This window comes from Chiloscyllium plagiosum, unplaced genomic scaffold, assembly GCF_037043375.1.
Source record: "Chiloscyllium plagiosum isolate Xiang-an unplaced genomic scaffold, Cpla_swu_hap1 HiC_scaffold_23, whole genome shotgun sequence".
NCBI lineage: Eukaryota > Metazoa > Chordata > Chondrichthyes > Orectolobiformes > Hemiscylliidae > Chiloscyllium > Chiloscyllium plagiosum.
Window position 1 is genome coordinate 49,845,022 of NW_028270161.1, and position 72,089 is coordinate 49,917,110.

Consider the following 72,089-nt stretch of genomic DNA (forward strand, 5'->3'; position numbering starts at 1 on the left):
TACACACCACACAAGTGCCAAGCAACGGTCATCTCTAACAAGAGAGTTTATCCATTGCTCTTTTCATTCAATGGCATTCCCATTGCTGAATTCCCTGCCAATAGTTATTACCATTCCCTAGAATATGCGGGAAAGGTTGTCTGCACAATAGTAAATGCAGTTTAAAAAGTAATGCAATTCCAAAGTGAAATTTTAATCCAAGACTCTGTTCAAAGAGGAGAAAGTGAGGACTGCAGATGCTGGGGATCAGAGTCAAGAGTGTGGTGCTGGAAAAGCACAGCAGGTCAGGCAGCATCCGAGGAGCAGGAGAATCAACATTTCGGACATAAGCCCTTCATCAGGATGGGCTGACGAAAGGCTTATGTCCAAAACATCAATTTTCCTGCTCCTCAGATGCTGCCTGACCTGCTGTGCTTTTCCAGCACCACATTATCACAGAATGTATAGTCAGTTCTGTTATAACGCAGTAGTTCCACTCTCATGCAACCCCGTATTATAAGAAAATCATGCAGGAGCAGCACCACTTAAACTAATGGGGGCGGAATCACGTTATAGGAACAGTATCCCCAATTCGTCAATTGTGTTACAGTGAATTTGCATTAACGAAATGCGCATTAAAACAGAACTGTAAGCATTTTGTCACTATTTGTAAGTAACCTGATTTCTCATAATTGAAAACTACTTTAAAATACTAGACTGAACCATTTACTGCAGCTTGTCAGTTTCTTAGTAAATTAATTTAGCTGAGCTATGTTAATACTTTTAAAACCTGCCTGTGAGAGTCTGTGTGCATTGATTTAAAAATTGTAAACTCACATCAGTGTGTTGCAAACATATATAAGTTGGTTGAACTCATTGTTTTGATCAATTGGCCATTTATGAGTGGAGTTAACTTTCACAACAAATGGGTTTTTTTCAGAGAAGTGATTTTACACAACTCTGGTTACACTGGATGTAACTCGCACTTGGAAATTCAGTTTAGGGTAAATTTCACTGAAAATTAAACGAGTTGCAAGTAAAATTTTAAGATTTGTTAGTGAAATGGTCTTACCCAAAGCAGGACAAAGTTTTGGAAATATCTACCTAATAAAGTGATGGAACCAAAGAGAAAATAGAAGCTGAAGGTGCAGTTGGATTCTGGGGGATCCTGTTATAAGGAGGAATAAGTTGGATGGGTTCAATAACATCTCCAATTATCCTGAGCTTTTTTTTAATGTTGATGTCTCACATGTAGTGACACCAGAATTGCAAAAGTGACTTCCTTGGGTGATTCTGAAATCAGTCACAGCTCAGTATGCCAAACACAGGAGTCCCTGGCACTGACAAAGGTGCATAAAGAAGTCATTGCACTAATAACATGATGAACCAACTCGCAGGATAACCAGCAGTAATCAATATCTGGCTGCTTAGCACATAGATCGAGGCTATAGATCCATGGAAAGACACAACTGCACAGATCACAGATGGTTTTAAGCACACTGCAAAACCTACACATAAATATTACCATAAAGTGCCAAAACTCTGTCTAGTCTTGCGATGATACTATGACTTTAAGAGATGTATTTTGTCCTGCTTGTTATTATATGAAGCGAGATTGAGGTAGAGGTTTGAGCAGGCTGCCTGACCCCAGTAACATAAACAGCTTGTGAGGCCTTGGGAATTTTTTAAAGTTGGAACAATAAAAACAGCTGGGTTCAAGCTCACACTGAACCAGGATTGTTAGTTTAGCTGTTGGGGTTGTGAAAGCTGCTTCATCTCTCTTTCTCTTTGTTACAGCTAAAAGCTTGAGTTCTCGGCCTGCTGCGAGAATTGCACACAAAACAATTTATTTCACTGACTTTGCCTTTGCCAAGGCTGTGTTTATGGCATGTTACTATATTGAAATAGTTATGTTTCGTAGTTAAATAATCGTTTGCATTTTAACCATAGTGTATGAATAAAGTGAATTTTGCCTCAAAACAGGTAGTTTGATCAATTGAATTGCATCTAGAATGCAACGCTTGGCACTTGTCTTTAAAATAAGGAAAGGCTATCTCCTTAACATGCTTTGAGGGGGTTTGATCAGATCCATAGCAGTGTGCTTTATGAAGAAACCACCAACGCTCAGTGGGAAGTGACCAAGTGCTGATATTGGTTTGGGGCACAGAAGGGTCTCACTTAGAAAGGAGTGGCAAATCTGAGGCAGGGAAAGATAATCTATCTTTATGGCATTCCTTATCCCCCATTTTCTGCAATGGACATCCAGAGTTAGATGTTCTGACTTATTTCAGACCCCACTGTGGAAGGTCCACAGATACAACTAGGATATATTATTGGAAAACCAACACAATGTTTGTTTCAAGTCAGTCAGACCTTTACTTTGCTGACTCCATTCAAAGTCCCTGATCTCCAAGATATAAGTGCTCAAAACCTTTCAGTGGCACAGTGGTGCCTCACAGTGCCAGGGACCCAGGTTCAATTCCAGCCTCAAGTGACTCTCTGTGTGGAGTACGCACATTCTCCCTGTGTCTGTGTGGGTCTCTGCCTTGTACTCTGGGGTTTCTTTCCAAAGTCTAAAGATGTGCAGCCACAAAACAACATGACCCACTCTCACTAGTATCCTTACATACAGATGAGGAAGGACACCACTTCGACTGGCACAACACATCCATCTAGGACAAGTCAAAAAGAGACACTCACGAGAATTCCTAGAAGCATGGTCTATCAGCAAATACATTGACTTGGACCCGATTTACCACCCCCTGAGAAAAAGAACAGGAAATGACATCACCATAGGAAATGACATCACCACATGAAATGACATCACCAACCCAAAGAAACCCAAGCATATAAATAGAAAGGAGCAATCATCCAGCAGTGCTTCGTCCAGAGGCTCACTGAAAATGTTACCTAGTATGGTGACAAAACATCTGAAAATGAACTTCCAGCTCAGCGAGCAAACCTACATCCGGAAAATCTACCCTCTCAATTTTATTCAATCAGTAATATTTTGTTGTTGAAAAGTCTCATTCATCCTATCGGAAGGATGTTGTGAAACTTGAAAAGGTTCAGAACCGATTTACAAGGATGTTGCCAGTGTTGGAGGATTTGAGCTGGAGGGAGAAGCTGAATAGGCTGGGGCTGTTTTCCCTGGAGCATCGGAGGCTGAGGGGTGACCTTATAGAGGTTTATAAAATCATGAGGGGCATGGAAAGGGTAAATAGACAAGGCCTTTTCCTGGGTTGGGGGTGTACAGAACTAGAGGGCATAGGTTTAGGGTGCGAGAGGAAAAATTTAAAAGGGGCCTAAGGGTCAACGTTTTCATGCAGAGGGTGGTGGTGTGTATGGAATGAGCTGCCAGAGGAAGTGGTGGAAGCTGGTACAATTACAACATTTAAAATGCATCTGGATCGGTATATGAATAGGAAGGGTTTAGAGGGATGTGGGCCAACTGCTGGCAAATGAGACTAGATTAGGTTAGGATATCTGGTCAGCATGGATGAGTTCGACCGAAGGGTCTGTTTCCATGCTGTACATCTCTATGATTCTAGGAGTCAATTGAGATGACTAATGATTTACGAATGGTGATATGTTTTAGGAGAATAACTTTTAGTTTGGTAATTTAAGTGTTCAATATGGGATGAATGGAAAACACCAGTGAGAAGTTCGTAAATGGAACCATGGAATTGTTATGGTGCAGAAGGAAGCCATTTGGTTCATTGTGGTTGGATTGGATCCTCAAACAGCCACCATTAACTAATGCCAATTTCCTGTACTTTCCCCATAGCCTTGTACACTATTTCTACCCAAATAATCATCCATTGGCTTCTGGAATGCCTCAACTGAACAGACCTGAAGTTATTGTCATTCAAAGTTGAGGGCAGCTGCGCTTGTTAAATAAAGCCAGTGCTCAACGTTGGATATTAACAATGGATGGCCATTTGTGTTTCTTGGTGGAGACAGGATGTGAACAGTTATCTCCATGAAAGGATTAACTTGTTCATACGGTTTCCCAGAGCAAAGGAAATGTTTGTGAGTTGGAGATAATCTGTTTGCGCTCTATCTGGGAAAATGCAGATGCGCCAAGTTGCTATAGAGATAGTACACATGTAGATATTGTTCTTATTTCAGCTTTGATTTGTCAGATAAAACAAGCAGTTTGTGTCTGGAGTGGAAATAGCTTGTAAACAGACAGAGAGGGAAAGCTGCTGGTTGCTGTAGAACAGCAGTAAAGGGCCATCAAAACCCACAGTATTTTCTGATTTTCGAGTCAATGAGCAATGAGTTTTGAATTGGTGTATTATGAGTGGGAGGACTAGAAGAAATCACAAACCTCAGAGAAAGGCAGGAACCCTGAGGAGAAACAGGGTGAATTCCTGAGGACTGTGGCACACATTGGTTTTGTTCCAATTAATGCTCCAGTTCCTGCCAGGTACAGAGAAACTCTGGGGTGGAAGTGGAAAACGGATAGTGTTCTTAGATTAGATTCCCTACAATGTGGCCCAAGCATCCACACTGACCCTCCAAAGAGTAACTCACCCAGACCCACTTCCTTCTGACTAATGCACCTAACACTATGGGCAATTTAGTACGGCCAATTCATCTAACCTGCACATCTTTGGATTGTGGGAGGAAACCCACACAGACACGGGAAGAATGCGCAAACTCCACACAGACAGTTGCCCGAGGCTGGAATTGAATCTGGGTCCCTGGTGCTGTGAGGCAGCAGTGCTAACCACTGAGCCACCCTGCCGCCCCATTCTGTTGAAATATTTGACTTAAATAATAAATGTTACAGTTGACCATGTTCGGTTGTAATATTTTAGTTAACTCTTCTACAGTAAGATTTTATTTAAAACATGAGAAACATGTAGTGTAATTCTTTCTGTTAATGACTGGCAGTTTAATTTCATTTTTAAAGTTGCCAGTAATGTTAATTAGGTTATAATAATAATTCCAAAGAAGTCAAAGGCTTCGCTGAAAGAGTTGGGTGAATGGTGAGTACACTGTTCAGATGTGATCAGTGACTGTATAGCATTACTTATTCAAGAGAACAATATCATTTTGTTTGTGTATTATCTTTTAGCAACAGGAATGATTTCGCCATGACCTGAATCTGTGGTTTGCATTGTGGGGCATGTTCTCCATTTAAAAAAAAGTTAGCCATGTATCTCCCCCCCCCCCCCCCCCCCCCACCGTGCTGACAGAGTATACATGATTTGCAAAAGGAAGGCTACATATTAATGAGTGCTTCATATTGAGATACATTGAGCCAGCTTGTTCTTGGCTTGGTTATAGAGGCTGCTGCTGTTTGAGGTGGCAAATGTGAGAATGAGTTAAAATAGAACTGATAGTAAAATAGTCAACCACATCCGTTTAAAAATAGATTTTGAAATAAAAGTGTTCCGCTTAAATCCAGGTAATTGCATTTCTGTTCAAATTTTCAACATATCATGTCACTTGAATTGCTTCTGAGGAAAGTATAAACTGTTTCCATCCTAAATGTTTTATTGAACATGTTGCAAAAACTATTAAACTGTTATATCGCCCATACATCACAAGCTGTTTATCCTCTTCACACATTTCCTTATTGCTATCTTAGTATGATCTCAATATATGAGTTAATGACAAAAGTTTTGGTACCAAAATTAATGTTTGAACAGAGTGAGAAAATTAAGTAAATTAATAGCAGCAGAGAAAATGTATTGGTAAAATTTAAGGGACTAAAATCCAATAAATATCTGGGACCTGATGGCCTTCTGATAAGGTTCAAAGACAGATAATGGATACACTATCCATGACTATCCAAAATTCCTTAGATTCAGAATATTTCCATCAAATTGGAAGTTCGCAAATGTTAAACTACTTTTCAAGAGAGGAGGGAGAGAAAAACAGTGAACTACAGGCCAATCAGCCTAAGATCACTTGTGGGGAAACTGCAGGAATCTATTGTTAGAGAAGCACATAGAAAAACATCTGTCTACTAAAGAAAAATTCTATTTGATAAATTTATTAGAGGTTTTGAGGTTATAACAAATACAATCAATAAAGGGAACTAGTTTTCTTCGCTTTTTTGTTCATTCACAGGATGTGGCCATCACTGGCTGGGCCAACATTTATTGCTCATTCATTGGTGCACTTGAGAAGATGGTGGTGAACTCCCGTAGCAGTCCATTTAATGTAAGGACACGTACATTTGCCATTAGCAAGAGAGTTCAAGGGTTTTGACCCAGTAATACTGAAGCAATGGTGATATATTTGGTGAATTTCTGCAGTGCATCTTGTCTTTGATGTACACTGCAGCTACTGAGTGTCAGAAGTGGAAGGAATGGATGTTGATTTTGTTCCAATAAAGTGAGGCTGGTTTGCCCTGGATGGTGTTAAGCTTCTTGAGTACTGTTGGAGCTGCCCCCATATAGGCAAATGGGGAGATAGTCGATCACACTCCTTATAAATGCCTTGTAAATGTTTTTTTTGTCCATGTTTGAACCTAGGCTGTAACGAGGTCAGGAACTGATTGGCCCTGGTGCAAACAGGGTGGCAGCGAACAGGTTACTGCTCTTATCAACACTGTCATGAGCAGACCCATCTGCCAGAGGCAGATTGGGAAGAATGAGTTCAAGAGTGTGTTTTCCCTCCTATTGGTTGCCTCACTGGCTTGTCACAGTTGTCAGCAGTGATTAGCCAAGGGACTGGACATATGACAGTATAACACCATGCTATGTCAATGTTACAACTGCACCGTATACCAATGTTTGTATTTAACCAAATGATCACGTCTCAAAGTCTACGGGCAGTAGATTTCAGTCAGTTTCCGGGATTCAGCCTTCAGTCAGAAGGTGCTAGCACAGTTAATCCAGGGCCCAATATAAGTCTAGGGATTAGGACACACTCGCTTGGGATGTCAGGGTCTGGGCCACTGTGCCTCTACTGTTCAGGAAGTGGGCCAGAGTAAGTGCTACAGATCTAGTTCAACCAGTCTGTGGAGTTACAGTATGTTAGTTGGAGAGCGGCACAGATATGAGCCGGGGTCTGCTTTTCTGTCAATCAGGACAACCTCATGAAGCCAGTCAGAGGGAGAGCATTTCAATGATAGCAATCATAACTCCCTGACCTTTACTGCAGCCGTAGAGTGGGATAGGAGCAGATGGTATGGGAAAATATTTAATTGGGGGAGGGGGGAATTACAATGCTATTAGGCAGAATCCGTGGAGCATAAATTGGGAATAGATATTCTCAGGGAAATGCACGACAGAAATGTGGAGGCTGTTCAGGGAGCACTTGTTGCAAGTGCTAGATAGGTTTGACCCATTGAGAAAAGGAGGGGATGGTAGGGTGAAGGAACCTTGGATGACAAGAGATGTGGAACATCTAGTCAAGAAGAAGAAGGAAGCTTACTTAAGGTTGAGGAGGCAAGGATCAGACAGGGCTCTAGAGTGTACTAGGTAGCCAGGAAGGAACTGAAGAATGGACTCAGGAGAGCTAGAAGAGGGCATGAAAATGCATTGGTGGGTAGGATTAGGGAAAACCCAAAGGCATTCTACACTTATGTGAGGAACAAGAGGATGGCCAGTGTGAGGGTAGGGCTGATCAGGGATAGTGAAGGGAACTTGGCCTGGAGCCACAGGAAGTAGGGGAGGTCCTTATTGAATACTTTGTTTCAGTATTCACTACTGAGAGGGACCTTGTTGTTTGTGAGGACAGCGTGAAACAGGCTGATACTCAAACAGGTTGATGTCAAGAAGGAGGATGTACTGGAAATTTTGAAAAAAATGAGGATAGGTAAGTTCTCTGGGCCAGATGGGATATAACCGAAGTTACTACAGGAAGTGAGGGAAGAGATTGCTGCATCTTTGGCGCTGATCTTTCCGCCTTCACTGTCCACAGGAGCAGTGCCAGATGATGGGAGGGTTGCAAATGTTATTCCCTTATTTAAGAAAGGGAATAGGGATAATCCTAGGAATTATAGACCAGCCAGTCTTACGTCAGTGTTGGCAAATTATTGGAGAGGATTCTGGAAGCCAGGATTTATGATTATTTGGAAAACCATAGCATGATTAGAGAAAGTCAGTTTGGCTCTGTGAGGATAAAAGCAAATTATTGCGGATGCTGGAATCTGAAACCAAAAGAGAAAATGCTGGAAAATCTCAGCAGGTCTGGCAGCATCTGTAAGGAGAGAAAAGAGTGACGTTTCGAGTCTAACTGACCCTTTGTCAAAGCTGTCCGGGTCCACAGTTTCATTTCATCCTTCGTATTATTCGACGCACCGACTCACTCTCTGTCAAAACTATCCAGGTTCACATTTCATTTCATCCTTCATATTATTCGACGCCTTAATTCCAAACTTTTCCTGTTCCTAGCAGATGTTAAGGAACGCAAGCTTCAACTTCTCATCCACACCCCTGCCCACCCTGCAACTTCCAACAGTCCCAATCCCTCGAACCCTATCTCTTCCAGCCCCAGCCCTTGCCGTGTGTTCACCATACCCTCTGACCTTCCCCTCTCTGAGGCTGCGCCTGCTGTTCTCAGCAAAGGTCTCAGCTTTGTTCCCTTACGTACCCACCAGCTTTGACAAAGGGTCAGTTAGACTCGAAACGTCAGCTCTTTTCTCTCCTTACAGATGCTGCCAGACCTGCTGAGATTTTCCAGACTCTGTGAGGGCAGTTCATGCCTCACACACCTTATTGAATTCCTTGAGGATGTGACAAAATACATTGATGAAGGTAGAGCAGTGGATGTGGTGTATACAGATTTTATAAAGTGTTTGATAAGGTTCTCCATGGTAGGCTCATTCAGAAAGTAAGGAGGCATGGGATACTGGGAAATCTGGCTAACTGGACACAGAACTGGCTGGCCCATAGAAGACAGGGTGGAAAGTATTTAGCTTGGAGCTCAGTGACCAGTGGTGTTCCGCAGGGATTGGGGACCTCTGCTCATTGTGATTTTATAAATGACTTGGGTGAGGAAATGTAAGGGTGGGTTAGTAAGTTTGCCAATGACATGAAGGTCGGTGGAGTGGTGCATAGTGTGGAGGGCTGTTGTAGTTTGCAACGAGACATTGACAGGATGCAGAACTGGGTTGATGAGTGGCAGATGGAGTTCAACCTGGAAAAGTGTGAAGTGATTAACTTTGGAAAGTCAAATTTGAATGCAGATTATAGGATTAAAGGCAGGATTCTTGGCAGTGTGGAGGAACAGAGGGATCTTGGAGTCCACATCCATAGATCCATCAAAATTGCCACCTAATTTGATAGGGTTGTTAGGAAGGCATATGGTGTGTTGGCTTTCATTAGCAGCAGAATTGAATTTAAAAGCTGAGAGGTTATGCTGCAGCTCTACAAAGCCCTGGTTAGACCACACTTGGAATATTGTGTTCAGTCCTGGTCATCTTATTATAGGAAGGGTGTGGAAGCTTTAGAAAGGATGCAGCGGAGATTTACTAAGATGCTGCCTGGACTGGAGGGCTGTCTAATGAAGAACGGTGGAGGGAGCTAGGGCTTTTCTCATTGGAGTGAAGAAGGATGAGAAGTGACTTGATCGAGGTGTACGACATGATGGGAAGTATAGTTCAAGTGGAAAGCCAGAGACCTTTTCCCAGGGTGGAACTGGCTATCACAAGGGGGCATAATTTTAAGGTGATTGGAGGAAGGTTTAGGGGAGATGTCAGAGATAGGTACTTTACACAGAGAGTGGTGTGTGTATGGGATGTTTGTACGACTCTTGAATAGGCACATGAATAATAAAATGTAGAATATGTCGGTTAGTTTGATCTTAGAGTAGGTTAAAAGGTCAGCATGACATCGAGGGCCTAAGGGCCTGTACTGTGCTATACTGTTCTATGTTCTATGGGCCATGGTACGTCCTGGGAGTCTGTCCACTGACTGTCAAAGAGGATTCTCAGGGACTATTATTGTGTGGCAGTGAAGCTGGGGAACTCAGTTGTGAGGATTGCAGCAACACACTGGAATGTGAAAGAGATAATGTCTATGAAGGGGGGAAGCTCCATGTATAAGGGAGGAGCCACTAGCACATGGAAGGGTATGGATTATTGTGGGGGAATAAATTTCATGGAAGACCAACCTGGCCTCCATGAGGAGAAAACGCATGGCCACATAGTATGCCTGAAGCTCAAGTGGCAGAGTCGGGAGTTGAACAGTTAAACAAACAGGATGGGTAGGAATGCTAAGGAGATCAAAGCTAATAGGGTTAACTGGAAGGTCAAGGAAGAAGGAAATATGAAGATATTAAGGGTTCACTCATGCTTAGAGGCTTCATCTATGACTCACTTTATGCAGTGTGACCGTCGTTGCCTTCCATCCTCATCCAAATAGCAAGCCTGCACTGGAAATAAAAATGGTTGCCACCACATCTGGAGTGCATGGCGTGAGTGCTACATTCTCTGAGGGAGGGAGATTCCAAGTTCTATAATGTGAGGTCATGGAAAGGGCAATCGCATTGAACAAAACACCCACACAATACACAACACATCAGTCTGGTGTGTGTACCTTAGGCATTGACCAATTGCACCAAACTCCTGGCTCCAAGCACTGTTGATTGCATAATTCAACACTACACATCAATTCTACAAATGACCGTAAGGCTCCAGTAATGTTTTGTAGTCTTTCTTCTATTCATTCAGAGGATGTGGGCATCACTGGGCAGACCAGCATTTATTGTCCCTCTCTAATTGCCTCTGAGATGATGTTGGTAAACTGCCTTTTTGAACCACAGCACACCATGTGCTATTGGTAGACACACAATGCCATCAGGAAGGGAGTTGCAAAAATTTGACCCAGCAATCCTGAATTTCCAAGTCAGGATAGAAAGTAACTGGTGGGAAACTTACAGATCGTGGTGTTCCTGTGTTGCTGCTGCCCTTATCTTTCTAGATAGAGGTAGTCATGGATTTAGAAGGTGCTGTTGAAGAAGCCTTGGTGATTTTTTGCAGTGTATCCTGTATTTAATACACATTGCTGCTACTGAGTGTTAATGGTGGAGGGAGCAAATGTATGTGGGCTGCTTTGTCCTGGATGTTGTTAGGCTGCACTTAAGTGTTGTTGGAGTTGCATTTATCCAAGCAAGTTGGAAGTATTCCATCACATTCCTGACTTGTGCCTTGCAGCTAGTGGACCGTCTCTGGGGAGTCAGGTGAGTTGCACTCTGCAGGATTCCAAGCCTGTGACCTGTCACTGAGCAGGTGCTGCTTTGATAGCACCTTTCTTCACTTTATTGATGATTGAGCATAGATTGATAGGACAGTAGTTGGCCTAGTTGGATTGCTCTCCTTTTGCGTATAGAACATATCTGTCCAAGTTTGCACATTGATGGATAAACTGTACTGGAAAAGCTTGGCTCGGGAAGTGGCAGGTTCTGATGCACAAACCTTCAGTACTATTGCCCACAGCCTTTGTCCCAATCATTTCTTGATATCATGTGGAGTGAATTGAATTGGCTGAAGACTATTATCTGTGATGCTGGGGACCTCTGGAAGTTGTTGAGATGGATCACTCACTCAGCACTTTTGGCTGAAGATTGTTTTGAATGCTTCAATCTTAGCTTTAGCACTGATGTGCCGAACTCTCCTGTCATTGAGGCTGGGGATATTTGTGGAGCCTTGTCCTCCAGTGAGCTGTTTAATTGTCCACCACCATTCACCATTACAGATTGTTCAGTTGGGGAATCATTTCATGCTGAATATTACATGCTCCTTGTGCTGTTTGACATGCAAGTCATCTTGTTCTGTAATCTGGAAAATTTCACACTAGCTCCCGATGTCACAATCATCTTCTAAGCTCCCTGGCTTGTACAGAAGTGGCTCACTTCACACCTCGGACTACAATATATCCACACGATCTTCCTATGGGCAATTCTGTCTTTCTGGGTTAGGTCTGTGGTGGTTGAGGGAGAAGGAGAAACCCTCATCACTGCTGTGACACATACAATCCCCGACTGACGTCTGGGTCAGGGCATTGATGTGCAATGGCTGTGTGGAGGCATTACACTGGGCTCTTTGTTTGCGTGTCCCCCAGTCCCAATGTTTGGGAGGACACCTTTCCGAGATTACTTGGGGAGGGGCAATTGGTGAATTATTGAGGAGAAGCTTTGTTTCAGATATTGCCCACACAGGATCATTCGAACTGCACCAGTGAATCCAGGTACAAAAGCTGGGGTCGACACTGTGGTCATCGCTCATGAAGAGCTGCTACAAAAACGGATGAAGTACATGGGTGCCCGCAAGCCCAGGAACAGCAACAATCCCGAGTCGACGTACAGTTGGTCCTCCATCTGGAGCTTCCAGCCATAGGTGCCCTCGTCATGTGGTGAAGGTGCAGGATAGTCACAGTTGTTCATTTTCCATGCAGCTCAGAGACAGAGAGAGAGTGTGTCACTATATCCCTCCAGAAGTGTGGTCAAAACTTCCTGTTGGAGTTTCTGCAGTGAAATGTCTCTTTCAACTGGGACCATTGCGTGACATAGGATGGCCCATCAGCATCAGATTTCTATGCAGGACATGTCCAGAACTTCACACCAACAACATCCAGACAGAAGATGTCACTTGATGCTCAGATTCTTTGCACAGGACAACTGGAGGATGCTGTGAGGCTGTGTGATGCATGAAGGGACGGCACGGTGGCTCAGTGTTTAGCACTCACAGCGCCAGGGACCTAGGTTTGATTCCTGCCTCAGGCAACTGTCTGTGTGGAGTTTGCATATTCTCCCCGTGTCTGCGTGGGTTTCCTCCCGGTGCTCTGGTTTCCTCCCACAATCCAAAGATGTGCAGGTCAGGTGAATTGGCCATGCTAAATTGCCCGCAGTGCTAGGTGCATTAGTCAGGGGTAAATATAGAGTATGGGAATGGGTCTGGGTGGGTTACTCTTTGGAGGGTTGGTGTGGACTTGTTGGGCTGAAGGGCCTGTTTCAATAATGTAGGGAGTCAGGGAGAACCACAGCATGGTGCAGGATCAGAATATCTGTACATTCTTCAGTCCAAGCAGTACCTTCAGCACCGTGTAGTGTAGAAGACCATAGCAAAACTGGTTGGACTACTTTGGGGACCTCGTCCAAAGGAACTGAGTTCTGTGAAGTCATATTTCGCTGACTGTAATGGTGTTCAAATTTCTGAAGGTTTGGTAAAAACATAACTAAAACATAACATAACACCGTGTAGGCGGCACGGTGGCACAGTGGTTAGCACTGCTGCCTCACAGCGCCAGAGACCCGGGTTCAATTCCCGCCTCAGGCGACCCACTGTGTGGAGTTTGCACGTTCTCCCCGTGTCTGCGTGGGTTTCCTCCGGGTGCTCCGGTTTCCTCCCACAGTCCAAAGATGTGCAGGTCAGGTGAATTGGCCATACTAAATTGCCCGCAGTGTTAGGTAAGTGGTAAATGCAGGGGTATGGGTGGGTTGCACTTCGGCAGGTCGGTGTGGACTTGTTGGGCCGAAGGGCCTGTTTCCACACTGTAATGTAAGCAGCTGCCAGTATTCTAGGCATTTTATCCTTGATGCATCAGATGCTAGTCACGACTTCAGGATTTTCTGCTGGGTTCCGTCTCATTTGTGCATTTCTTAAAATTTATACAAAATATTTGACTTCTATTCAGGTGGCTTATTCCTCATACCACTGACATTCTTTAAGGACTTTCATTGAGCTAGCTGGATGTTACATGCTTTATTTTATGCTGCATCAAAGCTCACTTAGCATTATACACATTTTTTTAATTTCAAAAATATACTTTATTCATAAAATATTTTGATGGTCTGTACAGTTGGTCATGTCATACATATGTAAACATTTCATTTCTTTGCATACAGAGATCAGAATTTATCATTTGTATATACAGATCTGTACGTTTATCAATCATATATCCATATAATTAGCTGAGGCATCAGCAGAGCCCAAATGACTGCATGGGCCCCCTGTTCTTCTTTAGGCAGGCAGATGTTACACGGTGGTCTTTCCCCATCGCGCCTTGGCGGCAGCTGCCCCAAGCTTCAGCACATCCCTCAACACGTAGTCCTGGACCTTGGAATGTGCCAGTCTGCAACACTCAGTCGGGGTCAACTCCTTCAGCTGGAAAATCAGCAGGTTTCGGACCACCCAGAGAGCGTCCTTCACCGAGTTGATGATCCTCCAGGCACAGTTGATGTTCGTCTCAGTGTGCGTCCCGGGGAACAGGCCGTACAGCACGGAGTCCCGCGTCACGGCGCTGCTCGAGACGAACCTCGACAAACACCACTGCATTCCTCTCCAGACTTCCTCTGCATAGGCACATTCCAGAAGGAGGTGTGTGACAGTCTCGTCCCCCCCGCAGCCGCTTCGACGGCAGCGTGCGGTGCGGCTGAGAGTCCGGACGTGCATAAAGGATCTCACAGGCAGAGCCCTTCTAACCACCAGCCAAGTCATGTCTTGGTGCTTGTTGGAAAGTTTGGGCGATGAGGCATTCTGCCAAATGGCTTTGACAGTCTGCTCAGGGAACCGCTCGATAGGATCCACCCTCTCCTTTTCCTGAAGGGTCTCAAGGACACTATGTGCTGACCACTTCCTGATGGACTTGTGGTCAAAGGTGTTTTTCTTCATAAACGTCTCCATGAAGGACAGGTGATACGGAACGGTCCAACTACTCGGAGCGTTCCGCGGCAGAGGAGCCAGGCCCATCCTTTGCAACACCGGAGACAGGTAGAACCTCAGTACGTAGTGACACTTGGTGTTTACGTACCGGGGATCCACGCACAGCTTGATGCAGCCACACACAAAGGTGGCCATCAGGGTGAGGGTGGTATTGTGTATGTTTTTTCCCCTGTTGCCCAGATATTTATACATCAAGTCCCTTCAGACCCAGTCCATCTTTGATCTCCATATAAGTTGGAAGATGGCTCGGGTGACTGCAGCGGCACAGGTTCTGGGAATAGGCCAGACCTGTGCCATGTATAACAGCAATTACAGTGCCTCACACCTGATGACCAGGTTTTTTCCCGCGATGGAGATCGACCGTAGCTTCCATCTGCCCAGTTTCTGCCTCACTTTGCTGATACGCTCCTCCCAAGACTTGGCGCACACTCCAGCCCCTCCGAACCAAATACGCAGCACCTTCAGGTGGTCGGTCCTGACGGTGAAGGGGATCGAGGATTGGTCGGCCCAGATCCTGAAGAGGATGGCCTCACTCTTGCCTCGGTGTACCTTGACCCGCAAGGCCCGTTCGAACTGGTCACATATGCACATGAGTCTGTGCACAGACACAGATTCGAGCAGAAAACGGCGACGTCATCCATGTACAGGGAGGCCTTGACCTGCAGGGCCCCGCTGCCAGGAATAGTCACCCCTCTCAGGCTTGCATCCTTCCTGATGGACTCGGCAAATGGCTCTATGCAACACACAAACAAGGCAGGAGAGAGAGGGCAGCCCTGCCTGACTCCAGATCTGACTGGGAAGCTATCTGATTCCCACCCATTGATTGAGACTGCACTGACAATGTTGGTGTAGAGCAGTCTGATCCAATTGCAGATTCCCTTCCCAAATCCCATTTTGGAGAGAACATCTCTCATATACCTGTGTGATATCCTGTCAAAGACTTTCTCCTGGTCCAGCTGATGAGGCAGGTGTCCAACCCTCTGTCCTGCACGTAGGCGATCATATCCCTGAGGAGTGCGAGACTCTCAGCGATCTTCCTGCCCAGTACAGCACAGGTTTGGTCAGGGTGAATCACCCAGAGCAGAACTGACCCAGTTGGCGATTACCTTTGGCAGAATTTTGTAATCCACATTCAATAGTGAGATTGGTCTCCAATTTCTGAGTTCCTCCCTTTCCCTCTTCCGCTTGTAGATGAGGGCAATGATGCCTTTCCTCATGGATTCACTCATGGTACCTGCCCGAAGCATACTGACATACACCTCCAACAGGTCCTGGCCAATCAAGTCCCTCAGAGCAGGATAGAGCTCGACCGGTAAGCCGTCGCTTCTGGGAGGTTTTATTCTTTTCAAAGGACTCGAGGGCCTTGGTCAGCTCGTCCAGAGATAGCGGCTGGTCCAGCCTCTACTGTGTTCTGTCGTCTAAGACCTCCGTGATAGAGGACAGGAACGACTGGGAGGCCACGCTGTCGGTTGGCTTTGCGTCATACACTCTGGCATAGAAGGATTTTCTGATCCTCATGACGTCAGACTGAGATGATGTTATCGAGCCATCTTCTTCCTTCAGGCTGCTGAGCATGGAGCCTTCTTTGTGCACCTTCTGGAAGAAGAAACGTGAGCACGTCTCATCCTGCTCCACCGAGCGGACCCTGGACCGGAAGATTATCTTGGAGGCCTCCAAGGCTTGCTGGCCCTTCACCTCCTTGAGGTCCTCCGTGACATCGAACCCCAACGTCTGTAGCAGGTGCAGGTTCTGCATACTTTCCTGGAGCTGGGACAGTTTTCCCAGCCTCTCTCTCGCCTCCTGAACACCTTTGAGGATGAAGAACCTCTTGATGTTCCCTTTTACTGTTTCCCACCAGTCTGCTGGGGACTCAAAGAGGGCCTTCACAGTTCTCCAACCTGCGTAGTCCCTCTTGAGCTCCTCAATGTTTCCCGGGGTCAACAGCTTTGCGTTCAGCTTCCACGTTCCCTTACCAGCCCGCTGCTCGTCCTGTAGGTGACAGTCGGCCGGCAGGAGGCAGTGGTCAGAGAAGAACACGGGCTTGACGTCAGTGGATCTGACCGAGAGTGTTCGGGACACAAACAGGTAATCTATCCTTGAGCGGATAGACCGTCTGCCCGTGACCAGGTGTATCTACGCTGCGCTCTGTCTGCAGGGGTGCTGAAGACATCGTGCAGCTTGGCATCTTTTACCGTGTCCATCAGGGCTCTGGACGTGGCATCCAGTTTACTGTCCCCCCCCCGCTGAATCGTCCATCTGCATCAATGATACAGTTGAAGTCTCCGGCCAGAATGACCGGCCTGGATGCAGCCAGGAACAGTGAAGGCTGCTGCAGGACGGCCAACCGTTCACTCTTACCCACTGGGGCGTATACATTAATCAGTCTCAGGGGAGCATTCCTAAACATGACGTCGGCGATGAGGAGGCGCCCACCCACCACCTCTTTCACTTCGGAGATGGTGAAGTTGCCTCCTCGCAACAGGATACCCAGGCCGGAGGCGCAGCTATCGTTGCCCCCAACCAAACTGACGGCCCATGGGCCCACAAGCTTGACCATCTCCTGTACCTGATGAGGTGCGGTATCCCACACTCCTGAAGAAAAAGGACGTCGGCTTTAACGTTGGCCAGGAAGGCCATCGTAGAAACACATCGCGTAGCTGATTTGATGCTATGCACATTGATGCTGGCAACTCTTATCCCCATTTTAACAGTTTACAAGGTTAACAGTGTCCATTTGCTGCTGGTCTTGCCTCTCTGGGGTAGCTCTGTGCATGCCCGTGGCGATGGCAAACTGCTGGACCCTCCCAGGGCTGAGGTAGCTATGCGGCTCCACGCAGGGACCATTTCCCCGCTCTGGTGTCTTCGGGTCGGGCCCAGGGTCCGCACAATCCAGTTCTCCATCTGACAGTGGGGCTGTCACAGGACCGCTGCTCCCAGTTACCTGGAGCTGTGGGCCGGTGGGTATCTCATGGTTCTCACCGGTGGGGTGAGGTCTTTACCCGTCCCCTCAGAGGAATCGTCTTTCCCTGTTTGGGCGGTGCTGCCCTCCTTTTTCCCCACGCGCTCTGTCTCTTCCTCTGGTGACGACCCTCTTTGCGCCCGTCCTCACCGTCGGAAGAGCTGCCTGTATCCTCGTCGTGTAGGTGTCGCTTCCCCCTTTGCTGGTGGCTTTGAGGGCCTGGTAAGGTTTCCTCTTCCTGCTTTTGACAGTAATCCTCTGCCTCCTTTGTTCCCTCCTCTTCCATTTCCTCCGTCTGTCTTGAAGGAGCTTGGATCGGCTGCTGCACCTCCCCGCTGTCTGCCGTCTGCTCCGCTACAGCCCGCCCTTCCTTCTGGGTGCCCCCAGACACCGTTCCCGTGCTGTTTTGTGGTACCTTGTTGGTCTTATGTGGTCCACGGCTCGTGTTGCCACCTCCGGCCATCTGTGCATAGGTGGCGGCCCCTCGTCTTGGGCAGGCCTTGTACATGTGGCCCGCCTCTCCGCACAGATTACAGTTCTTGGCCTCCTTACATTCTTCATAATACATGAAATGCTTGCTTCCCCAAGCATTACGTTATTGTGGGAATAGTCCCTATTTCGGAACTGCAGCTTCTGAACTACACTTTTAGGATGGAGAATTATTGGCCGTGACTTTGAGGTCACCGTCAAACAAATGGTACAAGACTTGCCCACTGACTTTAGAATGATTAAAATTCCATAGCAGTACAGAAGCTTATATTTGCTTTGCCAACAGAGCAAGAAAATACAAATATATTTAACCCAATCAGATTGGAGAAGTGCAAATTAGAATAATTAACTCAATGTGAAATTAATTACAGGATGTGAATAAACTGAAAACAAAAATAACCCTCCCTGAATAACAAAAATGGGAAGGAATGAGACAACACGCTTGTTAAAGTTCACTTTCAGTAACTGAGAGATAGTGCATAAGAAATATTTATAACACCTTTAAAAATAATTTTTGGTTAAATACACTGGACACAATGTTATCTGTCATCTTTAATGGATACTTATTATACAATGTTGCAAAATTCATATTCTTCTATTTATTCAAGTATATTATCTCTTGGTGACAAATCAGTATTAAAAATTGTTTGGAGGAGCAGGATACCTTAGAGAGAGATTTTCTAATTTATATATTTAACTGCTCACGTGTAGTCAAAGTAAGTTGCTGTCAGGTTACTATTTCAGGAAGTACAGTTAACTTCACTGTTATTCCTGCTGCCAAATTCAGACCAAAGTAACTTAACATTTGAATATCATAGGTAGCATTTGTTCATCAAAGCATTGCAAAATTAAAATGCCTAAGTTAAACAGCATCAAAGATTATGCAATATAATTTTCCTTTCAGCTAAGAAAATCAATTTGGCTATCTATGAAATGTGGGAAAATCCGCAAAAGCTGATCTCAAATGACTCAAAGGGTTAATACTTCTCATTACATTTTGTTTGTGGCAACATTTTTGTTTGCTGCACATCATTTTCAGTCCTAATGATATCAACGAGGCACCAGCTTGTAGAACTTTTAATATCGAGTTAATGAGCACAGGGTGAAAACCACATGAGGGAAAGTGGTGCTGGTAACATTTGTTCTAATCAATGCTGCAAAAATCTCAAACAGTGGCTGTCAGGATTGTGTTTTTTCTTATACACCCTTAAGTATTTTGGACTGCTGAGTGATGAAAAAGCCTGCAGACTTCAGAATACAACAGCAGCTGAGAGTAAAGATAATCGAAGGGGTGAAACAGGAGAGAGAGTTTGGCTGCAGTAAACTACACTGTTGAAAGCAAAATTGGAAGGGTATTTATAAAGAGAATAAAAGAGTACTTATTTCCTGAAGAAATAATACAGAACATTCTGGAGAATTCTCTGGCCAATCCAAATATAATGATTTATTTAGTCTTTGAGTATGAAACTAGAACACCTAGGGGTTGAAAAACACGTCTGCCATCAAGTTTTTCATTATCATTACTCATCTCAGTCATTAACAATAATCGTTTTGGCTGTATGTTTATTCTGAAAATAGCTCTCTGTCTTTCCTTGACCTTAATATGACAACGTTCCGCCAGTAATTTGTGATGATACTATGGCTTTATGAGGTGTATTTTGTCCTGTTTTTCTTGATGAAGAAAAGTTGAGACAGCAATGCTGAGCTGTCTGCTGCTCAGCCAATAAGCAAACAGCTTGAGAGGCCTAGGGGCTTTATTTTAAAGCTGGAACAATAGAAACAGCATGAATGGGTGGTGTCAAGCTCCCACAGAACCAGGATTTTTAGTTTTAGTTTCTGCAGTTGCTGGGGTCTTGAAGCTGGTTCTGGAAGCTCTCTGTTACAGCTGAAAGCTGTGGTTCACTTCTTGCTGCTAGAATTGTATCGAAGACAATCTATTTTACTGAATGTGCTTTTGCCAAGTGTGTGTTTATGGGATGTTACCATGTTAGAACAGTTAGTTAGTAGCAGTTAATAGGTGTATTATTTTGTTAAGCATTTCAATAGAGTCACAGTTAAGCCAATTCTTTTATTTTCATTTTGTCTGTATTTTAACTATAGTATATAAATGAAGTTTGTTTTGCTTAAAGCTGAGTCGTTTGACCAATCGAATTGCATCTTGAACGTTATGCCTTACAGTTACTTTTAAAATAAGAAAACGTTAGGGTCCATGCTCTTATCTTAATATATTTTGAGGGGGTTTGGCCAGGTTGCAAAACCCAGTGATTGATAATGAATAAACAACTAACAACTCAATGATCAGAAAAAATAGCAAATATTGAAGTCAAATAATTTGAGAGCTAGGTAACTGAAAAACATGATGATGATCACCATAAAATAATTTTTTAAAATGTTAGTAAGGATTTCCATCAGACTTTTCTCAATACTGGGCTCAGACACTGAAAACTAAGTAGCCAAAATACCTTGGTTTTTTTTGACTGAATGCAGCTTCAAGGAATTATTCCAATTTGCTTTTTATTCACTTTGTACTGTTCACGAGGGCAAGGAGAAGCGGTATTTGAAACCTGCTGCTTATAGGAATTGCAAAGATTTGAAATCCATTTGTCTGTGGTCAGTAACATTTCAGTGTTAAAAAGATGCACATTGTCTTTTGACTTGATTGGACTTTAATTTGAAAATAAAACAAACAACATGTATTTGCATTTGCACCTAAACTAAAATGTCCACAGTGATTCAACATTATATTTACATTTGGGAACAACAACTCTCTCCCTCACCAAGTTGTCATGTGCTATTGGATAGATGATAGAGGCCTGCGAACACAACCTAGTTGGGTCAAAGGTCAAAATATATCAAAAATGGACTGCCAACAAAATACAATTGCTACTAACAGCTCCACTATGCAAGTGATGAAGACATGAATATAAAGAAGGGTTATTCTCATTTCTGAGAGGATTACTAAAAACCTCTTGAGTACAGAAATTGGATTGGCAGTCAATGTACTGTTTAAGTTTAAGGCATAGATTAAGGCCCAAACATAATTATGTCATTATGGACAATGGGGGAAGGTGACAGATAAAAGGCCAGTCGGAGAATTGTTAACCAAAGTTAGTTCACCAACAGACTTGATCCAGCTGTGAGTGCAGTCATCATTTTCAACCTGTGCCAAATATGAAATTATTGTTTAATGGGCTGTGTGGATATTGTGAACTGTCAAACACATTTGCAACAATGTATTTTGGTTGCTATATATTGCTACAACACAATTCTAACCACTGATGATCATTTGCATCCCCAAATTACGATTAAGAAACTTTGGTGTCACATTCAAACTAAATATCAGTGTCTTCATTAGTGCAGCTTGCTTTCACCTCTGTGACATTGCTATTTCCAATTGAGAAATGTTCATGCTTTCCTGCTGCCTCTGAATTTGACAATCCCAATGCCCAACTGACTTGTCTGCTACATTCAACTACATAAAATTAAACTCACATAAAACTCTGGTGCTTGTATCAAGACTCACAACTAGTCCTCTCCAACCATCAATCTGATACTTACTGACTTACATTACTCAACATAATCCAATACGTTCACTTGAAAATTCTCCTTCTTGTTTTTAAATTACCATCACCCTCTGACACAACTCCCCAATGTCTGTAACCTCCTGTCATCTTATAACACTTTGAAATCTTCATGTTCCTTTGATTGTGACCTTCAGCGCACCTCCAATTTTAATCACTCTACCAATGAGAGATGTGTCTTTAACTGCTGGGGGGGCCGAAGTTCTGGAATTCCCTTCCTAATCCACTCCATCCTGCTCTAAGGCATTTGTAAAACTGATCTCTATGATCAAGTTTTTCATTATCTCTCCTAATAGCTCCTTAGTGTTACTCAGCGTTAAATGTTTGCTCAGAACACTGATGAGGTTCTTCAGGTTGTTGAACCATACTCAGGACACAATACAAATACAAGTGGTTGTTGTTATCATCATTCTATTTTATTGAAACATCCAGCCAAAACTGAGCAACGCCACAGAGCATAAATTTTTAAATTGGAACCACGATCAAAACTTTTATGAGCTACGAGCATTTAATTACATATAACAACAAATATGACAAAGTGACTGATGCTATAAAAGCTCAGTACCTCAAATGAAAGTTGTTCAGCATTGATGCTGTCTAATTTGAACATTCTGTTTAAATTATTAATTTATTTGAAATTATTCTCTGGGTACAAATTGCCCAAAACCAGCAAAACTAGTGTAAAAAGAAAATCAATGCAATTTCAAGTGTAAGTTACAGAGTAATTCCTGTTCGCATAATCATTTGGGCCAGCACAAACAGAACACTAAGAGCTGTCCTACACACAAAACTAGCAGAGCCCCAGGAGGAACGGCAGTAAAGCCCCACTGCCAGCAGGAAATGTCTTCCTGGAGAACGTCATGGTCAAAGACTTTCACAAATGTCAAAAAAGACCAAGGGCACATACGCAACATGTGACACAAAAGGAGTGGTCATCTTCAGTTCCAGAAAACCACAGGTGAGGGAACAGTAGTGTCACACTGGATGGGATTGTACACAGTGCATGTGGGTAAGCGAGTCCATGAAGATTGGACACACAGCAAATACTGCAATCACCATCAGGGGTTTTCACTATTTGAACTTGTCTGCAGGCAACTAAGTCAGCTCTAAAGATTAAACTGGTCTATTCGGATGTAAAGACACCAGCAGATTGGTTTTACAAATATTTGATTACAATTTTAGTGAATTTCATGAAGGGTTTCTCATCCCAAACCTGCCTAGTTAACTAGGTAGCATGCACTTATGATACCTCTCTTATAGAGTCATAATGTCATAGAGATGTACAGCACAGAAACAGACCCTTCAGACCAACTCAGCCGTGCTGACCAGATATGCCAGCACCCAGCCCATATCCCTCCAAATCTTTCCTGTTCATATAGCCATCCAGATGCCTTTTAAATGTTTCAATTGTATCAGCCTTCACCACTTCCTCTGGCAGCTCATTCCATACACATACCACCCTCTGCGTGAAAAAGTTGCCCCTTAGGTCTCTTTTATATCTTTCCCCTCTCATCCTAAAACTATGCCCCCTTGTTCTTGACTCTCCAACCCCAGAAAAAATACCTTTTCTATTTATCCTATCCATGCCCCTTTTAAATATATAAACCTCTATAACCCCTCAGCCTCCGACACTCCAGGGAAACCAGCCCCAGCCCATTCAACCTCTCCCTATAGCTCAAACCCTCCAACACTGGCTTAGTCCTTGTAAATCTTTTCTGAACCGTTTCAAGTTTCACGACATCCTTCCGATAGGGAGACCAGAATTGCACACAATATTCCAAAGTGGCCTATCCAATATCCTGTACAGCTGCAACATGACCTCCCAACTCTTATACTCAATACTCTGACCAATAAAGGAAAGCATACCAAACGCCTTCTTCACTATCCTATCTATCTGCGACTCTACTTTCAAGGAGCTATGAATCTGCACTCCAAGGTCTCGTTGTTCAGCAACACTCCCTCAGATTTTACTCTCTTGTCTGATGTCAACCCAATTCTCCCACTTGCCATAGCCAGGAGTATTCAGCACTGCTGGCATGTCCCAGCACTGGATGCTCGGTCAGGAATTGACAGTTCAGATTTGCTCTTCACCATCAATGTAGGGGCACAGCGGCCCCAAACCAATGCATTTCATGTAACCTAGTGGCATGTAAAGCAGCATATTCCTAACCCAATTGCTATTTAAGTACCATTTTACACAGCCCACCTGTCCTTGACCACATCCCTTCATGGAACCCTCTGCGTTTTCCCAATGCTGTACCACAACCCAGCATCTTACCATGGCTCAACATGGGACTGTCACCTGGAGGCCGTTCTGCTATGCTATCCTGCATATTTCGTGAATGCGAATTTGCTGTAACATGATTGACAAACTGGGGACACTGTTTCTAAAGCACGGACATTTAAAAGGTGTGTTGGCTGCAATGCGATTACATCACCGACACTTCAAGTGCTGATTTTAGAGCATGGTTTTTCTATAATGTGGGGTTGCACAAGAATGCAACCATCAAGTTATAGAAGAACTACCTGTACAGGAAAGATTTCAAATGGTTCAAAACATTCTCCTTTATTCATCCACACTAAAAGTGAACTGAAACCAAACACTCATCTTGAATCTTGCATCTTGAAACACAAAAGCTGGTAACAGATTGTACACCAACAACCTCTCAGTCATGAATGTTGACTGAAATCAGTTCTCATCCACTGGAGCTGGGTGTCAATTATGTCATGTCTACTTGCAGTACCTGACACTACTGCTCTCTATTATAGAGGAGGTTATTTCACTCCTGCTCAAGGTCCTAATCTTCCTCATCAGAAAACTGCTCCAGTCACCCAGCTCATCAGAATCCACTATTTTCTCTGCATGGCATGCTGGGATTATGTGGCACACGCTTATCAGGAGTGTATTGCAAGGCTCCACAAGACCAACACCAAACAGGAGAACCTCATTTACAGCAGGCCTGCCATCTGTTCCCAGGTTGAGGTATAGGTGTGTTGTGTCTACACTCTGCCTCACTCGGGGTGAGGGGGGTTGTGTGACAGAGTCATGGTTACAGAGGGTGGCCCTTGTCTTCCAGTAACTTCCCAGTAAGGCCCCTCAAATGTATCAGGAAAACGAGAGTTCTCAAGGATATTATCATCATTGCAGTTCCCAGGGTGCCAGGTTCTAATTGTAACCAATGATCACAGATCAATTGCAAGCTAATGGAGCCAAACACTTTTCTATTGTTGACCTCAGCTTTATTATGATGTCTGCCTGTCAACACAAGGAGCGCAGAATCTGTCACACTCCTGAGCGACGCCATCTCTGGTGGGATCTTACTGGTCAGATTGTAGCACTGATATTGTCATGGGGAAATGAGATGAAGCCATGTTAACAGCTGAAAGTACATTTGTGATGATGATTGAGAGATGCTGAACAGGACTCCAGTGGCTCCTTCATAAAAGTTCAACACAGCTGTCCCCTTGATGGCCAGTGGGACAAGATGGAGCCCACTCCTTCATGTCACAAGTTCTGCTCCAGCAGTGGGCCCAGTTCACTGACAGTGTCCCAGGCCTAACACCGAGGACTCTGGGCCTCCCTTATCTCCGGCGCAGCGTGAGGACACCTCCATGTGCATGCTGCTTGGCATAATCCAAAAGTGTGGCACTGGAAAAGCATAGCAGGTCATGGAGCATCCAAGGAGCAGGAGAGTCAATGTTTCGGGCATAATGCCTTCATCAGGAATGTTGGAGGGAGGGTGGGGTGGGGGATGGGGGCTGAGAGATAAATTGGAGAGTGAGGGTCGAATGGGGCGAAGGCGATAGGTAGATGGGGGGGAAGTGATGATGAGGTGGGGACTATAGAGCAGATATATGGGTAGGAAGCTGGACAGATAGGTCAAGTCAGGACACTGCCAAATTGGAGGATTGGATCTGGGATGAGGTAGCAGAAGGGGACATAAGAAACTGGTGAAGTTAATGTTAATGCCGTGTGGTTGTAGGGTCCCAAGTGGATGATGAGGCATTCTTCCTCCAGTTTCAGGTGACTTTGATTTGGCAGTGGAGGAAGCCCAGGACTTACAAGTCCTTGGCAGAGTGGGAGGAGGAGTTTAAGTGGTTGGCCATAGGGCGGTGGGGTTGTTTGTTGCGTGTGTCCCAGAGATGTTCCCTGAAACCATTTCACAAGTTGGTGTCCTGTCTCCCCAATGTAGAGGAGACCACATTAACAGCAACAGACACAGTAGATGAGGTGTTTGGATGTTGCAGGAAAATCTCTGCTGGATGTGGAAGGATTCTTTGCGGCCTTGTACAGGTTTTGCACCTCCTGTGAACATCTGCCCCCAATCAGCTTTTGAAAGTGCTTGCCAAACGCTGTCAAAATTGGCCTTTCTCCAATTTAGAACTTCAATTTTTAGATCTGGTCTACCCTTTTCCATCACTATTTTACAACTATTAAAATTATGGTCGTTGGCCCCAAAATGTTCCCTCAGTGACACCTCAGTCACTTGCCCTGCCATATTTCCCAAGAGTAGGTCAAGTTTTGCACCTCCTCTAGTAGGTACATCGATATACTGAATCAGAAAATTTTCTTGTACACACTTAACAAACTCCTTTCCATCTAAACCCTTAACACTATGACAGTCCCAGCTGATACATTTGTTCCTCCTCAATTTCTCTGCATTTTTGTTGACGAACAGCAAGAGAGGAAAGACACCTGCTGAGGCTGGACCCATTAGTCATGCTCACCATGAACCTCTGTGGGGAACAAAAGGACCAGATCAGATCCTTAGCCATGTGAGCGGTTACCATCACTCACAAATGGCTGCTTTGCATTCTGCTTCTTACAGTGGGAAGTGGAGCACTCCAACAAGGAGATGCCATGGAATGAGTTTCCACGGAAGTTTGACATAGGACCTTATTCTGATGAATGCAGACATAATGCAAAAAGACAGTATGACACTCTAAACTATTGACCCCTTCTCCTCTCAGCCTATCACCTACAGAAAGGCATTACCGCATACAACAGAACTTTACAGACCAAGTTGAGAGCAAATCAGTTCCATGCCTCGGTGCAGCATATAAGATCTTGCAATATATTTGTGGCTTGTATGTGCCTCTTTTATGATTGCCTGAGATTACTTCTGTTTCACAGAGATGTCTATCTTCAATGACTAATAACATGGTCAAGATTGCTTGTGATTTGCACCTCACAGATATTGTCCAGAAAGCCAGTTTAGAGTGTATTTTACACAGTTCTGGAACAAATGAACCCGAGCCTCCTGGTCCAAAGGCAAGGACAGTACCAATGCTCCACAGGAGACCTTTATTTGTACCTCACACAGTTATACACCATATGCATTTCACGTGATTTCAAATGACTTCAATCTGCAAGTGCATGATTACTGTAATTGGCCCTTTGTCTCTCAGAATTGGAGACCGTGTATTGGTCTGGAAGGAAACACTGATTCTGTCCACTCTATGTGTGGTGACAGTCATTTTCGATTTGTAGGGGTTGAGAGATCATGGAAGGCAATGCAGGTTTCACTGGGCACCGTGAGTCACAGGCTCAGTCCAGTTATCATGTCTGCCCCTGAGCTCCCATATTCCATCCTACCTGCCATTCTCTTGCCAGCCCGTTGCCACAGTTCCCCCAACAATTCCCATTTTCCATGTGGAGTTACAACTGCAGCTCTCATCCTTACCCTGTCTCCACAGTATAAACTGTCCACTCCCCCTGTTGAGACCACAGTGACTAAATCTGAAACTAGGGTCCTGAACTTAAAGAAAGCTTGATTTAGAGACTATCACCTGATGAAGGAGCAGCGCTCTGAAAGCTAGTGTGCTTCCAGTTAAACCTGGTGTTGTGTGATTTTTAACTTTAAAGAAAGCTAACTTTGATGGTATGAGGCATGCATTGGCTAGGATAAACTGGACTGGCCACGGATTATTTTGGAGTTGACAGTGGGTAGGCAATGGCAGACATTTAAAGAACACATGAATGAACTTCAACATTTGTATATCCCTGTCAGGAACAGTGTTAAAGCCAAAGAGGTGGTACATAAATTGGCCAGAAAAAGCAACAAACCCAAGGACTGGGAGAAATTTAAAATTCAGCAGAAGAGAACAAAGAACAATTCAGAAAGGGAAAATAGAATATGAAAGTAAGTTTGTGGAAAACATAGAAACTGACTGCAAAAGCTTCCATAGATACGTGCAGAGGAAAAGACTGGTGAAGACAAATGTAGGTCCCTTGCAATTAGATTCAGGTGAATTCACAATGGACAACAAAGGGATGACAGACCAGTTGAACAAATACTTTAGATCTGTTTTTACTAAGGAGGACACAAATAATCTTCCAGAAATGCTAGGGTACAAGGGTCGAGCATAAAGGAGGAACTGAAAGAAATCCTTATTAGTCAGGAAGCAGTATTGAGGAAATTGATGGGATTAAAACTCAATAAGTCCCCAGGGTCTGAAGCTCTGCATCCCAGAATATCTAAGGAAGTGGCCCTAGAAATAACGGATGCATTCGTGATCATTTTTCAGCATTCTGTCGACTCAAAGAGTTCCAATGGATTGGAGTGTAGCTAACATAACTCTACTCTTTAAAAAGGGAAGGAGAGAGAAAATGGGTAATTATAGGCTGGTTAGCCTGACAATGGTGATGGGGACAATGCTGGGGTTAATCATTAAGGATGTAATAACTGAGCATTTGAAAAGCGGTGACAGAATCAGTCAAAGTCAGCATGGTTTCACTAAAGGGAAATGATGCTTGACAAATCTGGAAGTTTTTGAGGATGTTACCAGTAGGGTAGACAATGGTGAATCAGTAGATGTTGTGTATCTGGACTTTCAAAAGGCTTTTGACAAGGTTCCACAAAAGAGATTAATAATGAAAATTATTGGAGGTAACGTAATGACATGGACAGAAACTGCATGGCAGACAGGAAGCAGAGAGTTGGAATAAACGTGCCCTTTTCAGAGCAGCAGGCAGTGATGATGAATGGGGTGCGGCAGGGTTCAGTGCTGGGACCCCAGCTGTTCACAATATACGTTAATGATTTAGGTGAAGGAATTGAACGTGATATCTCCAAATTTGCAGAAGACACAAAGCTAGGTGGCAGTGTGGAGGATGCTAAGAGACTACAGCGTGACTTGGACAGGCTGGCTGAGTGGGCAAATACTTGGCAAATGCAACATAATGTGGGTAAATGTGAGGTTATCCGCTTTGATCACGAAAACAAGAAGACAGCTTATTATCTGAATGGTGGCAGTTTAGGAAAAGGTGAGGTGCAATGAGACCTGAGTGTCATGGTGGAACAGTCGCTGAAGGTTGGCGTGCAGGGCAGCAGGCAGTGAGGAAAGCTCATGGTATGCTGGCCTTCATAGAGAGAGGGTTTGAGTATCAGAGTAGGGATGTCTTGCTGCAGTTATACAGGGCCTTGGTGAAGCCACACGTTCAGTATTGTGTGCAGTTTTGGTCTGAGGACATTCTTGCTGTTGAGGGAGTCCAAAGGTTCACCAGACTGATTCCCGGGATGACAGAACTGAAAGATGAGGAAAGATTGGATTGACTGGGCTTGTATTCACTGGAATTTAGGAGAATGAGGAGGAGTGCCTCATAGAAATACATCAAATCCTGACAAGACTGGGCAAGCTAAATGTGGGAAGAATGTTCTCAATGTTGGGTAAGTCCAGAACTAGGGGTCACAGTCTAAGAATAAGAGGTAAGCCATTCAGGACTGAGATATGGAAGAATTTCTTCACTCAGAGAATTGTGAGCCTGTGGAATTCTCTCCCATAGGAAGCTGTTAGGGACAATTCATTAGATAGGTTCAAGAGGGATCTGGGACTCACGGCTAAAGGGATAAAGATGGGAGTGGGAGGGAATGGGATACTGAGATTGCATGATCAGCCATGATCATATTGAATGGTGGTGCAGGCTTGAAGGGCTGAGTGGCCTACTCCTGTACCTGTTTTCTGTGTTTCTATGATAGTTATTGTCAAAGTAGCCTGATGTCACAGTGATAATGTCCCCTGATACCACCCATCCCAATGTCCATTGAGCTGGCCCCCAAGAACTGACTGCTGCCCATTCACTTGACTGACTGATGACTGACCAGATCCCTGAATGCTCTGCCTACAAATCTCTGGGTTAACAATCCATGAATCCCCTGACTGCTTGCACCGTACCTGCCAGACTGATTGTAGCCCAGTCTCCAGACTGTAGGGAGTTGAAGCTGCTGACCTTAATCAGCGGATGACTAACTGTGCTCAAACCCCTGGTCTGATGGTGAACTCTGCCCTTGACTGACAGTACTGGGACCCCCTGACTGATGATAGGCCCCCTTGACTTGATTGAGGACTATGCTTCGAGACATTGAAATATAACAACTTGGTTGATGCAGTGTGTTTTCCAACATAGGTTGCTGGCACATGCTGTAGGCTTGAGAATTTATGTGGTAATGTGACACACAACAGTATGCTCCACGCCCTTGACTGATGACTGCTGACAAGCATGACAAGCTGCCTGGCTTTGTGTCTGCGCTAAGCAGTAATGCAAGACAGACATACTGGCTAAGGGGGCAAAGTGCAGAAAGGCAAGGTGAGGCAAGGCTTGGCAGGGATTAGCTGTGAGCATCCAGGTAGGGTTAAAGTGAGTGTGTGCTAATGAAGAAAGCTCGCAGCTCTGAGATGCAACCTGGCCCAATCCATGAGCTGGGTTACTGTCCGTGTGCAAAATGTCCTTGCAGCAGAATTCCAATTAAAGGGGCCTGTGCAGTCAGAAATGCAGCATTAAAGTGGAGAAGTGCAACATAAGTGGATTGGAGATGTGCCATGATGATGTGTTGAAACTGGTACGTGTTGGATGCCAATGTCTTTGGACATGGGGGTGTATGTGTGTTCGCTGCCCATTAAGAGTGCCCGGAGACCTTGGTGCCAGGTGTCCAAGATGGAGGGCCAGATGAGCAAGTGGACAATTGGAGTCACCAGGCACCCGCTTAGATTGTCAGGTCAGGAATTCTCACCATCTAGTTTCCATTCAGTGGGTGTGAGAATGTGAACTGGCATATTAATTAAGTCATCATGAGGGTGATAATGAGTGATAATTCTGATCTTGAATCTTGAATGTCATCTTAAATCCAGCACTTAGTTTGGAAAAAGGCCTTTTCAATCTTTATGTCAAGAAAAGCTTCACTTGACATTTCACCAGATTTTCCCAAATTTCTTGCCCCATGTCAAAATTTCCACCGATAATTTATTTTTAAAAGATACTTTCAGCAACTTAAAATTAGGTTACTCACAGATGGTGGATTGACACGGTGATTAAAAGTGTTTATATTTTGCATTAAACTCATTTTCAGCTCCATTAATCACATTGTGTCTAAATATATCAAGGGCTATTTTTACATGGTATCTTTTGGAAAGACAGAACTCAACTTACATTTTAAATGCTGCCTGGTTGCATTTGTTCATGGCAGATTTTATATTTCACATGAGTCTGACCAAAAGTGCAAGAAAAGTAAACACTTTTCAAATACTTACATAGATCCCTATTCTTAGTGCCTATTCTTCCAGTTCGATAAGCAGATTGGACCTCTGGGGTTGAGAATTGCCATTCAATAGAACAGCAATGGGAGTGGATGAAGCAAACTTTATGACAGAAGTGCTAAGCATTAATCCTGGTGTCTCGAAAACAAAAAATGTGTTGTTTTGTCATTGAATGTCAAACAAGAGAAGAGAAAAAAAAAGCTCCATTTATGAATAACACAAAATCACATTGGGGCTTTTTAAGCATTCAGCTTGCAAAAACAAAGAAAAAACTTTTCTGTTTACATTGCTGCAAGTATTCAACGTGTCAGACAATATCGGTGGAGACAAAAAAGAAGAGAGCTAGGATCTAATTGCCAGGAGTAGGCCATTCTGCCCCCTTGAGGCTGCTCCACCATTCCATCATGACTGATCTCATTTACCCCACTTTCCTGCCTGTTGTCCATAACTCCTCAACCCATTACCCAAGGAGCAGAGTATGTCAAGCAAAAAAAGAGGTGTAAGGGAGTCACATTCAAACATGAAGTAGAATTATTTCTAAAGAAACAAGGTGCACAATTATAGGGAGAAGGCAAGGGAATAGCAAAATGTGAAAAGTCCATTCGGACAGCTATGTTCTGAAAGGCCTAGTTCTGTCTGAGGTTTTTCTGTGATTTGAGAATGTTTCAGACTGACGATCGATCTGAAACTTTCACTGTTTTTCTCTCTCCACAAATGCTGCCTGACCTGCCAAATACTTCTCCCATTTATTGCTTTTATCCCCAGGTAATGATGGTTCAGTGGTTAGCACTCCTGCCTCACACCACCAGGGTCTCAGGTTTGATTCCAGCCTCGGGCGACTGTTTGTGTGGCGTTTGCGCATTCTCCCCATGTCTGCATGGGTTTGCTCCGGTTTCCTCCCACAATCCAAAGATGTGTAGGTCAGGTGAATTGGCTATGCTAAATTGCCTGTAGTGTTAGGTACATTAGTCAGAAGGAAATGGGTCTGGGTGGGTTACTCTTTGGAGGGTTGGTGTGGACTAATTGGGTTGATGGGCCTGTTTCCTCACCGTAGGGAATCTAAATCTCAGTATTTTGTTGTGGCAATCTGTTCAGAGTGTGCCACAAACTGAATCCTAATAATTCTGATCAGCAGTCTCTCCAGAAATGGAGACATTTGTTTTCTGATGCAACTGCTCAAAGCGATCTAAGGAAACAAATTTCACCATATTTAACAAATAATTATAAAGTGGAATTGTTACTCATCAAAGGAACTAACTGTGGTGGTGCCAAGGTAATGTTCCTACTTCTGGAATAGCAGGTTCAAGTTCAAGTCCCACTTACTACAGAGGTGTGTCATAAATGTGTCTGAACATCTTGACTTAAAAATCTTCCTTTGAAGGACTTTCTCAAGCACTCATCTATGACAATAAGGCCAGGCAAACATCTGTGATAGCGCAGTACTATCAGCAGACGGTGTTTGCAAAATTCAGCCTCCACACTTTGGCACCAAGCCAGATCAATAAACAAAAACACCATTAATCATTGTCACTTGTCAATCCCCCATTTAAGCATTTGTCTTCCTCTTCTCTTCATTATCATTAATACATAGTGAGTTTCCATGAAATTTAATCAGCAAACTCCACTCAGTAAGCACACACTGTGATTTAAGAAGCATTTATACAGTATAATTATTGCCCCATATCTAACAAATCATACAATGTGTAGCTTGGAAAAATATATATTGTGCATCTATCTAGGCCAGTCAATGCAGTAATTGATTTGGGAACTAGTTATTAAATTCTGTTAATAGCTAATTTCTGTGGAACAAAACCACATTGATATTAAAATTTCCCTATGCATTTTTCAACTGCTTAAAAAAAACATAACTGTAACCCAAACCAACAGTCCAGTATGGCCAAATTCTTTACTTCAGCAAGTCAGAATCGTGTGGACCCCACTGTCACATCCGCTCACTTGGCTGTACAGAGCAGGTTCAATCCCTCGGAACCCCCCTTTTAACTTTGTGATTACACACCATTAATTCTTGCAGGCTGACATTCTGATAACCAGCTGAACAGATGGAATTGCAGGATTGTTCTAGCAAATTTATCATAAAAAATGCATCCGACACCTGTGTAATTTGCCTAATCATTTTCCTAATAAGCTCCCACCATTAATTATGCACGATTTCCACAATGCAATCAAGATAAAAGTAAATCTGATGACTTAATACCCTTCAAAATAATTGGTTCGGCAAACGCAAGTCTCGCTCTCCATTCGAGTTAATTAGGAGAGGGCGCAGCCCTGTAGGAGTGTGCTGAACGGTGGCAAATACTGAGGGAGGAAGCAGATATGCTGCTTTCTTTATGGGCAGGAGTCAAGAGTATGAGCTCGGCAAAAAGAATGTAGATTTCTTTGCCCCCGCCCCCAGTAGTAAACAGATGCGATTAATGTTGTTTAAGCATCACAAACTGACCGCAGGATTCTGCGGATCTAATGAGAGTCAACTTTGCTCAGATTCGCTGTCTTGTGGAGCAGCCCACCTGTCACATCATTACAGGCAGCGTGGGGCTCACGCTCTCTCCGTTAAATGAGAATTTGCAAGCCTGATGATGCCTCCTACCTCGATTAATGGCTGGGAAAATGCAAGGTAACTCATTTCTGTTCCCCACTGTGTCTGCCCAAGTGTTTCAATTACCATTGGAAGGCGAGCCAGGGTCCCCCAGTTTCCCCTTCCTGAGTTTAATTAGCCAAGTTTCAGTGTTTAAATAGGTACGGTGCTCATCAGATGTCACCATATTTTTAGTTTGCTTGAATGAGCAAGCAAACGTTTAAAATAAAACGAAGAACTGTGAATGCTGGAAATCTGCAACCCAAACAGAAATTGTTGGAGAAACTCAGCAGATCTGGCAGCGGAGAAAAAGCAGAATTTCTGTTTCCCAGTCCCGTCACCCTTCCTCCAATTTTTTTCCCCCGAAAATGGGACAGGTTAGATGTGTTTGGTCACTCCTCCAAGGCAAGTGGCTCTCCAGGACCTTCTGGCTCAGAAATAAGGGACATGTCACCACAATCTTTCAGACTTGGTAGATTTTAAATTTATACATTTTCTAATCAACCTTTTCAAAAACACATTGCTGGAGTAGCTGCGACTTGAATCCAGGTCTCCTGGCCCAGAGGTACAAGCATTTGGAGAACTATACAACAAGGAAACCTGAGATGAATTAACTGGAGGAATAGGTTTCAGCACCTGATACCCATGCCCCCCCCCACCCCCACCCTCCACCAAAAATGTCCTCAGAATGATTGTTCCTGCTGGATTACTTCACCTGTCCAGTAACACCTAATTTATTAATCAAACATGTGGAAGAGGTCATCTTTGGCAATGGCGCTTTAGATTGTTGTTGGTTCCAAACAGTGAGCATATCTTTTGCTACAATAAACGAGGGAATTAATTACTTGCATTTATATAACACCTGGATATTTTTATGGGGCATCTACTTGTATATCACAGTCAATGCTGCTTCTGATGCACAGTGTCTGCAATGCTGCATAGATATATGGCAGTCAGAACTGTCAAAGACAGATCTGGGCAGCTAGGTTTTCCAGGACAGAGAATCAGGACCTCGGGGAACTCTGTTGTATTCCATGTAGATATGGTCTTCAGCTCACCTGGGCATTACTGTAAAGCCTGGGTCAAAGTTTAGCAGTTCGGGCAGTCTGACATTTTCTGAGTTCTGTGCTAGCAGGTCTTGTAGTGTGAGTCTAACGCTTATCTTTCAGAACCACCAACTTCGGCTAATATTATTATCAACTCCTCCTGAATTATACTGACACCCTGCTGCAGTGGAGTTCTCCAGATCTCAGCAACACTCAGGCTGAAGTTTGACATTGGCCTGTGAGGCTCAGTAGTGGGTGCTGATTATTTTACTTACACCAATCTAAATCACTCTGGGCATCTGTATGTAAGTCCTTTCTATCATGGGGCACAGGCTAGCACCAGAAATAGGATGAGCATGTATCTAGAATGCAGTTTCTTCACCTAGACTTCTGCAACACATGGAGGTTTACATTTGCACCTCTGACTACAATAAGTGTGCAATACTGAAATTTTGAATTTCTTTAAATGACAAACAATCAGCATTAGAAATCAATGAAAAGCCCTTAACTATCTTTATCTGACTGATTTTGTTTTAAACAGTTGTCTTAAGATGCCATGGCACAGTTTGAAGACTTGCAGCTGTTGTCCAGGCCAATGCTTATCTCTCAGCCAGTATCATTTAACAAAACAGATAAGCGGGTCTATATTCCATTGCTGTTTGTGTGCAAACTTGTGCTTCGTACCTTTTAGCAGTGACGTACTTCAAAAATAATTAATTGGCTGTAGCGAACCTTGGGATGTTCTCAGTCCTACAAAGTGCTAAATGAATCTCAGTTCTTTTATTAAGATCTAAGCTCTCAACACATGGGAAGAGGTTATGTTTAAATTAAAATTTAATGCTAAGCCCCTTAATGATAAACCAGTGGGTCTCCCCACCTTATCTTCTTGATATAAAGAGTCCACTCTGTACAGGCCTATGTCTCCCAGCTTGTGTTTGAAGACAGGAATCCATATATTTAATTCAGATCTAATCCAACTGACAGCTCTACAAATATCTGTGAGGCTAGCAATAACACCAGATAACTTGCTTAGCCCCTCACAAATATCTATTTCAGAGGTTCTTCTTGGAATTCTATAACATTCTTGAAAGTGCAATAGATTTTCCAGGTGTTCTCTGTGAGTGCTAAGCAGATCAAAGGGCCTGCGATATAACAAAGAAGTACACCAGCTGGGCATTCGTTCTCTGGAGGTTATTTTTTTATGTGCTTGGCATATCACCTAGACTTTCAGAGCTGTAGTCAATTTGTTGAACATGCGCTGCATCGGAAAATTAGAGCTATCACTAACTAGAAATACATTGACTTGGAGATGCCGTTGTTCGAATATGTGCATGAAAATGTTGGTATATTGGCGTAAGTTTACACATACTCTCTCACAGACACTCATAATCCCCACCACCAGATGTGCACGCATGCACATATAAGTTTGTGGGGTGAATTTGCACTTGCAGAATTACATTTTATTTTGCTCGAAAACTGCATGAATCCATACAAGATTCTGTAAATCCATTTTTTTTAGATTAGAATCAGTCTGACCATTGTGGCACAGACAGTCACACACAGGGCACCTCACACCTTAAAAGCATTATCTGGGCTGACATGCTACCAGTTGTTAAGGTTCGCTTGAGAATGTAACTTTAGAAAAGTTCTGCAATTTACAAATGAACTGAAACCAGCATGTTTGTTCTAAAAGATAAGAGACTTAACAAACAATACAGGTCTTTTTCAATATATAATTTCAGTAACATCGCACTGTAAACTTTTGCTACAAATTTGGTGTCTTACAATCTTATACTTCACAACTACCTGATGAAGGAGCAGCACTCCGAAAGTTAGTGCTTCCAATTAAACCTGTTGGACTGGGACTTAGTGTTGTGTGATTTTTAACTTAGAAATAGATTCATTGCTCCCAAGAGACATATTGGATGGGATATCTGTTTATATGGTCTCAGCTTTTACATCAGATAGTCATACCCAGTGAGAAATGGCAGCATACGAAATGTTGGAATCAGCATGTTGATGTTACTAAATTGCGAGACATCAGATAGTGCAATAACATCAATTTACATTTATATGACCCCTTTAACATAGCAAACTATTGTAAGAATCATCAAATAGGTCCTGACACAAAGTGACATAAATAAGACAATGAGGGCAAGTGACCAAAAGCTTGATCAAAAAGTAGGTTTTAATGTGCATCTTAAAGAAGGAGAGAAAAATTAATTTTGGGAGGAAATTTTTGAGTTAAGTGCCTAGACAGTGGAGTAAGTTATTACTTTATTGTGTGTGCTTTTTTCTCACCTTCCACTATTTTCAAACCATCAATCGACACCTTAATCCTGTAGGAACAACAACTCAAGATTGTCATGTGGAAATTCATAGATGGTTAGGTTATTCAGACCTATGATTAAATATTAAAACAAGGTTCCAAGTACTCAATACACATTCCCTGTTAAGCTTAAGAGCAGCTTTCCTCCGCATTTCCAAATTGTTATAATATACAATAAATAAACTTTTATCGATAATTTATTTTCTTGAGTAAAATCAGCAGTTTCTTTCTCCCGATTTAAAAAGTTCTCCAGCAGCAGGTTAACTGAGACCACCAGGATGATAAACTTTTCCACAGCTTCACTCGACACCATCAGTCATGAGGAGACATGACTTGAATAGAATGGTCAGAAGACGTCTATACTTGACTAAGCTGATGTAGAACATCATATATGTCAATTGTAGATCAGCAGTAGCACTGACTGCTGGGTCATACAGTTATGAGTTCAGGTCCCATTCAAGGACTTGACTGAATAACTCAGATAAATGCTTTTGTGTAATTCTGGAAGGAGTGCTGCACTGTTGGAGGTATCCTTGAGAATGAGACATTAAGGCAACTCCGCCTCCTCAGATAACACAAAAGGTTTAGTGATAATATTTTAGAAAAGAATAGAATATTTCTCTGCAGCGTCCTGTCCAATATTAATCCTTCCATCAACATAATCCAAATAGATTATCAGGTAATTACTTCATTGCAGTGGTGGTGACACTTTAAAAAGCATTTTGGAATATTCTTGACCTTGTGAAAAGCACTACACGAGTGCTTGCTTTCTTTATCTCATTATCATATAGGACTTGAATGCACAACCTTCAAATCAGCTGAGCCACAGCTAATACCTCCTAGTTTCTCCTTGTGGTTCAAATAGCAATTTCCATATTATTCTAACATGTATAATTTTCAGAAGATTCAATTTCAGGAAACAATTTGAAACTGGATGCCAGAGCAGAGTGACTGGAGATGTATGGAGAGAAATGTTTGAAGGTTGAAGTAAAGATAATAAGACTTTTAAACTTAACTTTGTCTTTACTTATAAAAATAATGATATAATAGTACAAAAACAAGCAGGTTATCCTAAACCTTTACAGAGTACTGGTTTGGGCTCAACTATTGTGTCTAGTTTTGAGCACCACACTGCCCTGCATCTTTGGAGACATTGAAGAGGAGATTTAATAAAATTACATTTGTGAAGAATCATGTCAGTTACTTGGAGAGACTAGAGAAGGCAGGATTAGTCTCCCTAGAGCAGGGAAGATTAAAGGGACATTTAAGAGAGGTGTTCAAAAGTATGAAGGATTCGTGAAAGGAAATGGAAAGGAAATCTTTTTTACTGACAAGGGGTTGAGGAGCCACAGGATAGAATTGTTATAATATCATTATTGGCAAAGGGAGGACATGGAGTTTTCTTTTATCTGTTTGAGTTATGAACCACAATTACAGCCTGGGAAGATAGTGGAAGCGGATGCAGTAATAACTTTCAAAGAGAATTTGGTCTCTACTTAAGGTGAAAAACTGCAGGGGCCATAGGGAAAGAGCAAGGAACTGAGATTAGTTACCATTTCTTTCATGATGGGTTGGAACCCTTTTTTATTATGCAACTTACTTTATGTCTGTCTCTGTGGTGCAAAGAGATAAAGTGACATCCCCTCAATCCCACCAGGATCTACTTGAGAAGTCAGGATTTTTGAGTGCCCAATCTCCCATTATTTTCCAGCCTCTTTCTCCAGTGTTACACCCTGCTTGGAGGGAGTTCTGCACTGGACTGGAATTCCTGGAGCTAAATAGGAATAATATTTTTCAAGTGTACTATTGCTTCTTTGAGTTGAGGCAGGAAAGAGGGGATTAGGAACGGGTAAGAGGAAAATCAGCATGACGACTTGTTTTGTTATGACTTCTCATGACAACTTACTGAGAATAGCCTACTCGAGCTGACCAATATCCAACAAGCAAATGATTGCATTTATGTAGAGTTCTTTGTATCTTTAGGTTTGCACTTCCGCAATTAGCCAGGAAGTTGGTGGATCGAAGCTACCCAGAGGCAGAGGGCTTCCTTACTGAGAGGCACATGAAAGATAGTACAATGAAGGGTATGTAGGTTAGTCTGATCTTAGAATAGCATAAAAGGCCAGCACAACATCGAGGGCCGAAGGGTCTGTACTGTTCTATGTTCTAACTTTATGATCGCTCAGATCTCCACTCCCTTATACTAAAATGAGTTTCTGTCATGTTGAAGAGCATTGGAAGAAAGGCAAACATTCTACTTTTGTTTTTCAACCCAAAGGAAAGAAAGAGCATTTGTTTTTATTCCAGTTCCTTTAGCAATCCGAGATGAGGTTGCCTCTTCTCAAGTTGCCACCTGATTGCATGTGTATTTAAAGGGGAAACTGGTTCCTCATAGCTTACTGCCAACCTTTCTGTTGCCATCGCTTCTATAAAATGAACAGGTCAATACATAAATTTCCAAGGACTCACTCCATTCCACCCATTGCCCCCAGTATGCCCAAGGAAATGTAATGGCTCTATCTGGCTGTGGAGGTGGCATAGCATGAGATTTGTCAATCTTATAATAACAGTAAGTCGTTTTGAGGTATGCTATATTGTTAGAGACATTCCTGGCACTCCAGTTCAGTTCCTGATTCCTCTGTCTGTTAGGTGATCCAGGGCCAGGCAAGTGCAGAAGATGGGGCTGCCCTATCTACTCAAAAATAGGCTGCTCACATGGATCTCGGAGTAAGCAAAGGATTTTCAGATCCAGCCAATGGAAAAGAGATAAAGTGACATCCCCTTAATCCCACCAGGATCCACGTGAGAAGTCAGTATTTTTGAGTGCCCAATCTCCCATTATTTTCCAGCATCTTTCTCCAGTGTTATGCCCTGCTTGGAGGGAGTTCTGCACTGGACTGGAATTCCTGGAGCTAAATAGGAACAATATATTTCAAGCGCACTATTGCTTCTTTGAGTTGAGGCAGGAAAGAGGGGATTAGGAATGGGTAAGAGGAAAATTGGCATGACGACTTGTTTTGTTATGACTTCTCATGACAACTTACTGAGATTAGCCTACTCGAGCTGACCAATATCCAACAAGCAAATGATTGCATTTATATAGAGTTCTTTGTATCTTTAGAAAATGAAGCTGTGCTTTTCAGTTGGAAGCTATTTGTTTCAATGACTGTGAAGATAATTTGCATCTAGTGCAGAGTTACCACACTGGGATGTTGAACTCCCAATATGATTCAATGACTGTGCCAACTCAAATAAATGTTGATCTTTCAGTGCTGGCCATTTAGCTTCATCACAGATGATGACAACTCCGGAACTGCCATGACAGAGAGACAGCCTCTGGAGAATAGTCAAAAGGTAAAATTGTTCTGACCTGTATATGAGATGGGTTCCTTCTACTGAAGATATTCTGTTGTTTAATATCATGTGTCCTTACCTCAAAGGATTGGAAGATCTGTTTCACCCCCACTATTTGTTGCCTGCACTTTGAAAGCCTTCCTTGATGAGGATAGTGTGCTCATTTTGTATTCCACTCAACTCTTCCTCAAAGAATAACTCTTCTGTTTTCTACTTGCTATGGGCTCTTTGCTTTACTAATTGGTGCTGGGACTAGATTTCTCATGTGGTGGGTGTTGAATGCATGTATAAAAGGAATAAAGAAAGATATGAATGGCCTTTCCTTCTCACTGCAATGCCTGGGAGACAGCTTTTCCTGACTGTTAGCAGGTTTGAGCTGAACCAAGTTCTCTATGGCATTCTGAGAGCTGATAAGAAAATTATATGGTGAGTTTTCAGAATTAAGTTTACTGAGTCTCAGTTTCAGTTCATTTTGTGTCTGTCCAAGACAGACACTACAGTCTCCAACAAAGACCAAGTATTTACAGATAGGAGGAAGAATTTGTCAAGTTTACAGGATGAATAGGGGATGGGACTAATTGAATAAATCTTTCGATGAGCTGCTACAATGGGCCAAATGTTGCAAATTCAATTTTATCAAAATAAGGTATTATAATAACAGAAATACTGTAACACTTTGACACTTTAACACTTTTCCCTGTATATAAAGCAATGTTTTCCACTTAAACAGCCAACATTCTCCATCCTTTCCAATTTATGGAGAAATGTGAAAAAATAACATCTACTGGTTCATTCATGCTGGTATAATAAAAAAATATTAAATATAGTGGCAACTTTTTCACACAGAGGTTGGCGCGTGTGATGAATGGGCTGCCAGAGGAAGTGGCGGAGGCTGGTACAATTACAACATTTAAAAGGCATCTGGATGGGTAGATGAATAGGAAGGGGTTGGAGGGATATGGGTCGGGTACTGGCAAGGGGGACTAGCTTGGGGTGGGATATCTGGGGGCATGGACAATTTGGATTTAAGGGTCTGTTTCACTGATGTACATCTGTATGACTCGATAATGTGGCATAAATATCCTTACATATCTATTCTCCACTTGTCAGTAAACTTGTCAGTAGTGTGGTAAAAATCTAGGGCCATAACCTCTTGGAAAATAATAGTGTTTTTGATGTTTCTGTTATTAATTAGTCAGTAAGTTACAAAAGTGAAGAGTTACACCATATTTTGTGAATATCCAAAACTAACTAACTGTGTCATTTGCAAATAGAAAATCTTCCTTAGTCTCTCATTTATTTGTATGAACTTGCTAAAATTGAAATATGAATTGTCCATTAAATTTGTCATGGAAAGTTAGGACTTCTACTTACTGATTTAAGAATCTTTTTAACTGTGTGATAATTGTTGTTGCAATGCCAATCACTGCCTGTGACCCATTAAGAGAACAATTTAATTTTGAGTCTCATTACTGCATATGGTAAATTTTTGTTGGAGATTTTTTTTAAGTTTTACACTTTTTCTTACTTTTTCAGTCTCCATTCTCTGTCTTAATCTGATCCGTCTTTCCATCTTGTTTGGGTATCTGATTTGATTCTCTTTCACCCCATTTCTCTAGCACTTCTCTGCTTATTTCTCAATCTTTTAATCTCACTGATCAGCACATGGATTGTAGATCCTGTCATACACTGAGACCCCATGCTCTCTGCTGCTCACACTGCACCATTACCAACTAAAACTGCCAGCAAGTAACAATGCAAATTAAATTTCAGTGGAGGGATGCAGGGAAAGGCCTAACAAGTGCTGAACGATGCTCCTATGCAGCACAATTCAAACCCCATTTTGACATGCGAATGAAGTTGCTGTTGCTTTTCTACCAAGGCTAGGCAGATAAACAGAATTTAGTCTAAGAAAATTTATCCTCAACATTTAAAACCGTCAGTGCTGAACAACTTTCAAGTCTTCAAACCTTTACATTGTCTTCACATTGTATTAACTCAGCCATAACCTTGAAGAAAATGCATGGTTCACGTTGTCCTTCATGGTTGAAATGCCTTCACAGGTAGCTGGCTTCTTATCTGAACTGACCTAGGTGTCCAGTTCCACTTTTCATTGATCCATCTCTTCATGGCAACCTCTTCTAAGTAGGTCTCTAATATCCCCAGGCATATTGGAGATAATATTTATATCGCAGGCAATATTTTATATCTCTTTTTCAATTGCAGTTTCCTTTGTGCTGTAGTGAAAAGCTGTTCCTTTTTATTGCTGCATTTCAACTCTGCTTCTCCAACAGAAGTATTCACTTGACACCTTTTTCCCTCCTTCCTGCACCATTTTAAATACCTTCTGTAAATCTCTGCCACTTTCTTGAAGGCACAGTTTGTGTCATTAGCATCTGAATTACATTTCCATTCTGATGTACTTCACAAAGCAGCAAGCCGACATACATTTTCACAAGTTCTTTTGAAAGCAGCAATTTTGTGGAACAACACAAAGAAACTACAGGCAAAAAAAATTGAATTTGGGCCTTATGTCTAGGAGTCAATTACGAAAAAAAATTGTTGAACAGAAATTATATAAATCACTAGTGAATACCAACTCTCAAATACTTGCATTACAAATGTGATGTAATAAGACAAAACCTATGTTTATTTGCACCCAGGATGAATATCTCCCCCACCATATGCCCATTTTTATGAATTACATCGATGTCGTGGCTAATTATATTTATTTCAGAGCAGTACTCTCAATAATACACAAATTTGAATAGACAAGGGAAACATTTAATCTTACAGCATTTCATGATTTGAATCACACCCAGTGACCGATTCCTAATTCTAAAATTGAGAGACAGATTAGCTATTTGCATGTTAGGGACATTTACAACTCTGAATCTTAAATAAATGGAGTGGTTAGAAATTAAGTCAATCTTGCAGGCTGAGGCAGGAATGTGGAATTCACACTATTAAAAACATAATTCTCTATCCTGCACCACACAGATATCAAAATCACATTAGCCCTTTTAAATAAAGTACAAGTGCGATGTATATTTAAAAAACACATTTAACCTGTCACTGCCACAACATCATTCTATTTTAAATAAAAGCAATTTGACTGCTATTAACTGAAATTCCAGGCTGAATATTTAGCACCTGATTTTGTTTTGTCAAGAAAACAGGGTATTTCACTGAAGCTTCAAATATAAAGTATATGTTAAGTAGATCAAACAGTCACTCAAACTGCAAAACTTGCATTCAACCACAACACTTCTATAATTAGGACTTGCTGCCACAATGGGGATACTATAGGAACAAAAGGGAAATAAAATAGGATTGTCTTTTCTGAAGAAAAATGGTTTGGAGGTCAAAGGATCAATCTCGTGACAGACATAATGCTGACAGCACATGACAAAGATGTTAAAGGACAAAACTCTCAATGAAGATACAAACCACAAAGATATTTAAACATGAAACAATTCTGGGAATATTCCTATCATGTTTTTAATGGTAATTTGGACATAGTTGTGGCCAGTCTAAGTGAATTGCCTTATACTTCATTTTAGTAAAAGCGTGCCATGATTTTGACAATTAAAAAGTTATCTTGTCATTTGCAGTGGCAAAATGTTATTTTTTTCAGTGGACATTTTTGAAGAGACATTGGAGCCTTTAATGCAAACTCCCATGCCAGCTCAATACTTTTCCTTATATTCCCAGTTGCCTCACTCACTCCTCCTTTGAGTTGGAGCCAAGAGTTCACATTCTTAATCCAAGAATTATTGTGCAATCTCCTGACATCCCAGTACACTTTATAATTAATGAACAACTTTGTAAACAGTAAGTATTATAATATAAGAAACACAGCAATCAATTTGCATCTAGCATACAGCAATACAGTAAAGACCAGAAATCTGTTTCAGTGATATTACTGTCATGAGAAAGCACATGCTAGAATTGCAGGTGGATAGGATAATGAAGAAGGTGTTTGGTATACTTTCCTTTATTAGTCAGAGTATTGAGTACAGGAGTTGGGAGGTAATGTTGCGGCTGTACAGGACATTGGTTAGGCCACTGTTGGAATATTGCGTGCAGTTCTGGTCTCCTTCCTATCAGAGGGATGTTGTGAAATTTGAAAGGGTTCAGGAAAGATTTATGTTGCCAGGGTTGGAGGATTTGAGCTATAGGGAGAGGTTGAATAGGCTGGGGCTCTTGTCCCTGGAGCATCGGAGGCTGCGGGGTGACCATATAGAGATTTATAAAATCATGAGGGGCGAGGATAGGGTAAATAGCCAAGGTTTTTCCCTGGTGTGGGGGAGTCCAGAACTAGAGGGCATAGGTTTAGAGTGAGAGGGGAAAGATATAAAAGAGACCTAAGGGGAAACTTTTTCACTCAGAGGGTGGTACGTGTATGAAATGTGCTGCCAGAGGAAGTGGTGGAGGCTGGTACAATTGAAAAATTTTAAAAGGCATTTGGATTGGTATATAAATAGGAAGAGCCTAGAGGGATATGGGCTGGGTGCTGGCAGGTGGGACTAGATCGGGTTAGGATATCTAGTCGGCATGGACGAGTTGGACTGGAGGGTCTGTTTCTGTGCTGTACATCTCGATGACTCGGTAACTTGGTGACTCTATGACTATTTGGAAATGGAGAAAGAAAGACTTTTACTTAAGTAGCACTTTTCATTCAAAGCACTTTACAGACTTTTCCTTTCCCATCCGCAAAAGGCATAGTATGAAATATACGTTTAATTTAATCTTGATTTCATGATTGTATTCAAAAATGGCATGGCCTTTTTTCAAAAATAGGATGTTTTTATCTGCCCTATTCTTTGGCAATCTCTCTACATAGGTCAGGAGAGTGACTGAGATGCTCACCCACTTGCAACAGTGTTGTTCTGAAGCCAGTTTGTAGTAGATGGCAGACTGGCAAATTGATCTTCTCTTTCTTCCTTAGATATAGAACCAAGTGTTGATTTACTACATCTCTGGAATGATGTATCTATAATAGGAATTTGGGAATGGAGGAACCCCAAATATAAACTTACATTCTGCCAAATAAATGATTGGCAAGGTGTCAAATGTGGGTCGATAGTAGACACTCTTATCTCTGAGACAGGAGGTTGCTGATTCAAGCCTGTTTTCTTGTGTATTCACAGTATGTGGGCTAGGACTTATTACCCATCCCTAATTGTCTAGAGGGCAGTTAAGAATCGACACTCTGGGCCTGGACATAAGGATGGCAGTTTCCTTCCCCAAAGGACAATATTTTTGGGACAAAAACCAGATAGATTTTTTTTCCTGACAATGGATTCATGGTCATCATTTGACCACTCAAGTTCCATTATCTGCCACACCAGGATTTGAAAGCCCACAGAACATTACCTGGGTCCCTCGATTAACAGACCAGCAATAATACCACGAGGCTATCACTTCCTCCTACTTCATAGACCTTTGCACCAAAATCACTGTGAGCTATTAAAGTTCCTGTCTTATTAAACGGACGCCCTGTGTTCTTGAATGAAGACAACAGATATTACAGCATTATTCAATGAAGAACAGAGGAAATCTTGCCAGTGTTTTGACGAATATTTATTCCAAATTCAACATCATAAATACCGATTTTCAGGTCTTTATCACATTGTCATTTGCAGAAAGTTTGTTCTGTATGAATCGGCTGCTGTTTCTCTTACATCATTACATTGACTGCAGTTATGTATACAGTGCTTTGAGTGAAAAGCACTGCTTAAATGCAAATCTTGCTCTAACTAGTTGCTTGTATTTGTCTTCTCATGACACAGATATCACTGAAACAGGTTTATGGTTTTTACTGCATTACTGTATGCTGCATGGCAATTGATTGCTGTGTTTCTTACATTAACAATACTCACTTTTTACAAAGCTGTTCATTAGTTAAAATGTGTTTTGGGATGTCAGGAGATTGTGAAAGGCACTATATAAATTAAACTTTCCATGAAGCATATGTAACGAAGAGGGATATTTTGGACAGGTAGCCTGTCTGATTTTATGCAGGGTTGTCTGGCTAATGGGACTCCTTGAAAAAGGTTCAAACAGGAGTTACTTGTTGTCAGAATTTAAACAGTCAGCTAGTGGAAGTGCTGCGGGGAGGATCCCACAAGAGGTTAGTTAACCTTTTAAACTTTTATCTGTTCTGCAGTTGACACAATAAATATTGCATGAAAAGGTAGGCTTTGAGGCCCTTGATACCCTCTGTTACTACACACTGACTGAAAATAATGCCTTAACTATTGAATTGAAGGACTTTGTACACACATTTAGTCACCTTCTTTCCTGTCAATGACATATGTTTTTTTTTCACTTGAATTAAGTTTATATCATGGAGATAGACAATTCCATTTACTGCAAATCTAACATTTGCTGTAATAAATGTTTCACATTTCATTCTGAAGAGTAGCATTAGAATCCTTTTTTGCAGAAATTAAATGGAAAGATGCTTAGCTTTGCCAAACTTGAAATCTTCCAAGCTTTAGTGGCAGTTTTCCATATTTGAGCAGATGAGGCAGCGAGATGCTTGATAGTAAAACGGAAACAAAAGCTGCTGCATTTGCACAGGGTCAACATGTTTGCAGATAAGTAACAGTAGATGGATGTGAATGTGCAAAGGTTTATCAAGATGTGTTTGTCAATAAAAAAAAGATTCTGTTTGCATGCCCAAGCTTTGTAATCTGGTGATTGCTGTCTCTAGAGTTTTAATTAGCTTAAAAACCATCAATATTTGCATGTGATTACTTCAGGCACATTTGTCTACGTTATACAACAAAACAAAAGGTTTGTTCCCATTAACAAGGCACCACCATTTCAGAATGCATACAGCAGGCTCATAAGATCTGTTTTAACACCATGTGCTGACAGTAACCCATACACATCTATTCATTTTTCTAAGGCTGTAAAATAGTTGTGAGTACAGCTCTTTTATTGTTAGAGTCATAGAGGTTTACAGCATAGAAACAGGCCCTTCGGCCCAACTCATTCATGCCATCCCGTTTTCACAATTAAACGAATCCCATTTGCCACCGTTTGGTCCATATCCTTCCATACCTATCCCATCCATGTATGTGTCCAAATGTTTCTTAAATTACAAAATTGTACTTGCCTCCACCACACCCTCTGTGAATAAAATTGTCCCTCTGCATCCTTTTGTATCTCTCCCTTCTCACCTTTAAACCTATGCCCTCTAGTTTTAGATCCTCTACTCTAGGGAAAAGCCACCGACATCGATGTAAGTTCAGCATGTCTGTAGTAGCTTTTCAGCTCAACTGACTCATTATCATTTGACATCTTGGGTTGGCATTCAGTAGGAGGCAGTGAGCATGGCATGGGTTCTTTACTGCCATCTGTATCTTTTAAAATGTGGGTGTTCTTTAGGAATTACATTGTCTCCTGGGTGTGAGGACAGCCACCTTGTTGTCTGAGTAGAAGAGTCTTATGGAGTAAGCAAAATGTAGTTTATTTCATCTCTGTGACTATGTTTAGGTTATAAAAATAGACTCTACATTCTTAAAAAGACTATTGGAGGGATCGATCTCTAACAAGATTCCACTTTACTCTCCCACCAGGTCCTCATGATATCAAGGCAGTGGGTAGTGCACATTGAACTCAATCAATTCAGACTCACAGATGACAATGGGTGGCACAGTTGCAATACCAGGCCAGTCCAGAGAAGAAATTTGGAAGCATTTGAAGTTGGCAAGCAGAAGTGAGGATCTGTGACAATTAATTAAATCGGGACAAAGACTGCCGTTACTGCTGGTGTTAATGGGGAATATGACAGAGTCACTTTTCCCTGCCACCAGGAGGAGAAAAACCTACAGCTGCCACAAAAGTGGAAAGCAATACCCTGTTCCAGGATTCCGTATAGGAAGCACTTTAATGGTCCAACCAAAGGAAATGTTAGAACCTGCTGTACCACCCACTCTGGTTTCTCAAGCCTACTTTGTCACATTGTACCTCATATTCACTTATCCCTGTACCCATTGTTTTCTGTCTTTCCAATTCCCCATCTATTTTCCCATCTCCTCATCTGTCACTGCCACTCAGCCCACCCACCTTGTTATGCCATTCATGTCTTTCCCCTCATTGTCAATCATTAAATGTACTGCATCTACTTACTGAAGTCATTGCAATCGCCTCACAGATCTGCAGCTATCCCCATTGTGAGGAAGTATGCCAAGGAACACAACAGAGGTAATTTTCTACATATCACCCAATTCCCAGGACGGCACAGTGGCACAGTGGTTAGCACTGCTGCCTCACAGCGCCAGAGACCCTGGTTCAATTCCCGCCTCAGGCGACTGACTGTGTGGAGTTTGCACGTTCTCCCCGTGTCTGCGTGGGTTTCCTCCGGGTGCTCCGGTTTCCTCCCACCGTCCAAAGATGTGCAGGTCAGGTGAATTGGCCATACTAAATTGCCCGTAGTGTTAGGTAAGGGGTAAATGTAGGGGTATGGGTGGGTTTCGCTTCGGCGGGTCGGTGTGGACTTGTTGGGCCGAAGGGCCTGTTTCCACACTGTAATCTAATCTAATCTAATCTAATCTAATCAAAGGGGAAAGCACTGGAGACTGTGGATTTTTCAAACATGCTTGAACATTAGAGACCCACACCTTGATCTTGGGCATTCAGACTCTAGGTGCCTTGTGTCAGATTTAAATCAGATTGCAGATATCTTAGGTTTACCTTCCCTTTGTCACACAGATCTGCATCGGAGTGTTTTCCAATGGAGTCATAGCAATGAAATGTGGATGGATGCTGAGCTGGAAGATGGCAAAGGGAGGCATAGAAATGGGGACTCCAGTCAAAGTGTTAACCTTTCCATAAAAAGTGAGAATATTTCCATGTATATCATAATCTAAAATAGTTGTAAAAACGCTTCTGCAAGACAGCTAATTGAATGTTTTTTTTTTAAAAAATCCACGTTCACTGCATCTAATCTATTCACGTTTTCCCCAAGTTCATTATTGATTTTGTCAAACACCCATGCTCATAGCAAACCTGAGCTGCGTGACCGCGATTAACCAATGCGTTTTTAAATACTGACTAATTTCGATTTGGCTTATAGATTTTAATGAATGGAAAATAGCAGGAAGCAATATCTCGATGTGTGCTTCCATCTGATGAGATTCCCTTCTGGGAAAACAGCTTCATAAAATGGACCATTAAGCTCCAATACATAGCACACAGTCTGACCTTTGATATTATGTTAAGTATCTAATCCATGCACAACTGTGGCAACCTCACTAAAACAAAAGCAAATTATGCAATCTGAAATAAAAACAATGTTGGAAATCCTCAGCAGGTCAGCGTTATGTCTTCTTTTTCTATAAACGCTGCCTAACATTTTAAGTGTTTCCAGCTTTTTCTGTTTTTATTGTACTAATCGCACCTCTACCTCATAGGAGCAAATTACTGAAGATGCTGGCATCTGCACTGAAAGCAAAAAATGCTGAAGATCATAGAAGGCCAGGCAGCATCCAGGAAGAGAAAGTAAGCTAATGTTTTGAGTCTTCATCAGAGTCATTTGTGACCTCCAGCATTTTTTTGTTTTCTATCTTCTGGGAGTTTTACTCAAAATATTTTTCTTTGGTTATGCATCTCAACAATGGAATAGTCATTCACACTTAAAACTAAATTTGCAGTTGAGGAATGTAGGATTAGTTCATTGGTTATCACAAGGTAAAAATAAATTTGTTCCTCACTTTTAAATGCTCTTTTCCTTTTGGAACACTAATTGTGCAAAATTGTTCATGTTTCTAACTCCCATTATGACAGCTTTCTTGCTAAAATTACCAAGGATGGAAATGTCAGACCCTATATTACTTAGATGATGAATTGTCTTCATTTGGTGTGTGCTTTCATTTGTTTGACTAAGTGTGTACAGAGAGTTTAAATGCTACACTGACACAGACTGTATTACTTAAATGATGAACTATGTTCATTTGGTGTGAGTTTTCATTAGCTTGATCAGAGAAATTCAATCAAACACGCTTGTTGCTATAAGGAAGCTATATTTGTTTTAGAATATTGTCATTTCCTCACTAATGAATTCCTCCAAGGAAAAGATCATTTTAATAATGGGTAAAGATTTGTTTATGATTTTCCAAGTGAAGTAATCTTAAGAATTATCACAGTTATTTTGTTTCATAATCTACCAGCAGTGAAGGATTGATTTACAGATATAATGTTGTATCTCTTCATAATTGAAACCAAATCTTTAATTATTTTATTCATTATACCCATAAATACATGCCTTCAAAAAAAAATACAATAATCCAGATACAAAGCAAACTCATTATTTATTGAGGGTTTTGGGCATACATTCAGAGTCTGAATGCATGTGCATAAGCAGTTGATGTGCAAATCCTATATTTAAAGGTAAATCAGTGCAACTGTAATAATAAAGGTCATTTATCTTCCTGGCATTCCCTTTCATGATCAGAAAATCAGACATAGAAGGATCACTGACAATGGTGTCAATGTTATAGGGCTGTAATGAGAGTTTGCAAAATGGCTGCCAGCAAATCAACAATCATTAGACATCTGAAAGCTCATTTTGAAATGAAAAGGATGATATGTGCAGCAGGTAAGGATCCATCCGCCAACCCAAATGTTTACTTTGCTCACATTTTGCGTTCTTTCTTTTATCAATTTGTTCAAGGTACTTCCATCTGGATCAATGTATGGGTTTAGAAATTAAGGCATGTTGATGGCCTCAGAGAAAACTAATCTTCTATTGAGGTCCTGAAGGTGCTATTCAGCCTCAACCACTGAAGCTGGGCCAGGAAGTGTTATTACTCCTGTTATTCTGTTTGCCTGCAAAGACTATATCTCAAAATATAATGGACAGATTTTCAGAAAACATGTTTTACAAGACTTGGCTCAAGAAGTGTACAGATTCAGTTTTGACTAAGACGTGGCTCCTGATTCAGGAATATTTTAAGGAATGCGTCAGCATTGGCTATAGGCAACTTTTTAAAAAAGAATATTGTTGCTACTTGTGTTTAGAGTATTGTCGATTGTTCGACAGTTTTGTGGATTGTCTCACTGGCTGTGATGGAATTTGATACTGCTGTCAAAATGTGAGCAGAGTTTTCAGAGCAGTTTGATGGATGTGGATTGGCCTGACATCTCCTCAGTGAGGTGGAAGCTCTTAATGAGAAGATTTACTTTTTCAGCTTTGATGTTACAGGGATTCAACCAGTCAGCAAAACACCTCCAGGAATAGCTGTATATTTGTAATAAAATTGAGTTAACACAACATAGCAGATTTATGAACTTTATTGAATACCCTTTTATTTACATATAAAAAGGACATAATGTCAGATTCAGGCATGAATAAAGAATGCCTCCATTTTGCTTTATACAATATGATGATTGTCATGCATCAGGCCTGCTGTTTTAAGAGCCTGAGTGAGTACAGAGTGAGTGTGTTGTCCCATGCCACATTTACCAAACTCAGTCAGTGCTAAGCTTATAATTGTTTTGGTGCATTTGTTCAAGGAAATGGGAAACCAAATCAATCAGACTTAATATTTCTAATCTTTAACCAGTGATCTTTTGTTTTTATTTCCTGACTTAATAAGAGGTAATTTTGTTTGTATTGAATAGTTTCACCCCGAGCACTGCACAAAAAAGGCATATGATGCTCTGGATTAAGAGGAACACAAAGCTAGAAAGTTATCCTGGCCAATATTATTACTCAATCACCATCCCCAATAAAAGGCTTAACTAGAGAAATTCGCAACTAGTATTTGGAGAAACTCAAAGAAAATTTAGAACCATCAGGGTGTTACAAAGTACATCGGAGCCTGTCGGCTATTTTTTTGAAAAGCAGCATTCTTATTTTATAGATGGCCTCAGGTCAAATTGAGCACAGCAAGGCCCCACAGTCATTGAGCACAGAAATACACCCTTTGTCCCATTGAGCCTACACCAGTCAAAAACAACCATCTAACTATTCTAATCCTGTTTTCTAGCACTTGGCCAATAGCCTTGTATGCTTTGACATCACAATCGGACATCTAAATACTTCCTAAGTGTTATGAGGATTCTATTTTTTGCCTCCACCAGCCTCACAGGTAGTAAGTTCCAGATTCTCATCACCCTCTGAGTGAAAACAAAATATTCCTTACATCCCTTCTAAATCCCCTGTGCCTCACTATGAATCTATGCCCCCTAGTCATCGATCCCTTCCCCAAGGGGAAAGTTCCTTCCCATTAGAGAAGGAATGGTAGGCAAGGCATGAGGAAACTCTGACACTTTTCTTCGAATGATGGACAGGCCTGAGCATGCAGCCAAGTTCTGAGTTAGCTACCTCATCCAAATCACCCTTTCTGCAAGGCAGCATACCTTCATTGGTGCTCTGAGATATCCTCGAGTGGGATCTGATACCACAAGTTATCAAGTTTGGGATGAGGTTTTCAATGGTGTGCGGTGAGATGTAAATGAATTTGTTTTTGTCTACATCATGGAAACAAGCCATTCAGCCCAGCCTGTCCGTGCTGCCCAGTTTTCGCAATTAAACTAGTCCCACATGCCTGTATTTGGTCCATATCCCTCCATACCTATCCCATCTATGTAGCTGTCTAAATGTTCCTTAAGTGACAAAGTTGTTTTTGCTTCGATCACTACCTCTGGTAGCCTGTTCCAGACACTCATCACCCTCTGCTTGAAAAAATTGCCTCTGTGGATCCTTTTGTATCACTTCCCTCTCACTTTAAACCTATGCCCTCTAGTTTTAGACTCCACTACCATGGAGAAAAGGGGAGTCTACATTATCAACACCTCTCATGATATTATAGGCTGCTATAAGGTCACCCCCTCAGTCTCCTATGCTTTAGGGAAAAAAAGTCCCAGTCTATCCAACCTCTCCTTCTAACTCAAACCTTCCAGTCCAGTTAGCATCTGCACTCCTTCAAGTTTAAAACATCCTTTCTACAGTAGGGAGATCTGAACTGCTTGCAGTTCTGTTAAATTGATAAACAAAACTACATGCAATGACAAGGATAGCAGGTCAGGATTAGGAGTAGGGCAGTGTCAGAGACAGCTTCTGATTTTTTGACATGTTAGTCCACATAACACTGAGTTGGTTTCTTGTTGAGACAGATGTGTTGAAGTTTATTAGGAACCTTAACTATTTACACAGCTACACTATCACAGACTTGCACGCAAAATCAGGGTTCTGTGTTTACTGCTGTTATTGTACATTATGTACAGAGAGCTGATGGGCTGAACACACTACACACACTCCATTTCACCAAGACACTGACTGAAGTTGAGGAGGGTACCATTATACCAGAACCTCAAATGTCATAATGACATGCAACTGCTTTAATGATAAAGGCAATTCTGATCTATTTCATAATGCAACAGAGTCAGTCTCCCCACACTGATTTTTACATCTGATTGAACAAATAAATTTTAGTTGCAACAAGTTTTCAAATTTTGTTTTCCATGTTGAAATCTGCGTTTGAGCATGAAATAACTCCACCGAGGCCAATATCCTGTTACTTACTCAAGGAAAGTCCTTGACACTGATCAGGACCAGCTCTCCGAGTGAACAGAACCCTGACAATCCTGTTTATATCTGCCAGCCAGGGCTCCCTGATTGGACCAGATTAACAATGTAGCTCCTGCTGGGGCGTTTCAGCATCGGGTTAAGTTCCCCCCAACTCTACCTCTGATACGGGCAGTGTGTAATGCACTGTAGCTTGCCTCTTGTGCCCAGAGCATCTCGGAAGAAATTTGTTCTCTTCTTCAGGTGGCAAAGTCAAGGCAGCAACATCAGCTGTGTCCATCTCAAATTCCAAGGTATCTTCAACACTTGATGGAGAGGGAAAGCCCACGGGTTCTAGAGTAGAGGACGTTAACAAGTCAGACATGGTTTGCTCCTGCACTGTTTGTGAGTTTGCAACTTTCGTATGGTCAACTGTAACACCTACCTGAACTTTATATCTCATTGGACCTGGCCTCACATTGACAATGCCTCCTACCCATGCAGGACCATTGACATAGTATCTACACCAAAGTAAACTGTCTCCCTTGATTAGGGCAGTCTTGTGTCAGGCATTGGCATTCCTGATGCCATTGCACCATCCTCCCCCGGATCTAGGAAAATCAGACTTAACTTGATGTGGAGTCTTCTCCCTCTACTGGGGCTATCCCTGTAGTTACATGAGGGATTACCCTATAATGAAATAGGAACTGGGACAGTTTGGTATCTAGTGAAGCTGTTAGCTAGTTCTTTAAGCCTTCCTTCAAATCTTGGACTGTTCTTTCTGCCAGACATCTTAAACTAGTCAAAAGTCCCGATATGGATTCCCCTGGTTCTCAAATTGCTGAGTAAAACTGGTAGTGTCTCAGAATTAAAGAAGGCTTAGTGCCATAATATTCCTTAACTAAATCCATCAACTCTCGAAAGGTTTTAGTTTCTGGTACCTCAGGGAAAGTTCAGCTCCTGATAACCCAAAAAGCTGCAGGTCCAGCAGCTGTTGGGAAAATTACCTGTTGCTTTTCATCTGCCCCAATATTATTTGCCTAGAGAAAAAAAATGCATTATTTCCACACATACTGGGTCCGGTCTGTGATGGCAGGACCTAATGAATTAAGCTTCTCAAATAACGGTATGATGCCAGAAATGTTTACCCCTACTCAGTGATGACTGTTGTGAATGAATTTCTTCAGGAGTGTATCTTTCTCTCATTACCCCTGAATTAATTCCACAGATACTGGTATCCTGTCACCAGTCACCCTTTACTTACACATGAATAGTCCATGACACTGGTCCCGCTTCCTCAGAGCCAGCTCTCAGAGTGAACAGAACCTCTGACCCTCCTGTTTAAATCTGTCAGTCAGGGCTCCCAATTGAACCAGATTAACAGTCCCATAAGGTCCACCTGGATGATCTCCTTCTAGTCACTATAGAGGCGAGACATGGAGAAATGCATAACCCTTGGAGTCCTTCTGCTAACTCAATGAATATTAGCATAAAGCAAAAATGGAAGAAAAAATGCCCATAGATTTATTTTTGAAATGTGAATGAAGTCTGAATATATTATACATGTTTTAAAATATGTGAGTTGACAGTTTAAAATATGATGGAGGGCCCAATGGGACTGCTTTTGCACATTTGAGTAGTAATAGATTCATTGTTAACAATGAGTGGATCCGAATTGATTTCTTTTTTTTTACTTTTTGATGCTTTTAATCATTTCGTATTACAGGTAAATTATTTCTAGGCTTGCAGAAATAATTGAGAGAGAAAACTGACTGAACTGGAGTCCCCTTTCATATCACTCAAGTATCCTGCCTAATAGGTCAACCAAGGAACTCTCATCAACTAGCTTGTTTCTGTAATGGACTGTCCTGTCCTCCTGATAGCAGGCAACTAACAATCAAGGCACACTGAAGTTCCTCCTACTCATTAGTAGCTAACAGCTACAATATTAGCCATTAGAAAATAATTATTTCTGAAGCAACTGCCAGATAATTAGCCGGTAGCAAATAATTACTCACCAACTCATTTACATGTTAAATTATTTTGAAATTGACTACAAATTAATAACTAATTAGTCACAATCATTAATGTTTTTGAAAGGTAATATTGAACTGCATAATGAAATTTTGTGCAGAGATTAGAAATGGGTAGACATGAGGGTATTTTAATAACTGGTCTAGTCTGCCCAGGAATGTCATTGATTCATTAAGAGTTCTGCAACCTTCAAATGTGCAACCCATTGCTTTTGGCGATGACTGAACCTGATCCACAGTTACATAGTCATACAGCATGGCAACACATTCTTCGGTCCAACAAGTCCATGCTGACCATGTTCCCAAATCAAACTTGCCCCATTTGGCTGATTTTGACCCATACCCTTCCAAACCCTCTGTATTCATTCACGTATCCAAATGCTGTAACTGTACCTGCATCTATCATTTTCTGGCAGTTCATTCCACATACATACCACTTTCTGTGTAAAAAAACGTTGGCCCTCATGTCCTTTTTAAACCTTTTCTCCTCTCACCTTAAAAATATGTCCCCTGACTTTGAACACCTTACCCGAGGGAAAAAGCTCTTGCTGTTCACCCTATCTACGATCCTAAAGATTTATAAACCACTATTAAGGTCATTCCTCAACCTCCTACACTCCAGTAAAAACAGTCCCAATCTATCCAGCCTCTCCTTATAACTCAAACCTACCATGCCCAGCAACATCCTGGTAAATCTTTTCGGAACCTCTCCTATTTAATAATATCCTTCCTATAGCAAGGTGACGAGAACTGTACACAATACTCCAGAAGTGGCCTCACCAACATTGTGTACACCCTCGATATGACGTCCCAAGTCCGATACTCGAAGGTCTGAGCAATGATAGCAAGCATGCTAAGTGCCTTCTAAACCACCCTGTCGATTTGTGATGCAAATTTCAAAGCATTATGTACCTGAACTCCTCTGTCTCTCTGTTCGACAATTATGCCTAAGGCCCTCTCAACCTTCTATGGTCCAGTGAAAAAAGTCATAGCTTGTCCAGCCTTTCATTGTAACTCGAACCTTCCATACCTAGCTTCATCCTGGTCAATCTCTTCTGAACCCTCTCCAGCTTAATAGTATCCTTCCTTATAACTGGGAGACCAGAACTGGACGGAGTATTCCAGAAGAGGCTGGACATGTTTCAGTTTGGTCCAGATAAACTATAATTGCAGAGTGAAGTAAATTTTTGTGGTAGCAATACAAACAAATAACTAAGAAATATATCAAGAAGTGATGTCTGTAGCCATTATATTACAGTACTAGAGATATAGGTCGTTGTTCTGGCCATCGCATCCATGTGGAGTCTAAAAGAGCAGTCCAGCTAGTCCTGTTGTGTTCTCTGTAGCTGTGTAGATTTTATTTTCTTCAGTTGCATATCAAATGAGACTATGCGGGATGAAGGACAATTACAGGAACGCTGCCGCACCCCACATTCAATATCCGAGCAATGCAAGCCGACCCCCAGGGGCCTTGGAAACAAATGTGCCTCCAGCTTGAAAGCAGCCAGCAACATTTGAATGTTCCAGAGGTGTGGATCCAGCTACAGTGTGACCGGCAGCACAGTCACTGAGCAAGCTACAAGGTGAAGCAATAATGAAGAGCTTGGAGCATTTGAAAAGAAACCAAATGTATGCAGCTTCCATGTCGAACGGGAAAATGAATTTCTGTTCACAAATGTAAAAGCACATTTGCCTTGCATGTCACCAAAGTATACGACAATGCAGTGATGTGCAGTAAATTCAACACAGGTTTTCCCTTCAATGTCATGCTTCTGACTAAAGGTTAATGAGCTGAAGGCCATTTTGAAAGCTCAACAATAATTTTTCTCAAAACCAGCAGTAGGAGATACAGCTAGTATTGAAGCACCATTTTACACTTGCCATCTTCTGGCAGAAGCAGATGAAATAAATCAAATGGCAAAATCGTTAAAAGAAACAAAGATGAAATTATGTTGTCAATCCAGACCATGTCAGCTTGGTGCTTCCACAGTAGCAAGACCAGTGGAATCTTTGTCTGAAGGTATTAGATTCCCTATAGTGTGGAAACAGGCCCTTCCACTCAACAAGTCCACACCGACTTTCTGAAGAATAACCTACCCAGATCCATTTCCCTCTGAATGATGCACCTAACACCTAGCATGGCCAATTCACACCAGGTGGAAACCAGAGCACCCAGAGGAAACCCACACAGACACAGGGAGAATGTGAAAACTCCACACACAGTGCCTGAGGCTGGAATCGAACCTGGGACCCTGGCGCTGTGAAGCAGCAGTGCTAACCACTAACCAGCATTAGTGAGTAGCATTGTGGACTTTTCTCATGGAATGAAAGTTGCTGTTGAGATTGTAAACTTTGATTTAAGCAAGAGCCTATTCGTGCCGTTTGTTTAATCCTTACTTGATAAAGTTGATAAAATTCCATATAAGAGATTATTGTACAGCATCAAAGCACACGGCATTGGTGGTATGGGTTCAGAGCAACTCGTGATTGCAGATGTGAAATGGAGAGTAGGAACACATCAGTCTTTTTACAGAGTGGAAGACGATGACTAGTGATGTACGGCAGGAACCAATGCTTAGGCTATAGCTATCCATAATATGCAATAACAGTTTGCATGCAGGAATTAAGTGCAGTGTTTCCTAATTTGCTGAAGACACAATGCCAGGTGAAAGTGTAAGTGAGTAGGAAGTAAAGAGGCTTCAACATAACTTGGACAAGTTAAGTCAGTGAGCAGAAGCAATGTAACATGCATAAGTGTGGAGTTACCTACTTTGGTATGAAAAACAGAATTGTAGAGTATTGTTGAAATGTTGATAGATTGGAAAATGTTGATGTACAAAGGGACCTTGATGTCTTTGTGTACGTGTTGCTGAAAGCAAGCATGCAGGTAAAGCATGGGATGTTAGCCTTCATTGCAAATAGGATGTTAGCCTTCATTGCAAGATGAAAACCGAAAGACCTGGGGATGCTGTAAATCAGAAATGAAAGCAGAAATGCTGGAAAAGCTCAGCAGGTCTGAAAGAAATCAGAGCTAATGTTTTGGGTCGATTGACCATTCCTCAGAGCCCCATTGCAAGATGATTTGAGCACAAAAGCAAGGATACCTTATTACAGCCATCAGGACCTTGATGGGACCACAACTGGAGTATTGTAAGCAGTTTCGGTCTCCTTAACGAAGTTCACAAGAGGTTTACCAGGCTGATCCCTGGGGTGGCAGGTTTGACTTTGAGGAGAAATTGTGTTGATTTGTGCTGAATTGACTGGAGTTTTGAAGAACAAGAGGTGATTTAATTGCAACATATAAAATTCTGGTAGGTATAAGACAAGCAAGGCAGACTACAGAAGATGCTGGAAGTGCAGCTGAGGAAAAGGCAGTAGAACTCTAAGGGAAGACAAAGAGATTAGAGTTCTTCAAAAAATATGGCTAAAATCAGAAAAGACTCCAAACTAACTTCAGAAGGCTTTACCTACAGACTACAGGAAGATGAAGGCCCATACAAAGACCCCCAACAGAAATAAGAGAAAACCAAAGTTTTAAACCAGGTCAATGAGGCATGGTTTGTCCATGAGGATGGCAGATCCAGTACAGAAGTTATTATTTCAAATATCTGATAATGTGAAAGACCCAGAATAACATCAAAGACAGGGACTCATGAAGGATTAGTTACAGTGCTGTAGAATGGTTTCAGGTTTATACGTGCCATCAGTTCAGAATGTTTTTTTTCTGCTGTAGGTCCACCTGAAGATGATTGTACGATTACAATCATCTTCAGGTAGGCCATATAGATCCTTCAGTCTTTCCTCATAGTCAATCCTGCTATCCTAGGCAACAATCTGGTGGAGCTCTGTTGTACTCCCTCTGTAACAAGTATATCGCTCCTTAGATAAGGAGATCAAAACAGTTTGCAATATTCCAGGTGAGAACCCACCAAAGCTCTATGCGACTGCAGCAAGACAGTCAAATCACTGGAGATGAACACCATTTGCCTTTTTAATAGCTTGCCAGCACGCTCATATTTCATGAAGAAAATCAGCAGATCTGGCAGGGAAAGCAGAGATAATATTTCGAGTATAGTGACCCTTCTTCAGAATTGATTTTTTTTTATTTCAAAAATATACTTTATTCATAAAATACTTTAATGGACTGTACAGTTGGACATGCCATACATATGTAAACATTCCATTTGTTTGCATACCGAAAACAGAGTAATCAATCCTATTTACAGGTCTGTACGATTACATTCTTAGCTGAGGCATCAGCAGAACCCAAATGACTGCGTGGGCCTCCTGTTCTTCTTTAGGCAGGCAGATGGTCTTTCCCCACCGCGCCTTGGCGGCAGCTGCCCCAAGCTTCAGCGCGTCCCTCAACACATAGTCATGGACCTTGGAATGTGCCAGTCTGCAACACTCAGTCGGGGTCAACTCCTTCAGCTGGAAAATCAGCAGGTTTCGGACCGCCCAGAGAGCGTCCTTCACCGAGTTGATGATCCTCCAGGCACAGTTGATGTTCGTCTCGGTGTGCGTCCCGGGGAACAGGCCGTAGAGCACGGAGTCCCGCATCATGGCGCTGCTCGGGACGAACCTCAACAAACACCACTGCATTCCTCTCCAGACTTCTTCTGCATAGGCACATGCCAGAAGGAGGTGTGTGACAGTCTCGTCCCCCCCGCAGCCGCTTCGAGGGCAGCGTGCGGTGCGGGAGAGAGTCCGGGCATGCATAAAGGATCTCACAGGCAGAGCCCTTCTCGCCACCAGCCAAGCCATTTCTTGGTGCTTGTTGGAAAGTTCTGGCGATGAGGCATTCTGCCAAATGGCTTTGACAGTCTGCTCAGGGAACCGCTCGATAGGATCCGCCCTCTCCTTTTCCCGAAGGGTCTCAAGGACACTACGTGCTGACCACTTCCTGATGGACTTGTGGTCAAAGGTGTTTTTCTTCATAAACCTCTCCACACCAAGGACAGGTGATACGGAACGGTCCAACTACTCGGAGCGTTCCGCGGCAGCGAGGTCAGGCCCATCCTTCGCAACACCGGGGCCAGGTAGAACCTCAGTACGTAGTGATACTTGGTGTTTGCGTACCGGGGAGCCACACACAAAGGTGGCCATCAGGGTGAGGGTGGCATTGGGTGTATTTTTTCCCCCGTTGCCCAGATCTTTGTACAGCGAGTCCCTACGGACCCGGTCCATCTTTGACCTCCATATAAACTAGAAGATGGCCCGGGTGACTGCAGCGGCACAGGTTCTGGGGATAAGCCAGACCTGTGTCACGTATAATAGCAATGACAGTGCCTCACACCTGATGACCAGGTTTTTTCCCGCGATGGAGAGCGACCATAGCGTCCATCTGCCCAATTTCTGCCTCACTTTGCTGATACGCTCCTCCCAAGACTTAGCGCACGCCCCAGCCCCCCCGAACCAAATACCCAGCACCTTCAGGTGGTCGGTCCTGACGGTGAAGGGGATCGAGGATTGGTCGGCCCAGTTCCCAAAGAGCATGGCCTTGCTCTTGCCTCGGTTTACCTTGGCCCCCGAGGCCTGTTCGAACTGGTCACATATGCACATGAGTCTGTGCACGGACAGCGGATCCGAGCAGAAAACGGCGACGTCATCCATGTACAGGGAGGCCTTAACCTGCAGGCCCCCGCTGCCAGGAATAGTCACCCCTCTCAGGCTCGCATCCTTCCTGATGGACTCGGCAAATGGCTCTATGCAGCACACAAACAAGGCAGGAGAGAGAGGGCAGCCCTGCCAGACTCCAGATCTGACTGGGAAGCTATCTGATTCCCACCCGTTGATTGAGACTGCACTGACAATGTTGGTGTAGAGCAGTCTGATCCGATTGCAGATTCCCTCCCCAAAGCCCATTTTGGAGAGAACATCTCTCATATACCTGTGTGATATCCTGTCAAAGGCTTTCTCCTGGTCCAGGCTGATCAGGCAGGTGTCCAACCCTCTGTCCTGCACGTAGGCGATCGTATCCCTGAGGAGTGCGAGACTCTCAGCGATCTTCCTGCCCGGCACAGCACAGGTTTGGTCAGGGTGAATCACCAACCCCAGAGCAGACCTGACCCGGTTGGCGATTACCTTTGACAGAATTTTGTAATCTGCATTCAACAGTGAGATTGGTCTCCAATTTTTGAGTTCCTCCCTCTCCTCCTTCCGCTTGTAGATGAGGGTGATGATGCCTTTCCTCACGGATTCACTCATGGTACCTGCCCGAAGCATACTGACATAGACCTCCAGCTGGTCCTGGCCAATCAAGTCCCTCAGAGCGGAATAAAGCTCGACCGGTAAGCCGTCGCTTCCGGGAGTTTTATTCTTTTCGAAGGACTCGAGGGCCTTGGTCAGCTCGTCCAGAGATAGCGGCTGGTCCAGCCTCTCCCATGTTCTGTCGTCTAAGACCTCCGTGATAGAGGACAGGAACGACTGGGAGGCCGCGCTGTCGGTCGGCTTCGCGTCATACAGACTGGCGTAGAAGTATTTACTGCTCCTCATGACGTCCGCCTGAGATGACGTTAGTGAGCCATCTTCTTCCTTCAGGCTGCTGAGCACAGAGCTCTTTTTGTGCACCTTCTGGAAGAAGAAACATGAGCACGTCTCGTCCTGCTCCACCGAGCGGACCCTGGACCGGAAGATTATCTTGGAAGCCTCCGAAGCAAAGAGCGAGGCTTGCTGGCCCTTCACCTCCTTGAGGTCCTCCGTGACATCCACCCCCATCGTCTGCAGCAGGAGCAGGTTCTGCATACTTTCCTGGAGCTGGGACAGTTTTCCCCGCCTCTCTCTCGCCTCCTGAACACCTTTGAGGATGAAGAACCTCTTGATGTTCCCTTTTACTGTTTCCCACCAGTCCGCTGGGGACTCAAAGAGGGGCTTCACGGTTCTCCAACCTGCGTAGTCCCTCTTGAGCTCCTCAATGTTTCCCGGGGTCAACAGCTTTGTGTTCAGCTTCCACGTTCCCTTACCAGCCCGCTGCTCGTCCTGTATTGACAGAATTTTGTAATCTGCATTCAACAGTGAGATTGGTCTCCAATTTTTGAGTTCCTCCCTCTCCCCCTTCTGCTTGTAGATGAGGGTGATGATGCCCTTCTTCAGAATTGATAAGAGTCACTGGACTCAATACATTAACTCTAGCAATTTCTGATTTCACTTTAAAAGTAGCACTGATTAGTTCTCCTAAATATTTCAGTCAAGTTGAGTTTTGTAAAAGTTTTGGGAAAATATTAATATAAACATGGAGATATTTTGATAGCTTGAGTTACAAATAACAAAGGTAAGATGAATTGCCCACAACTAATGAAGTTTTAAGTACAATAATAGAGCATTTACTAATTGCACGTCCTCCTTCTGTTGCAGAGACTCTGATTTACACAGCAACAGTGTTATTCAAATTGTAATCAAATTCAAGAAACCACATTGGGCACCAAAACTGCTGGTGATTTGGCTTTGAAAGCATCAGCAATTCAGCCCTGGTCTGCTTATATTCTCAGGAACTGACCTGTATTTTTCAAGTTTTCACAACCTGGAAATTAAGACTACTCACATTGTGTAGTCCTCATCCTAATAGATAGATACAATCTTCAAGTACCAGCAACTTGAGATATGTGAGAAAATATTGGCCATAGGGAATTAAAGTTCATAATTGGTCATAAAGTTCTATGGCACACAACTCCACAGCCAAAAAAAAAAGACGTTTAGAGGATGCAAACTAGTCTTTAGTAACCAGCCACAGCCATGTTTCTCGGTACATTTGAAAACAGAGCAACATATGTTAAATACAAAAAAAAAATCCATTCATAGCCTTTCTTAATTCACTCAATACATGAAATTATTTAGCTCACTGCATACATTCATCAGGGATCCTGGGCATTATTCAGTGCTGGGAGAGAGACAAGTGGTGATAATTTTTCTTTAAGCTGATGTGTTCAGTTAGTCCCATTTTGCTTCGCCAAATATTTGTATTTGTCGAGATTTTGCAACTCTTCGTGCGTGAATGCTTTGTCCCCACTCAATGACGTTTTCCACATAATACCGTTCACTTCAATAGTCCTTTCTCCTGTTAAAGAAAGGAGTTAGTTAGTTCGTTAGTTAGTAAATAAGTATATGTGTATAGTTGTCTGCAAATGACACACTTTACAAAAGCTGCAGTTAGATAGAATGAGGTGACAATGGGGGCAATGATCCAGCTCAGTGTGATTTCATTTTATCAGCAATTAATTGCTAGTTGTGTGATCATATGTCTTCAGAATAGATACTTTTTGGAAAAACTTCTAGGATTAGAAAGGTGCTGAGCAGGAATATGCTAATGAATGAAAACAGACTTCATCTGATCCCATTATTTTTTAAACAATTAAAAAAACTATTGTTTCTATTTTGATCTATTCCTCTATCAGTTACTTCCCTCAAACAGCTTTCCAAAGCAATCAGCCTCACCAAGGAAACCAAAGATCTGCGGGTGCTGGATATCAGAAACAGGTCTGGCAGAATCCATGGAAGAAAGTAAAGCCAAGATCTCTGATCCAGTGACCTTTCTTCAGAACGGATTGGAGCCAGGAAAAGGGGTGGAATGATGGGATGGAAGGAGAGAGGAGGAGTATCAATAGGTGGCAATGAAGCCCAAAGAGAGACAGAAAAACATTTTGATGGACAAAGAGATGGGTAAAGGTCAGCCTGGGAAAATCAATAGCTGCTCAATGGGCACCATTAGTGGCTGACAGTGGGTTGTTTGTGGGAGCAATCAGGTGAAAGTGAGTACTGCAGATGCAAGAGATCAGAGTCAAGATTAGAGTGGTGCTGGAAAAGCACAGCAGGTCAGGCAGCATCCGAGGAGCAGGAAAATCGACGTTTCGGGCCTTCCTGATGTGAAGGGCTAATGCCCGAAACATCGACTCTTGCTCTTCGGATGCTGCCTGACCTGCTGTGCTTTTCCAGCACCACTCTAATCTTGTTTGCGGTAGCAGCCGATGTGATGACAAGGCCTGGTGCCTGGGGACATGAGAGAAGGTGCTCAGGCATTATTGAACTTGTTATTAAGTCCTGAAGGCTGCAGGATCCCCAAATGGAAAATGAGATGCTGTTCTTCCAGCTTGCTTTTAGCTTTACAGGAGCACTACAACATGCCTGAGACAGAGATGTTGGCAATGGAGCACGGTGGTGTGTAGAAGTGGCAAGCAGCAGGAAGCTCAGGCCATTGTTGCAGACAGAATGTAGACATCTGCAAAGCAGTCACCTGCAAATTCCGCATTTATTCTCGCCAGTATAAGGGAAACCCCATGTTGTGAACAGCGAATGCAGTAGACCAGACTGAGTAAAGTGCAGGTAAATCATTGCTTCACCTGGAAGGTATGTCTGGGGCCTTGGATAGTGAAGAGAGTAGAGGTAACTGGGCAGATAGAACAGCGTAGAAATAGAAAAGTACAGTACAACAACATAGAACAGTATAGCAAAGCAATGGCCTCTTCAGCCCACGATGTTGTTCCCAACATGACGCCAAATTAAACTAATCCCTTTTGCCTGCCCTTGGTCCATATTCATCCATTCCTTGCATATTCATGTGCTTATCTAAAAGCCCCTTCAATGCTCCTTATCGTATTTGACTCCACTGCCACGCCTGGCAGTGCGTCCCAGACTTGTGCCACTCTCTCTGTCAAAAACTTGCCCCTCACATCTATTTTGAATTTTTCCCCTCTCACTTTAAATGCATGCCCCTCATATTGGACATTTAAACTCGGAGAAAAAGATTCTAACCGTCAACCCTATTTAATCATCTCATAACTTTATAGACTTCTATCAAGTCTCCCCTCAGCCTCTGCTGCTCCAGAAAAATAAATCTGAGCTTTTCTACCCTCTCCTTATAGCTCATACCCTCTAATCCAGGCAGCATCCTGGTAAACCTCTTCTGCACCCACTCCAAAGCCTCCACATCCTTCCTATAATATGGTTCCAAGAATTGAATGCAATACTCCAAGTGTGGCCTAACCAAAGTCTTCTAAACATGACCTCCTGACTCTTGTACTCAATTCCCCGATCAATAAAGGCAAGCATACCATACACCTTCTTTACCATCCTATCTACTTGTGTAATCATTTTCAAGGAGCTAAGGGCTTGAACTCCAAGATCCCTCTGTAAATCAATGCTATTTAGGGTCCTGCCATTAACTGTGCAGGACAACCTCGTTTATCCAAATGACACGGGTGTGGAGTATTTTGTTTGATAATCAAATGTTCGGATAAAACGGTTTAGCCAAGTATCAGGACCTTTAGATCTTGTTTGGATAATCTGGAATTCAGATACTCAACATTTAAATAACGAGGTTACCCTGTATACTTTTCCTTAACGTTTGATCTCTCGAGTGCAGCACCTCACACTTACTTGAATTAGAGTAAAGGGAAGAACTTTTAGAACAGAGATAAGGAGAAACTTCTTCAGCCAGAGAATAGTGAATCTATCAAGGCCAGGTCATTGAGCATATTTAAGATGGAGATAAATAGGTTCTTGATTATCAAGGGCATCAAGGATTACGGACAGAAAGTGGAAGAATAGGGTTAAGAAACTTATCAGCCATGATTGAATGTGAGGAGAGACTCAATGGGTTGAATGGCCTAATTTCTTATAGTCATAGAGTCATAGAGATGTACAGCATGGAAACAGACCCTTCGGTCCAACCCATCCATGCCGACCAGATATCCCAACCCAATCTAGTCCCACCTGCCAGCACCCAACCCATATCCCTCCAAACCCTTCCTATTCATATACCCATCCAAATGCCTATTAAATGTTGCAATTGTACCAGCCTCCACCACATCCTCTAGCAGCTCATTCCATACAAGTACCACCCTCTGCGTGAAAAAGTCTCTTTTATATCTTTCTCCTCTCACCCTAAACCTCTGCCCTCTCGTTCTGGACTCCCCAACCCCAGGGAAAAGACTTTGCCTATTTATCCTATCCTTGCCCCTCATAATTTTGTAAAACTCTATAAGGTCACCCCTCAGCCTCCGACACTCCAGGGAATACAGCCTGTTCAACCTCTCCCTATAGCTCAAATCCTCCAACCTTGGCAACATCCTTATAAATCTTTTCTGAACTCTTTCAAGTTTCACAACATCTTTCCGATAGGACGGAGACCAGAATTGCATGCAATATTCCAACAGTGGCCTAACCAATGTCCTGTACAGCCGCAACATAATCTCCCAACTCCTGTACTCAACACTCTAACCAATAAAGGAAAGCATACCAAACGCCTTCTTCACTATCTTATCTGAAACTTTATTGCTGGAACAGCACAGCAGGTCAGGCAGCATCTAGGGAACAGAAGATTCGACGTTTCGGGCACATGCCCTTCTCTCATTCCTGAAGAAGGGCATGTGCCCGAAACGTCGAATCTTCTGTTCCCTAGATGCTGCCTGACCTGCTGTGCTGTTCCAGCAATAAAGTTTCAGCTTTGATCTCCAGCGTCTGCAGACCTCACTTTCTCCTCACTATCTTATCTACCTGCGACTCCACTTTCAAGGAGCTATGAACCTGCACTCCAAGGTCTCTTTGTTCAGTAACACTCCCTAGGACCGTACCATTAAGTGTATAAGTCCTGCTCAGATTTGCTTTCCCAAAATGCAGCACATAGAACATGGAACAATACAGCACAGAACAGGCCCTTCGGCCCACGATGTTGTGCCGAACATTTGTCCTAGCTTAAGCACCCATCCATGTACCTATCCAATTGCCGCTTAAAGGTCACCAATGTTTCTGACTCTGCCACTCCCATGGGCAGTGCATTCCATGCCCCCACCACTCTCTGGGTAAAGAACCTACCCCTGACATCCCCCCTATACCTTCCACCCTTCACCTTAAATTTATGTCCCCTTGTAACACTCTGTTGTACCCGGGGAAAAAGTTTCTGACTGTCTACTCTATCTATTCCTCTGATCATCTTATAAACCTCTATCGTCACCCCTCATCCTTCGCCTTTCCAATGAGAAAAGGCCTAGCACTCTCAACGTATCCTCGTACGACCTATTCTCCATTCCAGGCAACATCCTGGTAAATCTTCTCTGCACCCTCTCCAAAGCTTCCACATCTTTCCTAAAGTGAGGTGACCAGAACTGCGCACAGTACTCCAAATGTGGCCTAACCAAGGTCCTGTACAGCTGCAGCATCACTTCACGACTCTTGAATTCAATCCCTCTGCTAATGAACGCTAATACACCATAGGCCTTCTTACAAGTTCTATCCACCTAAGTGGCAACTTTCAAACATCTATGAACATAAACCCCAAGATCCCTCTGCTCCCCCACCTTACTAAGAACCCTACCGTTAACCCTGTATTCCGCATTCTTATTTGTCCTTCCAAAATGGACAACCTCACACTTGACAGGGTTGAACTCCATCTGCCACTCCTCAGCCCAGTTCTGCATCAATCTAAGTCCCTTTGCAGCCGACAACAGCCCTCCTTACTATCCACAACTCCACCAATCTTTGTATCGTCTGCAAATTTACTGACCCACCCTTCGACTCCCTCTTCCAAGTCATTAATAAAAATTACGAACAGCAGAGGACCCAGAACTGGTCCCTGCGGAACTTCACTTGGAACTGGGCTCCAGGCTGAATATTTACCATCTACCACCACTCTCTGATTTTGACTGGTTAGCCAGTTTTCTATCCAACTGTCCAAATTTCCCTCTATCCCATGCCTCCTGACTTTCCGCATAAGCCTACCATGGGGAACCTTATCAAATGCTTTACTAAAATCCATGTACACTACATCCACTGCTCTACCCTCATCCACATGCTTGGTCACCTCCTCAAAGAATTCAATAAGACTTGTAAGGCAAGCCCTACCCCTCACAAATCCGTGCTGGCTGTCCCTAATCAAGCAGTGTCTTTCCAGATACTCATAAATCCTATCCCTCAGTACCCTTTCCATTACTTTGCCTACCACCGAAGTAAGACTAACTGGCCTGTAATTCCTGGGGTTATCCCTATTCCCTTTTTTGAACAGGGGCACAACATTCTCCACTCTCCAGTTCCCTGGTACCACCCCTGTTGACAGTGAAGACAAAAAGATCATTGCCAACGGCTCTGCAATTTCCTCTCTTGCTTCCCACATAATCCTAGGATATATCCCATCAGGCCTGGGGGACTTGTCTATCCTCAAGTTGTTCAAATTGCCCAACACATCTTCCTTCCTAACAAGTATCTCCTCTAGCTTACCAGTCCGTTTTACACTCTCCTCTTCAACAATACGGTCCCTCTCATTTGTAAATACTGAAGAAAAGTACTCATCTAAGACCTCTCCTATCTCTTCCGACTCAATACACAGTCTCCCACTACTGTCCTTGATCAGACCTACCCTCGTTCTCGTCATTCTCATGTTTCTCACATACGCATAAAAGGCCTTGGGGTTATCCTTGACCCTATCCGCCAAAGATTTTTCATGCCCTCTCTTAGCTCTCCTAATCCCTTTCTTCAGCTCCCTACTGGCTATCCTGTATCCCTCCAACGCTCTGTCTGAACCTTGTTTCCTCAACCTTATGTAAGCCTCCTCCTTCCTCTTTGTAAGACATTCAACCTCTCTCGTCAACCAAGGTTCCCTCACACGACCATTTCTTTCCTGCCTGACAGGTACATACATATCAAGGACACGTCATATCTGTTCCTTGAAAAAGTTCCACATTTCCACGACATCCTTCCCTGACAGCCTATGCTCCCAAATTATGCTCCTCAGATCCTGTCTTACCTCGCATTTATCTGAATTAAACTCCATCTGCCACTTTTCAGCCCATTGGCCCATCTGGTCCAGATCCTGTTGTAATCTGAGGTAACCCTCTTCGCTGTCCACTACACCTCCAATTTTGGTGTCATCTGCAAACTTACTAACTGTACCTCTTATGCTCGCATCCAAATCATTTATGTAAATGACAAGAAGTAGAGGACCCAGCACCGATCCTTGTGACACTCCACTGGTCACAGGCCTCCAGTCTGAAAAACAACCCTCCACCACCACCCTCTGTCTTCTACCTTTGAGCCAGTTCTGTATCCAAATGGCTACTTCTCCCTGTATTCCATGAGATCTAACCTTACTAATCAGTCTCCCATGGGAACCTTGTCGAACACCTTACTGAAGTACATATAGATCACATCTACTGCTCTGCCCTCAACAATCCTCTTTGTTACTTCTTCAAAAAACTCAATCAAGTTTGTGAGACATGATTTCCCACGCACAAAGCCATGTTGACTATCCCTGATCAGTCCTTGCCTTTCCAAATACATGTACATCCTGTCCCTCAACAACTTGCCCACCACTGAGGTTCACCAGTCTATAGTTTCCTGGCTTGTCTTTACCACCCTTCTTAAACAGTGACACTACGCTTGCCAACCTCCAGTCTTCCGGCACCTCACCTGTGACTATCGATGATACAAATATCTCAGCAAGAGGCCCAGCAATCATTTCTTTAGCTTCCCACAGAGGTCTCGGGTACACCTGATCAGTTCCTGTGGATTTATCCATCTTTACCCGTTTCAAGACATCCAGCACTTCCTCCTCTGTAATCTGGACATTTTGCAAGATGTCACCATCTATTTCCCTACAGTCTATATCTTCTATATCCTTTTCCACAGTAAATACTGATGCAAAATAATCATTTAGTATCTCCCCCATTTTCTGCGGCTGCACCCAAAGGCCGCCTTGCTGATCTTTGAGTGGCCCTATTCTCTCCCTAATTACCCTTTTGTCCTTAATATATTTGTAAAAACCCTTTGGATTCTCCTTAATTCTATTTGCCAAAGCTATCTCATGTCCCCTTTTTGCTCTCCTGATTTCCCTCTTAAGTATACTCCTATTGCCTTTATTCTCTTTTAAGTTGGTCTTATGGTCTAAACTCCAACTGCCATTTTTCTGCCCATATCTGCAATTGATCTATTTCCTGCTGTATCCTTTGACCTCCTTCTATACTATTCACAACTCCACCTATTTCTGTATCATCCGCAAATTTACTAACCCACCTGTCTCCATTTTCATTCAAGTTATTTGTGTGTCTGATATATATCACAAAGAGCAGAGGTCTTACTATGGATCCCTGTGGAACACCACTAGTGAAAGACCTCTCGCCAGAAAAACACCCTTCCACCAGTACCTTCTGTCTTCTATGTAAAAGCCAATTCTGCATCCACGTGGCAAAGTCACCATGGATCCCTTGCATCTTAATCTTGTGGATGAGCCTACTATGAAGGATCTTGTCAAAAGTCTTACTAAAATCCATGCAGACAACGTCATTGTTCTACTTTCATCAATCACCTTTTTCACCTCCTCAAAAAATTCAATCAAGTTAGTAAGACATGAGCTGCCCTGCACAAAGCCATGTTGACTGCCCCTAATTAGGCCATACTTTTCCTATCCCGAAGAATTCTGTCAAATAGCTTCCCAACCACTGATGTGATATTCACTGGTCTATTATTTCCTGGATTATCCCTATTTCTTTTCTTGAACAGATGAACAACATTAGCAACTCAGCAGTCCTCTGGGACCTCTCTAATGGCTAGTGAGGATACAAAGATCTTGGTCAAGGCCCCAGCAACTTCCACTCTTGCCTCTTTCAATAAGCTGGGGTGGATACTATTGGGCCCTGATGACTTACTCACCTTAATGCCCTTCAAGAGACCCAACACTACTTCTTTCTTGATCTCAGCGTGCTCCACACAAATCTCACTGTCCTCCATATCCTTCTCCTGGGTGAATACTGTTGCAAAGTACTCATTTAGGATGTCACTCACATCCTCTACTTCCAAGCACAAGATCCCTCTATCTTTGAGTCGTCCCAATTTCTCCCTAATTATCCTCATGTTTTTTACTGTATGTGTAGAATGCCTAGGGAGTCTCTTTAACCCTAATTGCCAAGATCATTCTCGCTCTCCTAATTTTCTGTTGGAGTTCTTTCCTGCTTCCTAAACATTACATGTGTTTTTTTCCCCCCCTTTTGACTAAATATTGCGCCTTCTGCCATTGCATGAGAAGGTGCAGCCAGGGTGTTGTGTTGGGTTGGAGAAGGA

The 72,089-nt window shown here is 42.7% G+C and overlaps 1 long non-coding RNA gene and 1 pseudogene across 1 annotated transcript; one reads left to right on the forward strand and one right to left on the reverse strand.

Moving 5' to 3' along the window:
* Positions 1 to 13,921: 13,921 nt before the first annotated feature.
* LOC148145892 (uncharacterized) lies at positions 13,922 to 15,249 on the reverse strand (annotated as a pseudogene).
* An 18,375-nt stretch (positions 15,250 to 33,624) lies between these two features.
* LOC148145893 (uncharacterized) lies at positions 33,625 to 49,803 on the forward strand. The gene is made up of 3 exons (XR_015761175.1): positions 33,625 to 33,803; positions 40,410 to 40,493; positions 48,086 to 49,803. It is a non-coding gene; the product is annotated as an uncharacterized LOC148145893 (long non-coding RNA).
* Positions 49,804 to 72,089: the final 22,286 nt, after the last annotated feature.